General features: G+C 46.2%; 1 protein-coding gene and 2 long non-coding RNA genes across 8 annotated transcripts in view; 2 read left to right on the top strand and 1 right to left on the bottom strand.

The window, feature by feature from the left end:
• The window catches only part of LOC123579985, a 12,199-nt gene extending 6,316 nt beyond the window's left edge, over positions 1-5,883 (top strand). Inside the window, exons 2-5 of one of the 2 annotated variants that reach the window (XR_006703049.1) lie at positions 1,245-1,275; positions 2,420-2,473; positions 4,408-4,565; positions 5,638-5,883. This is a non-coding gene — a long non-coding RNA (uncharacterized LOC123579985). Of the gene's footprint in view, positions 1-997; positions 1,276-2,419; positions 2,474-4,407; positions 4,566-5,637 lie in introns of those variants that run through there. The other variant, XR_006703048.1, reaches the window with a different exon arrangement.
• A 10,806-nt stretch (positions 5,884-16,689) lies between these two features.
• Positions 16,690-55,142, top strand: ZNF217 (zinc finger protein 217). Of its 5 annotated transcripts, XM_045444191.1 has the most exons (9): positions 16,690-16,771; positions 17,564-17,776; positions 18,209-18,272; positions 27,359-27,434; positions 41,771-43,539; positions 46,927-47,043; positions 47,654-49,075; positions 50,945-51,076; positions 52,962-55,142. In XM_045444191.1, the coding sequence occupies exons 5-8, from the start codon at positions 42,147-42,149 to the stop codon at positions 51,052-51,054; spliced, it is 3,042 nt and encodes a 1,013-aa protein (XP_045300147.1). In that variant the 5' UTR covers positions 16,690-16,771; positions 17,564-17,776; positions 18,209-18,272; positions 27,359-27,434; positions 41,771-42,146; the 3' UTR covers positions 51,055-51,076; positions 52,962-55,142. The 5 variants fall into 5 exon arrangements, with proteins under 5 accessions (XP_045300147.1, XP_045300146.1, XP_045300145.1 ...); XM_045444190.1 differs by lacking the exons at positions 16,690-16,771; positions 17,564-17,776; positions 18,209-18,272; positions 27,359-27,434 and adding an exon at positions 30,827-30,937; XM_045444189.1 differs by lacking the exons at positions 16,690-16,771; positions 17,564-17,776; positions 18,209-18,272; positions 27,359-27,434 and adding an exon at positions 31,006-31,294.
• LOC123579987 lies at positions 27,959-30,658 on the bottom strand. The gene is made up of 2 exons (XR_006703050.1): positions 30,431-30,658; positions 27,959-27,991 (listed from the first exon to the last, which is right to left on the bottom strand). It is a non-coding gene; the product is annotated as an uncharacterized LOC123579987 (long non-coding RNA).
• Positions 55,143-70,457: the final 15,315 nt, after the last annotated feature.

Raw genomic sequence — 70,457 nt, forward strand, 5'->3', positions numbered from 1 at the left:
CGCTCTGCTCCCATCACCACCAGGTCCTCGTCCTGCCAGGAATACACCGGGCACGGTCCCTCCTCGGGCCTTCGAATGTACTGTGTCACCTGCTCCTATAGTCAGAGTAAACATGTTAGGCATTTGGGCCACGTGGTCGCTGGGGCAATAATTAACCCTTCCATTGCCATGCCAAAGCAACCGCAGACCGCAAACAACGAGCGGCGCTGTGTGCCAATAAAACTTTATTTATGGACGCTGAAAGGGGCTGTCCTGTGATTTTCATGTGTCACGAGGTTTTGTCCTCTTTAAAAATGGTTTTATTCCAACAGGCTGGAAATGGAAAAAGCATGCTCAGGCAGCGGGCTGGATGGGAGCCCTCGGTCCCTCGTGCGTCAACCCCTGCTTTAGGGAGAGCTTCCCCGGCCGTCTGCCCAGACGTCGTACGCCCGCGCGCACATGCACACGTCCACACGCTCCCCATTTTTCCTATCCCGTCTTAATAGCGTGTCGCAAGTGGACGCCCCACACGAAGCCGGAAGTTGGGTGGCAGCTAGTCTCAAGCATGGTCTCCAAGGTGCCTTTTTGGAGCAGACGCTCGGGGCAGGCGTCAGGCTTTATGCTTCGAACGTGCCAGACGTAGACTGCTTTCCAGCTGAGAGCAGGGGTGAGCGTGGGGAGACGGCATGTTTGTGGAGGACGGCGTCGTGTGGTGGGGCAGGGATGCGGTTCGGTTCCCAGACCTGGGTCTGCCTCGGAATAACCTGACGGGATTTTCCAGAAACTGAGTCTCTCAGGCTGCACGCCACACTGCCCAACATCAGAATCCCTCGAGAGTCAGGCAGTTGGAGAGATTAAATCCAGACCGCACCAGATACTGACTACGTGACCTTGGACAAGGTACTTAATGTTTCTGAGTGTTTACTGCAAAGCAGAGATCATAATGACCTCATAGAATTGTCACGAGGGTTCCATGAGCTAATGTAAGTGAATCGCTGCGCACAGTGCTTGGCACATTGTTTTTGCGGTAAATAGCAGGTGTTGCTTGCTTTTCATTAGAAAGACATGCGCAGTGTGGAATAAGTAATGACATAGAGATCAGCAAGAATCAGGCAAAAAATAAGGTCATTCTAGTTCCCCAAAATAACTACTGATAATGTTCTGATGTACGTCCTTCCAGATTTTGATCTCTCTGTGTGCTTTTTTTTTTTTTTCTAACACACTACCTACAATTGGGTTGCCCTGTCATCTTATTCCACCCCAAGGAATCAACTCTGAATTGGATCAAGGTGGGAAGTCTAACTGTTGGTTTATGGAGAACACAGAAGACAGAGAAGCATGTTAACTGACCATGAGGGGTTGCCATCAGCAGAGTTTAAATTTTTTTCTGTTGATTTATTTTGGGGGGGGGGGCAGGTGTGAGTGGGGGAGGTGCAGAGAAAGAGGGAGACACGGAATCCGAAGCGGGCTCCAGGCTCCGAGCTGTGAGCACAGAGCCGGACGCGGGGCTCGAACCCACGGACCGGGAGACCATGACCTGAGCCGAAGTCAGATGCTTCGCGGACTGAGCCACCCAGGCGCCCCTCCATCAGCAGAGTTTAAAATGTGTGGCTCTCAACGTGACAAACACCCTCAGCTTCTTCAACAAATAAGTTGCAAGGAAAAAGGGGGTCGGGCATCCTCTAGAGCGGTGCTATTCCGCTGGAGCGGAACTTCCGGCAACGATGGAAATATTCTCTGTCTGCACCGTCCCGCGTGGTAGGTGCTATTCCACAGCATGCACGGCCGTTGAACCCTTCAAATGTGGCTTGTGTGGCTGACTGAAGTTTTTATTTAATTAAAATAAGTTTATTTAAATAGCCACATGTGGCCAGTGGCTACGGTGCTGAGCTGTGCAGCCGGATTAAAAGGTACTTAGAGTCATGCCGTCCGACCACACTGGAAAGACCTTGTTGGTTCCTCCCATCCAGGTACTAACCAGGCCCAATCCTGCTTAGCTTCCGAGAGCGAGCGAGATCGGGCACCTTCAGGGTGGTATGGCCCTAGACAAGACCTTGATGGTTTCTCAAACAGATGAACTTAAAAAAAAAAAAACAACAACAACAAACCTGTGAAACATTGAAGGACATTTATTTTTATTTTATTTTATTTTATTATTATTTATTTTTATTTATTTTTTTTGAGACAGTAAGGGAAATTCAAACACTGGCAAAAAACCTCCTATCACATTAAAAACTTTTTGATGGGGCACCTGCGTGGCTCGGTCAATAGATAACGCAAGGGTTCATGAGTTGATAGTTGCGGAAACTGTAGAATGGGTAGATGGAAAGTCATTACTCCCTCCTCTCTCTTTTGCTTGAAATTGTACATATATAAGAAAACCTTTGTGAAAATTATGCAATCATCTGGCTTTATGCATTTGTCTTTCTTCCTCAGGGAGTTGCATCATTAGCGAACGCGGACATTTATAAATGGAGAGCCGTCAATTCTAAAGGTATTATTAGAGTTTGAAGAGGAACATAAAACAGTGCTTTTATAAAAATCACAGCCAGGCCCAATGTGACCGGCTTCCTTTGAGAGGGCTGAGATCATTCCCGTTCTCTGGAGTATCACGTGTCAAACTCAACTGGCCGGGCCGCCAGGACAGAGACCACAGTGGCCCCAATATCTGTCTCCCCTTCTCTGTCAGTAATAAAATCCCAACTTTTAACTGGCACATGGCCACCCAGATAAAAGAATGTTTCCTAAGCTTCCTTTGCTCTTGGGGGTAGCTACGAGACTATATTCTAACCAATAGTCTATAAGGGGGAGTGGTATAGAGGACTTCCTGGAATTGTCTTTAAGGGAACATGTCTCTTTTTCTGACCTCCCTGCATTCTTTCTGCTTACTGGAATGTGGTCTGATGGCTGGAGCTTGAGCAGCAAGGGTGGGTCCTGAGGCTGGAGCCACATGAAAGGCTGGCTAAGCAAGAAAATAGAAAGGGACGGGTTCTGACATGATGGAGTGTCACACAATGTTAGACACAAATCTATGGCGAAAAATAAACTCTTACCTTGTTTTTCTGTTATTTACAACTGATTCTGATCCTAATTAATATCGTTGCTAAATTTTATTTTTATCAATTCCCTAATATTTATTGAATATTTACTCTGTGGGTTGGATCATGCTAATTGCTTTGAGAGAAGCAAGGTAAAAGTCATCGAATCAGCACATAAAAGGATTTTTCCATTTTACTGAAAGATACACGACTATAAGATTAGTAAGATGTGATTAAATAATAAAACTAACTAGCATGTATTGAGTACTTATTATGTACCAGACATTGTTCTAACTACTTTACACATATTAACTAAGATAGTCCTCACAGAAAGATCGAGGGTTATTTACAGGTGAGTGTGAGTAAACAGAAGCGGCACAGAGAGGTTAAGCAACTTGTCCGAGGTCACACAGCTCATAAGCTGTGAAGACAGGACAGAGAGACAATATTGATTAGGAAAGTTTCAGAAGGAGAGATGAAGCTAGGGTGGGCTGTCACACCCTTGTGAAAAAGAGACAAGGTCTCGATTCATTCAACAAATATTTATTGAATGCTTGTTGTGGGTCAGGCACCTTTCAGGCTGAGAATGGAACAAGCACGGAGCCTAAATTCCAGTGGATATGAAAAATGCTCCTTCCTACCTCAGGACCTTTGCACATTCTGTTCCCTCTCCTTAGAAACCTCTTCTTTTTCTGACCTCCCCTGCTCATTCCTCCCTACACTGCCTGTAGCCTAGCTGGTTTCTCTTCTCCCTGAAGATATCAGCTCCATGGTCCCTTCTACCTGGAAGCCTTCTCCACCCCCCGGCACCTCCAGGATCAGATCCCTTGTATATATATTCCCATAGCACCAGGGCTAAACCATAGCAGTTAGGGACCCACAGTATTATTTAGCCTTTGTGAATCCCTTCCTCCAAAAAAAGGATTTTAAAAATTCTATCTTGTCATGGCATTGGCCTCAAGATGCATATAACCCCGGCTGGACCATTATTATATATTCATTATTGTCAGATTCATTTTTCTTCTGGCTTTGGGAGAAATTAAAATAAAAACATTTTTGTGGGCCCTGAAAAGTATCACAGGGCCCAAGTACTGACCCTTATTCCTCGGGGAGAAGCCGGCCGCCACAGTGCCGTGTAATTTTTCTGATCACTTATTCCGACTGTAGTTAAAGACTTCCTGCAGGGTGCGGCTCAGTACTCCTGCATCTAACTCCCCTGGGGTAACACTCGGAATGCGAGTGACCCCTAGTCTCCCAGGGAGGGCCTGGCCAATATGCATCCTTAATCAAGCTGTTAGTAATCCAAATGATTACAAATGGTTGGGTTCCACTAGAATTCGCCTGTTTAATGTCCGTCGACCCGGCTAAATAGAACTTTGCCTCTGGCCAGGACCTTTTTGCGCGTGCAAGTTTGCATTTCTGCACCAACCCGGATTCTGGCACACCGTAGGCGCGCGGTACATTTTCAGTGAATAAGAAAAACAAAAACAAAAGGAAGGTGCCGGGCCACAGTTTGCAAGACTTCCATTTTGTCATGGCTGTAAGAAAGTAAGTATGGTTTCAAGGACCTGTGAGTCTTTTTTATATGTGTAGTTATTTATTATCATCATTATTATTTTTGAGAGAGAGAGAGAGAGCATGCTCGCAAGCTGTGGGGGGGGAGGGGTGAGGGGCAGAGAGAGAGGGAGACAGAGGATCCGAAGCGGGCTCTGTGCTGACAGCGGTAAACCCGATGTGGGGCTGGAACTCACGAACCCTTGAGCTCATGACCTGAGCGGAAGTTGGATGTTTAGGTGACTGAGCTGCCCAGGAGCCCCCAAGGACTGTGAGTCTTAAAGGACTCAATAGACCGCCTTCCCCTAAAATACCGCCCAGCAGAGTAGGTCTGCAATCGAAGTATGCTGTTGAATGGCTGTCCAGGGGGGTACGATGTTCATATATTGCACACGGTCATGATTTCACTCAGATTACAGATGAATCGGTTCGTAAGTATTTTTATTTATTTGAATCCAAGATCTGGAATGCCAAAGACGTAAGAAGCCCATGGATTTTACACAGATGACTCGTTTGCTGTATTTTCCTTTGGTTAAGGTTTGGGTGAAGAGTAAACATCCTGTGTTCCTGTGTGTGGTGGGGGGGAGGCGACTTCGCTGTGAAGGCACCGGGGCAGCATTTGGCGCTCACGGGGTCTGGCTTATCGGCGTAAATCCATTTTGCTCGATAAGAAGGAAAAAGCTCGCTGAGTTCCTTCGTTCGGTGAAATCATTTCCACTTTTTCTTGTGGGATGTGCACTGGGTTTACTTTATGATGAGAGCCTTCAGGTCTTTTCAAACAACACCGAATGGAAAGCTTAATTAAATTATGCTGGTCACAGCATTGCATGTGTCCCTTAGTGGTTAGCAACATGATAATAAAGGCAAGTCTTAATGACCCGTGTGAGTGCTGCATACTTCCCTTATGTTGCAGAGACAGTTTTTCTTTCTCTTTTTAAAACTGCACTGTAATATGCATAGTGTGTGTGCTGCATTTAAAAATGTGTGTGTGTGTGTGTGTGTGTGTGTGTGTGTGTGTGTGTGTTTAAAAACAGAGTCCTTTATTTTCACACTTTCTGTTTAGGAGGAGGAAGAAGAGATAACCATGAGAACAGAACCGATATTAGGAATTTGGCCCCAGGAAAGAAGTTTCCAGGGAAAGTCGTAGAGTCCACGTAGGTACAATTTGACTTAATGTTCTTTCTATTTCATCATGGATGGTTATTCAGTACAGAATGAGGGCACTGAAAAAGTCCGAATTATCCAAGAAAAATGATACTTTTTCGACTCGTGGTTTAGTTTATTGGCATCCAAACCTGCTTCCTAAAAGATGACACATTTACCACTTTCCATGTTTAAAGATTAGGAGGTATTTCTGGGGCACCCAGCCGGCTCCGTTGGTGAAGTGTTTGTCTCTTGACCTTCGGGTCATGAGTTCAAGCCCCATGTTGGGCAAATTGGGTGTAGAGATTACTTAAAAATAAAATCTAAAACTAAATAAATACGTAACAATATTCCTTGTATATTTAAAAATGTGCAAGAAAGGGCCCCCGAGGTGGCTCAGTCAGTGAAGCTTCTGACTTCGGCTCAGGTCATGATCTCCTGGCTCAGGAGTTCGAGCCCTATGTCGGGCTCTGCGCTGGCAGTGGGGAGCCTGCTTGGGATTCTCTGTCTCTCTCTCTCTGTCCCTCCTCTGCTCACACCGTCTGTCTCTCTCAAAATAAATAAATAAACTTAATTTTTTTAATTAAAAAAAGATAAAAGCACACAACAGTGCCTGAGACATGGTGAACAGCATGTAAAAGGGCTTTCCATCACAGCCAAGTGAGCTGGTGACAGATTGCTCTCACCCAGTGGCTCTTGCTTCGCAAAGAAGGGGCGGGGGGCGGGGGGGGGGGCGGTCTCTGCCCACTAGGGGGAAAGTCATTCGCTAAAAGCACAAAATTTTCTTTCACAGATTTTGAAAATGGAGTCTCTTCTGCATGGTAAAAGCACCAGTTAGGGAGAGAGAAAATGCTGACTTCTCCCAGCCTGCAGCCGCCGGGAGGAGGGACTTTTAGAGCCAAAGGGACTTTTAGCTGAGTAATAAAGCAATATCCCTCGCGAACACCACCTTAAGTCCTCCTCTCCGTGATTGTAAAAGTGTAACAGAATGTTCAAGGTCTCCTAGGTATTTTACAAAAATCACTGGAGAAAGACTGCCCCGAATCATCAATTTTTAACCAGTGCTTACTGGGCATATTCTAAATAAGCCAGACCTATGTCAGTGTAATGGTTTGTCATGAAGGTCTGCAATATTTTTCCTTCTGGTGTTAGTGATAACCGCCCATGAACTACCCCATGTGAGCGACACAAAAACAATAAGATAGTTTTTAAAAATATGCTGCTTCCTAAATGACCAGGAAAAAAAAAAATCTTTGTAAAAAAAAAAAAAAGTGTGAAAGAGTCTCACACACACACACACACACACACACACACACACAGGAAATTTAAAATTCCTGGTGATTGTTAGTAACATCTTAGTGGAGGAGAGTTTTTTGTTTTAAAAAGTCCCTTGTACGCAGTGCGGAGTCTGGGATTTTTTTGTTTTTAGGTGTTGGGATAAAATTAATACCAAAATAAATTCAGGGAGAAAAAGAGGAAGTCATTCTACACGAACTCCAGAGCCTAGACCACTTCCTGGTCAAATAGGTACATCCCCCGCTGTGAAAAAGGACCAGAATCTTCAAAGTAGGGGGCAGAAGTAAGATTGTGAATATTCCTGGGAATCCTAGGAATTGGAAACACAGGCTGTGGGGCAAAAGCAACAGACCCGGGAGCCTACAGAGCCCGGACATACAGCCGGGAACATCACACGGAAGGGAGCATTCGGAGCCTGGTTACAAGGGACGGGGCGAGGAGGGGGAGGATCGGGCCTCCTTGTCAGGAGTCCTGGACCGAAGTTTGGGCTCTGCAGTTGACTGAGTTTGTGACCTTAGAAAGGCCACGGCCTCTCTGGGCCTTGGTTTCCTAATCTGTAAAATGGGCAAGTGCGCTTCCCCCTTCTACCTCTCAGAGTCGTCTGAAGATAATGTATCTGTAAAATCCTTTGAAAAGTACAAGGCAAACATAGGGCGTTGTGTTAACGAGGCGCCATTCCAGGCGTTTCCTGTATTGTTTGGACCAAAGCACTGTTTCCTTGTCTACATGATTTATCTACATGGACTTCTGGGTGTTTGTAAAGATGAAAACGGGAGCTTTCCCCTGTGCCTATTCAGAAAGTTTCGTGGTGTCATTCATAAAGTACTCTTATCTAGAGTCATGTTTTTATTTACTTATTTTTTTCAATGTTTATTTATTTTTGAGACCGAGAGAGAGAGACAGAGACAGAGACAGAGAGAGACAGAGAGAAAATCCCAAGTCGAATCCATGCTGTCAATGCAGAACCCACCATGGGGCTTGGACTCATGAACCGTGACATCTCGACCTGAGCCAAGAGTCAGACGCTCAACCGACGGAGCCACCCCGGCGCCCCTAAAGTCATGCTTTTAAAAATAAGTACCTGCGGGGCACTGGGGTGGCTCCGTCGGTTGAGCGTCTGACTCTAGATTTCTGCCCAGGTCATAATCCCAGGGTCGTGGGATCGAGCCCTGAAAAGGGCTCTGTGCTGAGCGTGGTGTCTGGGATTGTTTCTCTGCCCCTCTTCCCCCTTGTGCTCTCTCTCTCCTAAAATAAATGAAATGAAATGAAACAAATGAAATAAATAAGATAAAATAAAATAAAATAAAATAAAATAAAATAAAATAAATCAAGTACCTGGAAACCCTCTTCCACAGCAAGAGAGAGAGGAGGGGGTCAGAACGACCTGACTCACACTTTATTCCTGACCCACACGCGTGTTGACTGTCTTTGGACACTATTTAATGGCCTAAGTGGAGACACCCTCGATAAACGGACCGAGAGGCTGGCATTCCCTCCCCGAACGCATTCTCGGCTGTACCCCAGCTCTGGCCACATCGTGCAGGGCTCTTGGCCGTGAGTGTTCACTGCCTCCTTGGAACACGGGCCTGCCTATCTGGGGGCCCACGCCCATTTGTTGTTCCACACGAAACTTGGAGGCAGGCCAGGGGTATGGCCAAATAACCGCTGTGCCAGAACTGGTTAATCACGGGCTCCCTCGGAGGGAGGCGGGGACAGAGGCCCCTCGGCTCTGGACCCAGGGAGGCTGGCAGGCCCTTTCTGGCCCGCCAGTGGGGTGAGACAGGAACCCTCTGGGGCATCGGGAGTCTTTGTTAAATTACTCCATTCTTCGGCTAATTTGGCCGGCTCCCTGGATTTAGGCCACAGTTACTGGTTGGCTTTTCTGAGCCTGCTTTTGGCACAGGTAGGAAAGGAGGAGAAAAAAAAAAAAAATGGTGTAAGCAAGTTTCGAAATCTTAGATCATTTCATGAATGACTCAGTGTTTCCTTTTGGAAAAGTGCAATCTTGGATTTCATTAATAACTTAGCTTTGAAAAAAAGGTTCTAAATATTGAGAAGCCTTTTGTGCTACCTGAACACAGCCACCTTCCAGCCTCCATTTTTTACAGCTTCCAGAGGGATTTCATTCACTTGACACTGTGTGCTTGTTGAAAAATAAACTGTCACATACTTCCTCCTTCAGGCTTCCTGTTCTCTCTGAGAAAAGCATCGGGGCTGTCTTTCTCTTTCCTTTTTTTTTTTTTTTTTTTCCATTAAAAGACATCTGTCAAAATCGAATGTATCCGATCAACAGGTTGTGCACCTTCAACTTACACAATGTTGTGTGTCCATTATATCGCAGTAGAGCTGGGGGAAAAAAATGTTCAAGGTACTCAGCCCTCACGCTTGTTTGAGAGGCTGATTATAGCCAGCTCAGGAAGGGTATATAGTCTGCCATTTCTCTCCCTGCAGAATGAGACATTCTCATTCATACCGAATATTGCTTTAGGGTGTGAAGCATGTACCTAAATATATCTCAAGCATTATCTTTAATGTATTTGAGCACATTTCGCTCTTCAAATTAAACAAACAAAAACAAAACAGAAACTCTCTCTCTTTCTGTCTCTCTCTACGCACAAACAATCCCGAGGTTTTTAGTACAGAAGACATCCATTCTTCTGGCATTAATGCTCCTGAATCCAGCTTCCGAGCTGTAAACCCAGAAGATGCCTCCAATGACTCATTCCTGGAATAAATGTTTCTAATGTTAAAGGTATGCAAATAGCGCATAATGGGTGAAGGCAGGCTCTGCAGCAGGAGAAATAAAGCTGAGAACCAGGACGGTGGTGGTCGCTGTGGACTCTATTTGCATGCGGGGCTTATCTTGTTTTTAAAAGGGGGGGGGGGGAGTAAAAAAAAAAAACAAAAGGGGAGGAAGAGAAAAATCCCGACTTTCACCACAGTTCAAAACACAACTTCATGACAAGGCACGACAGTTCAAGCCCAAAGTGCTTAGTGTGAAAGGAGCTCAAACCCATCAAAAACGTTTTCTAGAACGTGGAAAGCCAACCTGCTGAGAATATTGCGCAATCAGACTTTTTGTCACTTGGGTCTGGTGTGGCAGGTTGTTGGGCTCACCACTACCTGGGTCCCTGGCTGGTTCTCCAAGCCAGACACACAGTCTGATGAGAAGAGAGAAAGAAAGACAAAAAAGAGAGACGCCCCGCAGTGGATTCTCACGCTATGTATCAAATTACCAATCTTGCAACCAACGTTTACTACAAGCCAGAGAAGCACCTGTCCTCCCTTTGGGAGGGAAGCTCAAATTTTACATGTTTTGTTTTTTGTATGTCTGTTTGTTTATTTGTTTGACATCTCTGTAAATACATACTATCCACGTGTGCTCTGGAAGAAAGCGCGCTCCTGTGTTCACCCATGAAGGTGGACATATTTCAAGGAAATGGGATGAACAAAGTCCATACTGACTCAGAAGGAGAGTGCATCTAAGTAAATACTTCAGAAAATGTCTGAATTAATCCCACACGATGGAGTGGGAAGGCGTGGAGGAAGCCCTCACGTGTTGCTCACCGTAGCATCTCGCTCTGGACTGCGACAAATCGACAAATCGGACATCGGTTTCACTCCCAGGAGCCCACTCACCATCCTCGAGGTCGGGTGGGTCCCGAGAAAACTGAAACAGGCTGGAAATAGACAAAGTACAAATGCCACGAAGATCCTTTCATAAATTACCTGTCTCTCTTTTATGCGGTCAGGTAATCCACTTGGGAAGGCACCTTCAAGGCCCCTCTGACAATGTACTCATGGTCAAAATGCAGCAGGTGTCCTGTTTTTAGTGCCGTTTGATTCTAAAGTGGAAGGTGAGAGGAGGAGGTGAGGAACCTCGGGAGACAGAGGTGGTTACGTTTTTTCTTTAATGAGCTTGATCCCTTAAGTCAGACATATGTACTTAAAAAATCTATGTCTGTATTTTTAAAAGAAGTGAATGCCCTCTTCTGATATCAAATTCAGGAAGCACAAAGCGTACACAGAGAAACTCGGTACCCCTCCCACTGTGGTTCTCCAGCCACCCAGGGCCCTCCCTCCAAGTCACCAAGACCAGAGCTAAGATTTTTTTTTTTTTTTTTTAAGGAGACAATTACCCTCTCAATTTGGTTTACCTTTACAACGTGAATACCCCTTTTGTGGTCTTTATTCCCAGATAATTTGCTCTGAAATATCTTAAGATAAAGGGGGGGGGGGGGGAAGAGTTTCCTGGTATGAAAGTCTTTACCTGTTAGGGTTTGAATTCAACTGTGAGTGAAACTTTTTTTTTTTTTTCTGTTTCACTTTTCAGAGATATTCTGCACCACCCTCCCTGACCAGAAGGTGTTGTATGTGGAAGGCGGATGGGTGAGCCGGTTGGGAGTCTGTACAGCATTCATATTTTGTAGATTTTAAAAGAGAAAGAAAACAAGACGTGACTGGAGAATCTGACATTATTTAACACCTGAGAAAAACCGTCACTGTGAACCATCAGATGAGGACAAAGCAGCCAAATTTGGACAAAGACACCAAATACTGTGTCTTTTTTAAAAAGGTGCAGGGAAAATAAATAAACAAACAAACAAATGAGTAAAGGTGCAGGGAAACACAGCAATGTAGGAACCGTGGCTGTTTCTGAGTGTTTGGTGTTAGCTTTCGGGGTATTTTCTGCGGTTTTCAAATTTTCTACCATGAACAGTAAGGCTTCCAATCATAAAAATAAAGTGGCATTTTTACGGACTTGTCGACTGCATACTGGAGTATACACCCTGTAATTTTTCCTAAGAGGTATTGTAAAGTTTGAGAGCGCTTGTATTTAAAATAAGGCAGGTCCGTAGGCCTAATGATATTCTTTGAGCTCATTGTGGAGTTATCTTGAATAATTCTGATTCATCTCCCGTGGCTTCTACTATCTTCTGTTTACATGTGTTCAACACACACTTTCTATATAGTTGAATCATAAGCCTCTTTTTAGTGTCTATCCCCACAGTTTGGAAGACGGTATAGTTTGGAAGGTGGTATTTTTGACACAAGGCAGGATATTCTGTGTCAGGTCAATAAGTAGGAATTTGAATATTGGGAAGCTGATCAGTTTTTCTTAAAGGGCTGGTCTTGACCCCTCCAATAAGCCAAAGCGTGGATGATAGACGTTCCATCCAATATATTCCATAAAGACCCCTGACGGTAGCTTCTTGGCTTGATCTGCCTGATGACTCATTCATGCTTGTCATATTATTTTTCAGCTGTACGCCTCTGTGTGCTTAAAGCAAAAAAGGACAAAAATAAGTTTGGGGTGGAGGGGGGGAAGCATTTTAATTGCTTTCAAATGTTCCAATAAGCTCAAACCCATATAGTTTTGCTCAGGAATTTCTTTACCAGGTTATGATACACTTGCTTGCCAACTCTCTAGCTTTCTCTTATTTTCCCTAATCTTAAGAACTATAGAAGACAGAGAGTGTTGCTAGCTGCTTGGAAAATGTAAATATTTTCAAAAGACTTAAACATTCAAATGTCATCGGAAAGCTTTAAAAAAAAATCAGATCTCTGTTCTTAAGAAGAACTAAAAGTTCAAGAATCAGAAAATAACGAAACAGGGTTGAGCCCCTGAGAGGAAAGAGGTGTCCCCCCCCATTCACGTCTCAATAACCATTCTGTTATCTTCAACCGTAGTTCCTACTGAGAACATCCCAACGAACGGCCAGGTTCTATGACTAAGGAAATGCTCCAACTAATGATCCACTGATAGGCAAAGAAATATCAAGAAGGCCAGCAGGGTTTGAAGGTCCTATCTAACAGACAGTGGCAGCAGCAGTGGCCCCAGCTAGATGATGACGTAGCAGTGGCTGTACCCAAACCATTACACGTTTGCTAAGATTATTTTCAGTCCATTGAACAGCTCCAGGTGGGTGCCATTCTATGTAAACAGAATACAATAGACTATGCGGTCAATGGCGGGTGCCCTGGATTCCAAGCAGAAACTTTGAATGATTCCAGGTTAAAATTCCAGTGTTTCTCTGATATTTACAGTGTTTTGTAGCATACTTGGAAAATGAAGAAAGCCATAAAAATCTTTCATAATTTGGAAAAGTGAAGAAGAGGGCAGAAATTATTTGCTAATGTACAGAAATGGAAGGAGACAACACTTTTTAGAGTGAATTCGGATATCATTTTTTATGAGCAAAATTCTCACTTACATGTGAAGACTATCCCCCAAGTATTAATAAGAACAATTGTGTTTCCATCTCAACTTCTTTGAAAAAAGACTCAGCTTCTTGGGTTCAGGGTCAGGTCTTACAATGTATTGCTTGTATAATCTTTATTTTCTCTCTCTCTCTCTTTTTTTAAGATTTTGTTTTTAAGTAACTTCTACACCCAATATGGGTGTATCTCAGACTCACAACCCTGAGATCAAGAGTCATGTGTTTTTGCAACTGAGCCAGCCAAACGCCCCTATAAACTTTATTTTCAAGAAAAAATATATATGACATCTTTAGGTCTCCAAGAAGACAATATCATAGTCATGGGGCACTTTTTATGCCCCTTACAGTGTCTTGTGATATAAGGAGGGAGTAGGGAAACTGAGTCAGGGATAAAGTCAAACCCAGCTCTTACATGACCCAAGAACACCAAAAGGCCAAAGTCGATTTAATTTGGTTCTGGATTCAACTTGACGTAATTGTTATTTAAAGTACATTGATTTTAAAATACACTTTTCATCATAATTACCATGTAGTGTTACAAGGAATTCATTACTCTCTGGGGTCAGAAGGAAAGGCTTTTGTTCTTAAAAGATCTAATCAGGGGTTGGTCTGACCCACTAAATAGCATCAGACGTTCTCAAATACCAGAAGATGTTTTCAGAAGAAATAAAATCCCCAAGTGGAACTTCTTTGCTCTTAGACCCCTGAGAACGTGGGTTTGCCACTGAGGCAAACATTTGCTCTCTCCCGGGGTGTTAGACTATGAGCTTTTCTTATCTACTCTCTTACAGTTAAGGTACTTAATTAAAAAGCAAATATAAATCTATCAACCTGGTGGTCAAAGAGGAGAAGAATTCTTTGAAAAGACATAGATTGAGGAAGGGAAGATTGCAAGGGGAAAATGGAATAATGCATCATAGAATGGATTTTTAGGGTCCCTCAAAGGGCAAAAATAATGTTTTCCAAAGAGTATTTTTTTTTCCGAACAGTATTTTTTTTTTTTTTCCCAAGTAGTATTTTTTTTAAGCATCTGTCAAATCTGTCAGTCACCTGCTTAGGGTTATTGTACATTTCTCCAAAACCTCTGAAGTTCACAGTAAATAATTGTTACAGTGGTTAAATCCAATGAGAATTTGACATTTCAATTAAGGTTGCAATTGTGTTGCCCCTGCCTTTTCAAAGATGATCAAATATATCACATTGGAAAACCGTGTAATCTTGTTTGGAAATCTTCTTCATGCACTTGCGTCCTGCCTGAGTTGTGCCAGAGAACTTTAATACAAATCAGAAACTTAATTTAAGTAATTGGTACTAAAAAAGAAGCTTCTGGTCCAGTACTTTGAATCTTTTTGGCTATTAATAACCAAGAGGACTGTATTTGCAAGTCGGCGGAGTGTTCACGTATTCTGTTCCCAACTGTGATCTCAGTATCTCCAGCGTGTCCGTGAAGTCTGGAGACAAAGGACATACATGATGCTATCACGGCCACTTTGAATCTGCAAAAATCAGCATACAAGAGGATGAAGAGTGTGACGAGTAAAACAAAGCAGAAGAAAGAGGAACAAAGGGAATTATTCAGATAAATTAAAGAACACTGTCTCTGTTTCCAGACTTCATGGCACTCCTCTGTGAGAACCTGTGGGGTGGGTTGAGCCCATGAGTCGCTGGATGAAATGGGAAACTCCAGTGCAGGAAGTGCTACTTTTCTGATGCTGCTAATTAAGGAATGTGGAACCTTCCTTCTGAGTCAGCTTGGTGGTATGTTGAACTCCGTGCTGTTTGATGCTTACATGATTATTGCATGAAACTTTGGAAGTAAAACCAGTCTGTTCCCACTTAGCACTGAAGAGGCAAGAAGTGGGGTGTGTGTGTGTGTGTGTGTGTTTAGATGGTTCCTAACCTTTAAAATGGTCCGTGGCAGCTGGGCTTTTTATCAGCCGATCACATTTACAGCATGGTCTTAGATGGCAGGGTGCTACCCCAGAGAGAGGATTTGGGCCATTTATGAGTTCAGTGAAGGTACACAGGCATACCACAGCATTCTGGGGATTCACCACTATTACACAGCAATAAAAACGTCTCTGTGGGACTGCCAACTCTTCCTGTTTTTATAGAAAAATCATTTAAGAAAAATTGGAGGTAAGAAAAAAAGGTCCTACATATTCTGTTATCAAAAAACAACCCCTTAAATTTTTTTTTAAAAGACTTTTTTTTTTTTAATGCTGACATATTTATTTTGAGAGAGAGAGAGAGAGAGAGAGAGAGAGAGAGAGACAGGGTGTGAGGGGAGGAGAGACAGAGAGAGACACACAGAATCCGAAGCAGACTCCAGGCTCTGAGCTGTCAGCACAGAGCCTGAGGAAGGGCTCGAACCCACGAACCGTGAGATCATGATCTGAGCTGAAGTCAGATGCTCAACAGACTGAGCTCCCCTCCTTAACAATTGTTAATAAAAATTTTGCAATGCATGTAAAGGTAGAGAGGATAGTAAAATGAATCCCCCCCCCCCATAGCCCTCACCCCGTTTTGCAATTTTAAGCACATTGCTTCAATTCTCCTGTTTTAAAAATTTGCTTAAGTATTTTAAATTCTAACACGTCATTCTCCTCCTGTATGTTTCGGTGTATATCTCTAAAAAATATGTGCATTTTTTTCAAATAACCTACTATGTCTTTATCACAGTTAGTGAATTAACTGTAAGTTCCTGGTATCACATAATACCCAGTGCATACTAAAACGTCCCTGATAAGAAAACCAATTGAAACAATTTTACATATACCTGTATCTCCCTTTTTTGCTTACTAATAAGAAGACTTCTATTTTATTAAAAATGTGATTCTTGCGTCCTGATTTTTCCACTTGCTATTATAACTATTTCCCAGTGGCATATTTTCGCAGCTTTTAAATTTTGAAATGGCCGTGGGCAAGAGCGGGGATAACTTGGAAGACGAACCCTTTCTTTATTCGCGTGTTTCCCCATATACGGGGAGGGAGTAAGTGTGTATTTTCCTTCCCCTTCTAGTAAATCTTGTTGCCATGAACATCTTTGTTCGCAGCCCCCTTGTCCTCTATTAGGACTATTTCCTTAGGACTGATTCCAGGAATGTTCTTGCTGCACCCAAATGTATGAACATTTGTCAGGCCCTTGACTTGCCTCGCGGAGTTGTTTACAAAAGGACTGTACCAATTTACACTTCCACTTACAAAGGATGAGAGCGCCTCTATTAAAATGCTTAAAGGCACTGCTTCCCCGAGCTCTTATAAATCACTGGCTAAGGCTGGCTTCTGTTTGTCATATGGTCGCAGCCATCACAAAATAAATAAATACACATTTTCTATAGCTCTAAAAACATGGCATGCACAGACTGCCAAACAACCACAGACTAACTCTGATTACACGAGGAAACCGGGTCTACTTGTTGAAAATGTGGTAATGAGATAGTTTCCACCCAGACGGGAAGCCCGGTTCTGGCGGGGGAGGGGCGCCCGCATTTCTTCTGGTCTCTGTCTACCCACCCCGAGGAAGGTAGAAATGATCAGGTCAGCGTGCTCTTCTTTTCCTTTACCAATTTTTTTTCTTTTTCTTTTTTCTTTTCTTTTTTTTTTTTTTTTAAAGCTGGGTGTCTTACTTGGGTCCATACGGCTGAGCGGGCTGATGCAGAAATACTGTGGAAACTAGCAGAGACTTCTGATGGCATATGTGTTTCCTGCCAGTGCAGCCTTGCAGCACGGGGAACCGGGGATTAGGGGCAGAGCCATTTTATCGTCCAAATTCTACTTTGTTTCCTTGGGGACACGTTGTGCTTATTTGTTGACTTCAAATGAGAACTGCTTCAGGAGCGGTTCGTTTCTGTTCAGAGCATTCTTAGTTTCTTACAAATCCTTGTAGAAAATTCGGTTGCGTGGGTTTGGGAGAAATTTATGGGACAGATTTTTTTTTTTTTTTTTTTTTTTTTTTGGAGGCAGGGAGAAAGAAGAAACTATCTCATTACTGTCGTGTTTATGGGGGGGTGGGAGGGGAGAAAACAAGAAGGAACTTGATAAGAAAATACTTAGCAAGATGGTCCTTAAAAGCCCAGAATCTGAATCTGGAAATTCTTTTTTTTTGTTTTTTGTTTTTCTGGAAAAAGTTCAGGAAAGGGGTTTTATTATCCTCCTTTGCTTTCTTGCTGTTTTTGGCCCACTCAGTGGCTCCGAAGCAGTTCCTCAAAGCGAGTGGGGACAAAATATAATCTCTTAAAATATTTTTAAGAGGACGGGCAGGCTTGGTATTTGTAAAAATACGTCAACAAAATGTGCTAACCACAATTTTTTTTTTTTTTTTTTTTTAAGTTGTCAAAGAAGCCAAAGGGATTCGTTAAGCAGACGGGCTGTTTTAGAACGGAGACGTTCGGAGACAATAATGACTAAGGTCATTTTGGCTGATGTTTACTGAGCTGATGGCCGTGTGCCAGGCACCGTTTTAAGGTTTGGTTGTGATTAGCTCCTGTAACCTTCCAGAGCGGGCCCCGTGCAGCGGGCGGCGATGTTCTTCCCATTGTACAGGTGAGGCAGGCAAGTCGAGTCAGGAGGCTGAGGTTTCCCAGCAGCTGAGCTGGGAGCCAGGGTTTGGGTCTACGCTGGCTCTGAGGACCATGTTTCATTCAGTTCCGGTTTCTGAGAAAATCTGCATGTTCTGGGAGCTGCTGAGCCAAAGAAGCCCATTGGCTGCGAGTGAAATAGTGGGGTAGCTGGCTTTGGGTCCACCGCACTACAGAGGACCAAGGCAGACGGCTAATCTTCAGTGTAGACTCCTGATTTCTTGGTCACTCTATACCTACCAGGGGCGTGGCTCTAACCTTAATCTCCTCTCCAGTATTTTCCCCAAACCCCAGCATCCTGTTTGAGGGTGTGGCTGGAGAGCTGTGGTCGGGAGACAGGGGCTCAGCCACCTGGCACGCTTCCCTGGAGCCACTCACCTCTGACCCTCTTCTTTAGGTGCCTCTCCGGTCTCGCTTGACCTCCAGTTTGGAGAAGGTGTCCAAAGAACCCTGAAAGGCAGGTAGGTATCTCCCAGCTTCCGCGAGGATCACTCGGATTGAGGTATCTTTCTTCAAAGACTTCCACTTGCTTTGTCTACACTGAGGAGTCGTTCTGGTGGTCAAGAGCTGCTCAGGTTCTGGAGTGGATAGACTCGGGGCCAGCTCTGACTGTCTGTCTCACGTCATAGAAACACTCTTGCTTCTCTTCTCCCTCCCAGAATAAGTACCCTGGCAGGGCCATGCAGTAGTTGAGAACAGACCTGGGTCTGAGTGCGGGCGAGTTCCTGTGTGGCCGTGGGCAATGGTCTTTGTGACACTAGCCTGTCCTAATTGAACGCTCGCTATGTGCCAAATTCCCCCCAAAGCATTTTAGTAGTGAGGCCTTATTTATTCCTCCAAATACACCTGTCAGTGATTACTTTTACCTCCGTCTGTAAAAGGCCAGGGGTGGAGGTGGGGAGGGAGCTCCAGTGAGACGGCAAAGGCAGTAGTTGGGTAGCCCAGGGTCTTGGTTTGAACCCGGAAACCCATTTCAAGAGCTCAGCCCTAGAACTCACTACCTGTCTCACCACTCGGAGGTGTGGCTTCTAATCTGGGTGACGAGGGTACCGATTCTGCCTGGGTGTCCAGAAATGGTGCAAATAATGTACTTGGCCCATAAGAAGTACTTAATCAATGGTCACTATTATTATTCTCTAGTCTCCTGAGGCCAAAGTCAACCGCTTAGTACAGAACAGAATGGCATGAGTCAGCATGGGCTTTGGAATTTGTTCGGGCTAGAATTCTACTTCATTCTTCTTGTAGAATCTCAAGCAAGTTAAAGAAGTTAGTAAGGCAGAAAGTGAGTTAACCTCGAATGGCTACGGTCTCCTCATCTGCCAGATGAATTTAAGTCTACAGGTTATCAGGAGAACGAGAAAACACTATGATAGGGTAGATCAGGTGTGGAGTTAAGACTCTGGCACATAGCAGGGGCTCAATAAATTGTTTTATTTTTCCCTTTTTGTTACGCTTTGTCTTACCTCTTCTTACTGTTGCCATTATCATTGTTGTTGTGCTGTTGTACTGAAAATATGGACACGCTTAAATATCTGAGTGATTGCAGCAAAGGAGGACTCTTGGTTTATCAGTTTGTTTAATAACACTCTTAATACCTCCGCCAGATCATTATTCCTCTGTTCATACTATTCACCGGCACTCAGGTTCATCCAGAGTAACGTCCTGTCCTCACAATGCCCCACAGGGTGTGGATCTCGTCCACCCTCATTTTATGACTTGTGTCCTCTTAGTGCTCCATGCCAGCCACAACATCACGCCGGCTTCCTTGCTGTTCCTTGAACCACGGGGCATAACGCTTCAAGGTCTTTGCCTGCTGATCCCTCAGCTGGGAGTGCTCTCTCCCCAGAGAGAGCCTCTACATGGCTCCCACTGTCACCCCTTCTGATCTTTACCCAAATGTCTCCATCTGAGAAGTCTTCCGGGACTGGCCTGTTGAACATCACCCTCACCGGCTCCCTCGACTCTCTGGCCCCTTTCCCCGCCCCCTGTCTCCATAACACGAATCCTTTAATTCTTTAATTCTTTTCTAAAGATTTTACTAAAAAAATTTTTAAAGTTTATTTATTTATTTTGAGGGAGGCGGGTGCAGAGAGAAGTAGAGAGAGAGAGAGAACCCCAAGCAGGCTCTGTACTACCGTTGGTGCAAAGCCCGATGTGGGGCTCGATCCCACAGGTCATGAGATCATGACCTGAGCTGAAATCAAGAGTCAGATGCTTAACCGACTGAGCCACCCAGGAGCCCTGAGATTTTATTTTTAAGTAATCTCTATACCCAGTGTGGGGCTTGAAAACACAACCCCAAAATCAAGAGTCCCGTGCTCCACTGACTGAGCCAGCCAGGTGCCCCATAGCGCTGATCATTTAATTCACTACGACATTAAGTGTTAACTCCGTGAGGATCGGCATTTTGGCAGGTTTGCTCTCCTGCTGTATTCCCAGCACCTAAAACAGTGCCTGGTACCCAGTTGGTCTTACTATTTGTTGAGTGAGACAGTAAATGAATGAGTGAATGGAAGAACCAGGGAGCATATTTACCTCAATTGAATAGCTGAATATTGGGATACTTTCCTGGGTGCTGTGATTTGGAGGAAACTGGCCTTCCCGTTGAGGAGCCTGTAGTCCATTCAGACAACATCCGGGGCTGGGCATAACCCAGCAAATGTCATAAAGGAGGCACTGAACAAAGAGAGTGACTGAACAAAGAGCATGGTGGCATGTGGAGAGGACCATGGGGGATGGGTAGGATGACTACAGACTGATTTTTGGACATATGTGGCATGTGGGTTTGGGGAGATTCAAAATGAAGGTGGGACAGGTAGTGGGCACAGAGCAAGGAGAAGGGTAAGTAGAGAATAATAGTTCATTAAAAAGCAGTATGTGGAAAAAAAAGCAGTGTATGAAAATACTAAGTATTTTATTCTCCATTTTTAATTTCTCAGAGTATTTAATGTAGTTTGGAATTGTATGTTAATAGGCAGCTAATTTTTACTTATCTGCGTCAAATATGAGTGTGTTTTACATGTTAAAAGATTAAAATATTTAGCTGCCAGTAAAGGGTCCTGGATCGTTGCCCGTATTTGAGAATTAACCAGCTTTTATTCATGCATTTGCATATACATTTCTTTCTTATATTGAGACATGATTGGCATATAACCTCTTAGCTTCAGTTGTACAATATAATGATTCGATATTTGTACGTAATGTGAAATGATCAGCCTATATATTTCTGATCCCTGTGTAGTATAAACACGTGTATATATTATATATAATATACAAACGTACACATACATATGTTATATATATATATATATATATGCATTTCCTTTAGAGAATATACTATTGTGTGTGTTTAAACCAAAGAATGGCATACCTTTTGTGGCTTCATTTATTTGTTTACTCCATCATGTCTTGGTGATTTAGCACATGGGCATATGTAGCACTATTTCATTCTTTCTAACTGCTGTCTATATTCTTAAATTTGGATATATCATAGTTTATGTGGTCATTTTTCTCTTGATGAACTTGTAGGTTGTTTCTTATTTGTCACGATTATAAACAAGGCTGCAATGAATATCCTTATGTATGCTTCTTTGAGCCCCTGAGTGATTATCTCTTCAGGGTAGTTACTATAATTATATGCTAATATATTTTTTTTTGTTTGTTTTAATTTGTTTAATGTCTGTTTCTCCTATGAAAATATAAACTCCATGAGGACAGCAATCCAATTTGTTTTGTACCTCACTCTTTAATTACGACCTAGCCAGTGCCCAGGACAAAGGAGTGGTCAATAAATATTTATGGAATGAATCTGGCTGAAAGGTTGGCTGGGGCCATGGTGTAGTTTTGCATCCTAAGAGAGGGGACTAGGACTTATTTGGGTAAATTGGAGAATTTTGTACAGGGCAGCAGAAGCATGGTTATTTGTGGTATTGAGGAAAAATTTACTAGGCTGAGAAGAAGACAGGTACTCGAGACCCGGTTATGAAATTATTATGCAGATCAGAAGGAAAAGACAGGATGGTAGGAATATGAAAGGAGAGGGTGCACTTGAGAGCTACTTGGATGATAGGATCTGTAAAACTGAGTAACTGATTAGCTGTGAGGGGCCATGTAAAGGAAGGCATGGAAAGTTGAGATCCATTCTAGGACATTTTCTCTTTTTTTCTTTTCTTTTCTTTTCTTTTCTTTTCTTTTCTTTTTCTTTTCTTTTCTTTTCTTTCTTTTTTTTCTTTTCTTTCTTTCTTTCTAGGACATTTTCTCTTTTCTTTCTTTTCTTTCTTTCTTTCTTTCTTTCTGGGACATTTTTTCTTTTCCTTCCTTCCTTCCTTCCTTCCTTCCTTCCTTCCTTCCTTCCATTACTTTAGAGAGAGAGACACAGTTCAAGTGGGGAAGAGGGGCAGAGGGAGAGAGACAGAATCTTAACCAAGCTCCATGCTGAGCTTAGAGCCTGATGTGGGGCTCGATCCCACAACCCAGGGATCACGACCTGAGCCAAAATCAAGAGTCAGACACTCAACCTCAACCTACTGAGCCATCCAGGCGTCCCTAGGACATTTTTCATTTCACAGACGTTTATTGCCTCCCAGCTGTGTGCAAAAAAGCACTCTGCTAATTGCCTTTGGGACGTGAATTTGCATGACCTTTCTTCCCTACCTTCAAAGGAGATCTGGAGTCTACTGGGGACTTTGGAGGACTTGGAGGAAGAGTAAGCAGGTACATCAAGAATGCCAGGGAGGGACTGAGGTGGGAGGGGCTAGCCCCGGGGCAACCAAGTGAAATATTGTTGTTCCAGGATTGGGGGTGGGGAGGAATGCTGGGTGAGGATGTTTCAACCCTGCCCCAGAGACACTCACTCATGGCTGACTGGTGAACATTCAGGAAATAGGATGTCGAGAAATGTGCATCAGTGTAGATTTTTAGAAGAGAGGAGATTTCGGCTGGTGACAGAGCTGGGGTTTGACCTAGGGGTCAAATGGCCCACTGGCCTCAGTGTCATCTGGGAGGTTGGGGAAGCGACTGTCAGCTGGGTGGCCTCAGGAGGGCTGCTTACTCATCTTGAGGCTCAGTTTCCTCTTGTTAAAGCAAAGGCAGTGGTAACTTCAAGGGGTGAAGATCTGGCTAGTCCAGTGGCCAGTATGCTTATCGGTGACAGCTCTGATTCTCTGAGCGTGCCCTCCACACGGGAGAGAAAGTAAACGGACAGCGGTGTCCCCCAATTTGCCACGTCTTCTTTGTTGCACCAGGATGCCACCTTTCAGGAGCGAATCTCTCAAGGAAGAAACACTTAACTTGAAGTTCAGTGGGTCAGTTTTTCTTGCGTTTCTTTCCAGTCACATCCCAGTGTTGGTGGGATAAAGTCCCCCCACCAATCCCTCCTGCCGCATTATCAGGGATTTTGTTTTTATTCTAAGAGACATGAGGAGTTTTAGGCAGGACCCTGATGTAATCAGATTTGACTTCTGAAAAGATCAATGTGACTTCTGAAAAGATCGATGTGACAGAGAGGTGATTGTCTGCGCTTCTGCTGGAATGGTAGCTCGGTCCACGTAGAGCTCCCTTCCCTTGTAGTTGCGTCCCAGGCCTGTGGCAAACAATGCTGGCCACATTCTGTGGGTTGAATGCATATTTGACCTCTCTGCATTTAAAGCAAGGCTAAAAGTAGCCGTTGTGTTACTAGGAGGATGTGATGATAATAGATGTAAAGTGCCTGGCACGCAGTTATTTATTTACTTATTTTTCCGTCCAGTATTTAATGAGCATCTGCTATGTGCTGGGCTTGGTTCAAGGTCCTGGGGAAGCACCAGCAGGGTGTGGGGGTAAGACTTGGCCAGTGTCTACACAGGAAAGGAGGCTGCCGTTTTATTGCCTCTGGGCCTTGGGAGAGCTGCTTAATCCCTCTCTGCCTGGGTTCTTTGTCTAATAAATGGAAAAATATAAACCCTACCTCACAGGGTCATTAGAGGGGTTAAATGAGTTACAAAGCGAAAAAGCACACATTAAGAATTCAATAAATGTTAGCGCTTATCAGCTAGCCTCCCGGCCTGCTGGCTCTGCTGTTGGCAGAGGATCTCTTTGAAACTTTGGTGCTCTGGTCCGCACCATCCATCCATCCCAAGGCAGAGAAATAAATGCAGGAGGCATTGCTGGGTGGGAGTCTGGACAAGTCCCTGCCCTTAGTGGCGTTAACAGTCTGATTCAGACCAAAACAAAACAAAACAAAACAAAACAAAACAAAACTCACAAAAACAAAACAAAAGAAAATGAAATCTCTAACCAGCTACACAGATAGCCCACTAGACCCTTAACTCACCCAGGAGGGAGAGATGGAAGGAAGAGGAGAAAACAGGAAAAGGAGCCCGTATGCTCTTCTCAGCAAAGGGTAGAAGCTTGGGTTTCAGGACTCCTGTAAGTGCTGCCAGGGACGCTGAGGCCAGAGTCCCAGGTATACTCAAAGACAGTCCCACGTGGGGCGCCTGGGTGGCTCAGTCGGTTGAGCAACCGACTTCGGCTCAGGCCATGATGTCACGGTTTGTGGGTTCCAGCCCCGCATCAGGCTCTGTGCTGACAGCTCGGAGTCTGGAGCCTGTTTCAGATTCTGGGTCTCCCTCCCTCTCTCTCTCTGCCCCTCTCCTGCTCATTCTCTGTCTCAGAAATAAACATTAAAAAAAAAATAGTCCCACCAAAAAGTAGAGCCCTTTGTGGAGGGATACTCAGTGTTGATGAGCAGAGTCGTCATAAAAGCCACCCTGTGTTGTCGGACATCCAGCTCCTCTGTGGTTTGACCCCGACAAGCCAGCCATCCAATGAGGCAGGCAGGGAAGGGGTTAGAATCCCCATTTGCAGATGAAGAAAGAGAGCCAAGATCCCAGGGACTGGCCTGAAGACGCAAATCTAATTCCCTCCCCACCGGACCTCTCTGCAGCTAAGCTGCGTGTTTTACTATTCCTTTCGGTATGCGTTTGTTGTGAGCGCATCTACTGATCACTGCTGTGGGCAGACATCTACGCAGAGATGGAGTGGTAGTTGGAAATACGTTTTCAGAGTTGAGGGGAAGGGCACCTGGGGGGCTGAGTTGGTTAAGCGTCTGACTCTTGGTTTGGGCTCCGGTCCCGGTCCCGAGCTGGCGGTTCACGCGTCGAAGCCCCGCATCGGGCTCCGAGAGAGCTGACCGTGCAGAGCCTGCTTGGGGTGCTCCCTTCCTCTCTCTCTGCCCCTCCCCATCTCATTCTCTCAAAATAAATAACAAATATGTGTTTGGGAGCCCTCAACATCTAGATGGCCTTTTGGGCCATTGGGCTGTGGATGGAATCGTCTAGGGAATGAACAGGAAAAGAGACCACAGCGCACCAGCAATGGGCCTTGGGTGCTTCCAAGGCTGGAGGTCAGGGAGAGGCGAAGGAACCAGCCAAGGGTTCTGAGAAGGAGCCTCCAGTGAGGACCAGAGGGGGCGGTGGTGGAAATCGATAGAACGTGGGGTTCCAAAGCAAGGGAAAAAGTATTTCAAGGGTGAGGAAGGGGTCAGCTCTATCAATATATGAGGAAGACATACTGTTGTCTATGTGTTTGTCTGTCTCCCTCTAAAAAGGGGCAAACGCTGGGGCGGCTGGGTGGCTCAGTCGGTTAAGCCTCTGACTTTGGCTCACTCCGCTCACGACCTCCTGGTTCGTGAGTTCCAGCCCCGAGTCAGGCTCTGCGCTGACAGCTCGGAGCCTGGAGCCTGCTTCGGATTCTGTGCCTCCCTCTCTCTCTGCCCCTCCCCCCGCTTGTGCTCGGTCTCTTTCTCTCTCTAAAAAATAAACAAACATTTAAAAAAATAAATAAATAAAAAGGGACAAATGCTTTGTCTTGCTTCCCTCAAGCTCTGTCTCCTGTGCCTAGAACAATGCCGGGCCTCCCCACTCGCCCCTGCAAAACTCTGGGTTCACAGCTCTGTAGTGTGTCTCATTTGATTCTCCAGAGTCTTCTAGAAAAATAGGTATTTACATAATTAATAAGTATATATACTTCCTTTCCAGTTTTATTGAGATATGATTGACATATAACCTTGTATAAGCCTAAGGCGTACAGCATAATGATTTGATGTAGGCATACGTTGCAAGATGATTAGTTAACATCCATCACTCCATATAGTTACAGTTCTTTTCCTTGTGATGAGAACTTTTAAGGCCTTCCTCCTGCTCTTCCACCTCCTCATCATCACCACATTTGGTGGAGAAGAAAACTGCAGCCCAGAGGGACTAAATCATATTCTAAGGCTAATGCAGCTGTCAGAAGGTGTAATGGAATAGTTGAGACAGGACCCGTGGGGAGAAGAGGTCCCGAAACCTTGTCAGAGGGAAGCCACCCCCTCCCCACTCCCAGGCACAGAAGCCACCATCTTGAAAGAAAGGGTAGGGGGTGCCAGGCAACGGGAGCCACAGGTCTGAAGGCTCTGGGTCAGAGGGAAGGCCTCAGGGCTGAAGCTTAGAATCCCACGGAAGGGCTTCCAAAACTTGAAGCTGCAGGTTAGGCAGAGGCCAGATGTACAGAGTCGGGGAGGCCAGCTCTTGGAGTTTGTTCTTTAACCCCCCTTTCCCCTCCCCAGGCCATAGGAAGCCATTAAGCAGGGCGGTGACAGGATCTGATTTACCCTGTAAAAGATCTCCTGGACTTAGGGTGGAGCTTGTATTAAGGCAAACTTAGAAAGGAAGAAGCTGGCAGATGCCTTACGCGCTCCATGTATTTGGAGGAGAGGGTGAGAGGTGATGGTGCTGTGTTAGAGACGGAGGTAAGTGGACAACGTTGAGCTATATTAACATAGAAATTAGTGGACTAAAGGTGCATGTAGGGTGATGGAGATGGAACAGAGTTGGACTTCTGGGTTTTGGCTTGAGTTAGTGGGCGGATCCATGTACCGAGATGAGAATGGGCATCAAATTTCAATAAACTTTGTTAGTCACCTTCCTCCTCCAACCCCTCCCCTTGTGCCAGAGCTCCCATCTAGAATATCAGGTGAGTGCAGAAAGGTTTCAAGGGGGTGCTCTGAAAGTCACGTGACACATGTAATTAATATATATGTGTATATTTTATGTTTATTTTTAGGTTTACTTTTGAGAGAGAGAGAGAGAAAGCACAAGTGGGGGAGGGGCAGAAAGAGAGGGGGTCAGAGGATCCATAGCGGGCTCGCTGCTGAGAGCCCGATGTGGGGCTCGAACTCGCGAACCCATGAGATCATGACCTGAGCTCAAGTTGGGCACTTAACCTACTGAGCCACCCAGGTGCCCCGACCCATGTCATTTTTTAAAGAAAGTTTATCCATTTACATTGTGAGTGAAGTCAGCCTTGAAAAGCATCCAGGATATTGGCGGAAAACAAAAGTCGAGCCCGAAGAGCGGAGGGGGAATGGGACAGATACAGTTAAAAATCAACTGTGCTCTTTGCACATCATCAAGGTCGATTAATTTAATCAAGTCATGATTGCATCAAAACCTCAATTTGAATTGAGCCTTATACTTGGCCCCTCCCTTTTCGGTTTGCTTGGAAAAACCAGTAATCTCATCTCTTGCAGTATTGTTCCGAGCCAGGTGGGCTGGCAAACTCCGAGAGAAGTCTCCAGGCTCCAGACGCTGCCTCCATTCTGAAAGGTGATTTCTGCGATTTATTTTTATCATCTATTATTGCGATGTTTTATAGAGGGCTTAAAATTTCGAGAGGACTTGAGTGGGATCAAGAAACTTACTGGAAGGAGAGTTGTGTGGCTTTCCCTGGAGTTGTTGGGTGATCCGTCCTTAATTTAGTGCATTCAGTCGTGTTAAAAGGGCTGCCCTGGTTTCCTTCTCAAATGTCCTTTGTAGTTAGCAGGAGCTGGCAAGGTTCGCCTTAACTTTTTCATTTTCTTTTCCTGCTGACTCCTCACTGCAGTTTTTCAGGTTTTCCTGCTCTGAACACTGCATTCTTTTAAGTCGAGTGTCTATGTTGGCTCCATTTCAGCTCCAAGGATTTACGTACAGTTTCCAAAACTGTTTTTCTGTAATAGTTCCACAGTAAAATAAATACTTGTGAAATGGGAAGATCGTATTGCATTGTTCTCCTAATGAAGGCGAAGTCTCCCAGGATGATTCCAATAAATGTTAAATGTAGCAAATTAGAAGGGTTTTTGTTTTTGTTATTAGATCTGAGAAGGCTGTGTCGCAGGCAGCATCTGGAGAGAAAACCAGAAGTTAGGGAAATGAAGAGGTCTCCTATCACGAGGATTAAATCAGAGATAATGGTGCAATTTTCTAAGCGTACACTGGGAAATATATCTTGAGGAGGGCCGGTCTGTTTGGATAATTGTGAAAAACGAGGTGTAGCTGATGTTTGTCGCGTTAAGGAGAGGTGAAGTGGGGCTTTTTCGACCTTTCTCCAAGTAACATGTGCAGAGCATCAGCTTCTATGGGAAGGGACATTTCTGGTCCTATTCTTTGTTTGTGTTGCTTGCCTCTCCACAGCACCTGACTCCTTTAGAGATAGTCTAGCTAGGAGTGATGGCAAAACAGGATTACTCGTGGGTGGAGCTAAGTTTATGCAGACCAACGCTTGGTTTTCCATTTTCATTTCATAGAATAATAATGAGTTCTTCCGCTTTTACTACAAAACCAAATGCTCCTAGTGTTCTCCTTTACTTTTGGAGTTTCCACTTTTAATTGTTTTGACTATGCATGCTTTCCAAGTAAATCTTAAGCGTGAGTCTTCCTGTTTTAAAGGGGGGAGACTGTGTCTCACAGATGCCCTTACAGCAAATGCAGATCGTTCCATGTCCATTTAAAAACACAGTACGTGTTTGCAACCCAGCACTCAGTCACTGGCAGAATTTTTGCAACGATTTCCCAGTTTTATTGGCACATCTCCAGGAACAGGGTTCTTTGTAATTCTTTGCTCAAACATAAGGATGGCATACAAAACTCTGAGCCGACAGATCAGTGAAGACAATTCTCTTTTAATTTTAAAAGCTACAACATATACAAGGTTTTTGGGGGTGGGGTGGGGGGAGGAGGAGAGAAACAGTAACTAACAAACCATAGGATGCTATTATGCTAACAAAGTGGTAGCTTTGTAAGGGCACAGAGAAAAAGCACAACCGTTTTTTTTTTTTTTTTTTTTTTGCTCAGAAAATGATTCAGGAGCATCAAGGTCTGAGAGCCAGAAGCCTCATTGTTCTTAGTGGAACCATTATTTGTCAAAACATTTGATTGTTTCCCTATCCCTTCTGAAAAGTTTGGACTTTTCTTTTTGCTCAGTTTTGACACTAGAATTTTAACTATCAGTGCTATTGTGTTTACAGCATTCAAGGTTTCAGAGTTCAAAGGTTATCCATTAACATGTAGAGTAAGGCTACGCTTAATGTGGAGACTCAACCTGGTTCCACTTGCTCGTAGTTTGTTTTTGTAGCAATGCTCCAAGCCCGCTGTTTGGAGAAGTTAAATGAAGTTTCTTGTTTATGAAGAGTGCCCTTGGATTGCGTTTTAGGATGTGACTACTTATAAGGGTTTAAAAACTATTTGAAAAGAAGGTATTTGTCTTCTCTGAGAAAAGGAACCTTAGTACTAGAAATGATCAACATCAGTGTACTTGGGTGGAAAAAAAAAAAAAAGAGTTCTGGCCGAAGAATTTACTTCTGGCACTGCTAATTGTGAGTAAGTAATTGGTTCACTTCCTTTTTAAAAAAGACCAACCAGACCATATGTGGGGTTAGTAGTTATATATAAAATGACAGCAAAACATCACACTTGGCAAATTCTTCCCCTCTGCTAAGAAGCTGTCTCTCAAAATTCCATTTTCTATTAAGAACTCCATTGCTCACCAGCAGAGCATTTATATAGCCCCCCATTTATTAAATATATCCTTTAATTGCCTTTCTTGATAGGTTTTAAGTTTTTCCATTTTGGATACACCCATATCCCATTAAAAAAAAAATACTTTGCTGTTTTGTTTTCGGTGAGTTGCCTAGCTCTGTTTACATTTGAATTCGTTTGCATTTTGGGGCAGAAAACTTAGTGGTTGTGATTGTTGCTTCTGTGGTTCCTCCTGGGGCGAACCTAAAATGAGGGAACACAGACAGGCCTTCGGAATCGTAACCTTTTTTCTCCTTTTGTGAGCAGGGAAGGGTAGGAAACGCTCTAAATACGTTGTTTCTGGGAAGGAGGGGGCAAGGCTAGTTTTGTCCCCCCCCCCCCCCCCCCCGCAGTTTAAACTCGGTTTCCTCCACGTGGGTTTCTATCAAAGCCAAGTGGATTCTTGGAACCCAGGCCAAGTTTAGAAATCTCAAGTTATAATAGCGGCGCAAGTCGAGCCCTTTTGGAAAAACAACAATTACAGGATAGCTTTATGAAGATACCCATTAAACCATTTTAATCATGTCACCTCCGCGACCTTGCTCACACTTGACGAAAATCTGAAGATATGCTTGTGCACTTCACTTTCTGGCCTGCTCAAATGGGCGCAGAGGCTTTTGCTGGTAATTCGGGATGACCCGGAGTGCTACTACCCGCCCCTCCCTCGCCTGGGCACACCTTGCGAGGGAGGGGGAGGCGGCGAGGCTGAGGCCTGGATCTGCGCCTGCGCGCTGCCCCCCGGGGGCGGGGGGGCCCTCCCCGCGTACCTGTCACTGGAACCGCCGGAGCGCGCGCGGGCCACGTTTAGCCGGATGGCGGGAGGCGGTGTGTGTGGAGGGGCGGGGGGTGGGGGGGGGAACTGTGTGTGGGGGTGGTGAAAGGCGCGCGCGTGCGCGGGAATCTCAGGCGAGAACGGGAGTGCGCGCGCTCGTCGGCTCGCTCGCGTCCCGGAGGCGGAGTCCGCGGCGGTGGGCGGGGCAGGGGCGCGCCTGCGCGGACCACGTGGCTCGGGGGCGGGGCTCAGGGGCGGGGCCGCCGCGGCCGGTGAAGGCAGGAGGCGGGGCATCTCCGAGCGGCCGGGCCGAGGGAGGGCGCAACAGCTGCTCCCAGAGCACTTTCTGACCCAACAGTCCCCCAGCGCCGGACGCGCCGCGCCCCGGCGGCTCTAGGGACCCCCCGCGCCTGCACTGTCCCCGCGCGGACGAGTAGGGGGCGCCCGCGCCTTTGCCCCCCGTGCGCACCCCCGCCCCGCTCACCTTAGCCCCGCGCCCGAGGTGAGCCCGGCCCCCAAATCCCCCGGGCGGGGGAGGGGTGGGGGCGGGGGGGCTCTCCCTTGTTGGGGGGGGTGGGTCTTCCAGGCGCGGTTTCTCGAGGCGCCCGGGGAGATGGTTTCGCCCCGCGTCCAGTGGCCCCCCGTCTCTTTTGGGGGGCCGGTGCGGGCGCGGAAGCCGGGAGGTGTCCGCACAAAAGGCCGAGAGAAACTCCCCGTCGCCTCCCCTCCCTCCTGCCTTCCCCGCCCCCTCCCCTCCTCGCCTGCTCCCTCCTCATTCAAACCTCGGCTAGCTCGTGTGGTGTCAGTTCAGTCCCGGCCGCCGCCGAGCGAGGAAATGGCCGAGGAGCCGGAGCCGCAGGTAAAGGGGGTGCGCCCCCCGCCCGCGCCGGGCCCAGGGGCGCCGCGCGCCCCCTCCGGAGTCCCCCCGAGCCGCCCTCGAGTCTCCCGTGCTCGTTAGCTCGCCCCCCTCCCCGGATGACCCCCGCCCCGCCCGGCCCGGCCCCCGCTCCTGCTCTCTGTTCCGCTCCTCTAGGGCGCCCCCTCCCCACCCGGCTACGGAGCGATCCCGGCAGTGAGGAGGTGCCGGGCGAGCCCCCGGTGTGTACAGTGTTTTACCATCACACTCACTCTCGGGGACTGACGGGAGGGCTTGGGGGCGGGGGAGTCCCCCCTTCTCCGGCCCGGGCCGGGGGGCCGGCCGGAGAGAGCCGGGGGCTGCGTGCGTGCGTGGGTGGGTGGGGGGCTGTTCCGGAAAAGTTGGGTGGCTCCGCCGGGCGGCTCTCCGGGTTTGCCGGCTTGACCGTGGGGGGCGGGCGGAGGTGAGGGGGCCGGCGCAGAGCCCCCCGCGATGGCCCCGAGGGGGGGCCGGGGCAACTTGGGAACAGCCAAAACAATGCGTCCTAACAGGCGTCCCCCGCAAACAATGGCCGGGACCGTCCACACGGGCCGGGCGGAGGGCGCGTCTACAGGGGCCGAGGGAGGGGCTTGGCGTCGCCGCAGACCCCGACGCACACCCCAACGAGCCCCCGGGCGCCCCCAAATCCGTCCCCGGGATTCCCGGTCTCCTGCCCATCCCTGAGTAGGCGGTGCACGGGCTGCGATTCCTGGATGTGTGTGATAAGGTGTTGTTTTTTTTTTTCCTCTTTAATTTTAAAGATTTTTTGAAACTTTTTAAATAGCCCTTAAACGCTTAAAGAATATCCTTATAACTTAATTCTACTTGGAGTCCCAAAGCCAGCTGGAAGCAGAACTAGTAACTCTAAAGGGCAGGAAGGATTGAAATGTTCGCCTATAAGTGTTTCTTTCTTTCTTTCTTTTTTTTTAAAAGGGAAGTTTCTGCCAGGAGGCGCTGAGTGGCGAAACCGCGCAGTTTCAGATGTAGAGCCCTCTTCTCTCTAGCTTTGGCCCCAAAATGCGAGCTGCACGGGATGGGGAGGGGAGACGAGGGCGCTGCTGGGGGCCCCTGGAGGCCGGATTTGGGGCGGCCTGACCGGTCCTGCCCGGATGGGGGCCAGACCTGCAGGCCGGTACCTGAGCCCGGGGGATCGGGACAGACGTCCAGGTCCCGGGTTGGAACCCGCATTTTGGGATTCAGGGAAGGGCCACCGAGGACGGGAAGTAGCATTCTTGGGCGGGTGGGATGGGGGTGGGGTGGGGTGGGCAGGCGGGGACTTTTCCTAAAGGTTTAGTTACAGGAACAGGAAAGAGCCACCAGTGGCCACTTCTGGGACCTCAGTGGCCTGCTTACACAGGGAGTAGCAGAAACTTTATTTTTTCTCTTTTTTTGTTTCCCCAAGAGAAGAATAGTCGCTTTGGAGTTTAAGGCTTTGCTGTGTTCCTCTTTGAAATTCCTTGAGCCTCAGTTTATCTTTCTGAATCAGCCTATAGGGCTTGAAGCGCTGGCTTGAACATTCCTAAACGTGTATTAAATGCAGGGCTGTTGCAGTGGTCCTTGGGCCAGTTTGGGGTCCTGTGGTATTGACTAGTACATGCTACATACTAGCTGGTTTCCTCGCTTTCTAGATCATTTGGAACCATTAAGCTGTATGTTTTAAGAAGCCTAGGTCTGATTTAGTTCAGGTTGATTCAATTATGTCTTCATCGCTTTTGAGTTGGTTGAATGAGTTGACATGAGATTAAGCCCAACAAAAGAAAAGGCAGGGTAGCAACAGCTGCCGGCCAGGCCTGGCGACTAGGTAGGGGTCTTGGGAGGCCTTGCACCTTCTCTTTTGTATATGTTAAGAAGTACATTTAGAAATGTTCTGTTACTGTACGCCCCCCCTCCCCTCCCCCGCCCCCCCATGGATGGATGCCCTGGTTGATATCAGCTAAGACTTAAAATACTAAATTTTATAACACTTTGAGTGAATAATCTAGCGTTTCTAAAAAGGCCTGTCGTGTCTGGAGGGGCAAGTGCGGAGTAATAACCTAATTGCTTTTTGTCTGAAAAATATAGCAGTCAAACCACTGGTTTGTGCTTGCTTAGTTAATGTGTCTAGGAACTTTTAAGGTGTGTCCTTTAATGGTAGATGACTTTTTCTGAGAAGTCCTGTTTATTTTAGATACTGTTTTGTTCAGTATCCCAAAGACTCGTAGTAGTGTGTGCGTTTGATCCTGGTGTTCTAGTGAAAAACCCCTCCCACCGCCCCAAATTGCTTCCATTTTTAATCAGTTATAGAGGGTCTTAAATTCAAGAGGCAGTGTGACTTACTTAAAAATCCTCTTGTCAGTAGCCACAAGGCACACCATTTATTTGGCTTGTTTGTTCGAATAGGGTTAATAATCTGATTGCTTGGAATGTTAATTATTTAGCGTGAAGAAAAGGAAGCCTCCTCCTTGTCGGCTCCACATTGGTTTGCGTGCTGGGGGAGGAAGTGGGGGAGGATTATGACTTCTCCAGGCGAAGGACACACTTTTCCTTAGTGTCCAACTTGGTTCCAACCTTTTATCTTCACAGCACCTTCCAACGCTTGGCAGTGTGACCTTTGCTGTTTTTTAATAACTTGTTAAGATCGAAGTTTAGCAGTGGTCTGGGGTTCATATCCTTCCCTTTCACTTCCTAATCAAAAAAAGGAACTAATACAGCACGTTGATAAAATTTGTAGAAAATATTTTCCCCCTTCACCCTGAAGAATCTATGCTTGATATCCCCCCCCCCCCCCCCCCCCCCCCAGGTAGTAGAGGGGAAGAGGACAGAGGAGTGCTAGGGTTTGCCTTTACTCTTTAAGGTGGAGGCTGATTTGCATTCTCTTTGTAAGCCTCCATTTTTTGGCAGTGGAACTTCTGGGAGGAGTAGCCGCCCGTCTCCCTTCCCGTGGACCTTTAAAGAGGAAATCAGAAAATAAGACTTCATCATCCAGTCGCTTACAAACTGATGAAATCATTAAGGAATATAATGGCCTGGCAACGACAGAGTCCCTCTCTCCTCATTTCAGATAATCACTTTACTCTCTTTTAACAACATTTATGATGAAATGGCATGTTTTTGCCACAGCAGGGTTGCCTTTTCCCAACCCTGGAGCACTCTTAATTCCGAGACGCTTGATTAGAGCCTCAGGGGTCCCCAAAGATGTGTTTTCCCACTTTATAAAATTACATTCTTTTCTCCCTGTTGTCACAAAAATGATATTGGTTGATAAGAACTTTTGAGTAGTTTTAATGACTCTTGACTGCCTACTATCTACTACTTGATTTAAAGAAAAAAAAAGATACTTTGATCTGACTCTTTTAGGACTGTGCATGATCTGGACCTTTTTTTATGTTTCACGTGAAGCTGTGTTTCCATTTGCTCAAAGACCATTTCATTGTCTTTCAATGTTCACATTGTCCCATCCCACACATGCCAGGATGGCCTGTGTGTGTTTTTTTGAGGTTGCTGGGGATGACTTGTTTTAAATGGCTCATTGCTAATTTCCTATTTCAGTGTAACCCCCTGGCAGTTTGTTTAGTAAATGAATTGGGAAGTTGAAGCCAAGGTCCCGAACAATGGCTATATATTTTCAAGGTTTAGAATTGTACAGTAGGAACGAGAAACCTGAGACCGTTGTATAAGCTGATGAGTATTCCACTAGAATAAAGTAAGTGCAAGGAGATTTTAATTTAAACGACTACATCTGGAATACACCTAATAGTTTTCAAAGAGTTACTGAGGTGTTACAAGGAAAAACCTGGAAGGTGTTTACAGAATAGCTACTGAGCTGAAATGAAAGAAATCCTAATCATATTAAATGCTCCAAGTAGGGAAAGGTTTAGTTACAGCCTGTAAACTAAAGGAGGCTGGAAGAGTCTCGATTTGTACACCTCACCTCCAGATTTGGGGGGGGGGGAGGGGTGTTAACCAGATTAAAATGCACGTGGAAGAAAGAATGAATTACACAAAGACAGCAGGAAATTTCTGAAATTTGGGAGAGGGAAAGCTTGATCGTCCTAACCGAATGGCCTCCTTTTGGGGGCAGCAGAAAGTTCTTGAAGTGTTGGCTGTTAGGAAGGGAGGAGATCTGGACGATTCCTCTCCGACCGATAACACAGGCAAATTGGTAGTGGTGTGTGGGGCAGAGGATTTTGAATGGAGACCACGAGGGCAGCTGGAGGTCTGACTTTGAGGAAGTGCGACCACCGTCCTTCTCTAAAATCTGCCGTTCAGGACGAGGAAGCTCAACTCTTGTTTAGAGCTAGCTTCCAAATAAATGCTGGGGCTCCCCCCCCCCGCCCCCCCCAGCAGCCAGCTGCCGCCACAGACCGCCCCTTTATGCTTAACATTGGAATGTTCATTAAACGACTTCACATTTGAACATTTGTTGACTGACTGTTCTTAACATCCCATTACTTCCTGCCCAGGCTAACTACATAACTGAGTTACTGGAAATCAGGGGCCAGTTTGGTAATTTTATGATCACGTTGAGAAATAAAATTACTAAACCTGAAAAGACAGCCGGGGAAGTTAAATGAGAGAATTAGTTTGAATTCCTGGGCTTTTGTTCCGAAGCTTTACCTAAGTTGTTTTTGACCTCCGCATTCCTTCAATTCGGGCTGAAGAGCTTCTGTTACCCGGAGTCAGATGCCAGTTTTTTAATGGATTCGTTTGTGTTTTGTGTATCGTTGTTCATTAGTTGCCAGCGTGTCAGGAAACGTTTTGAATTTAAACTATGGTTCTGTGGACCGGAGCTAGAGTCCACATCTGTTTTGTTCTCGAATCCCATTAGGAGAACTGCTTGTTTGTTTGTTTGTTTGTTTGTTTTTTCTCCTACCTGTGTCCATCGGGATGACTTGAACACAGTTCATTTACACCAGAAGACGTGTGTTTTGGGTTTTTTAAAATTGGTGGCTAATTTTTTTTTTTCAGTCCAGCATACAAATCTAAGAAACAGTGATGATATACGTATTAATTGAAAGGAGAGCTTTTCCCTGAATTTTGAAAGCAAACAGGTGACTTAAAAGAGCCAGACCTACAACCTTAGTATTTACTCAACAGAGATAGGGAGGGGAATCTTTAAATGTTGGCTAAAGAAAGAGCGCCTGCCTTAAAAGGCCGTGCCCGTGTTTATATTTAATCTGGTTCGTTAAATTGGGTATAATCAAGAGCACTCACCATTTGGCCTTGTGGAAAAAGTGGTGTAGGTGTGTGGGGTAGCGTTGTAGGGTTAGGGTTCTAGTTCCTTCTATACCTATATATGCAGTTATCTGTGTGTGCAGATACACAAGCGTTTCCTTTGTGGGGAGCGAGAGAATATAGGTAAAGATAGGTTGGCTTTTTTTTTTTATTGAAATCTCTCTTTTTGGTGCAGTTCTGTCTAACATCTTTCCAAAAGTAGTTAAGGTGTACTACTGGTGAAGTAGCAGGAATGGAATCTCACAGATCGCAAGGCTTCATCTGATGGCTGCATTAAAATTCTTGTTTTATTCATTTCCCTTATAGTTCTCTTTTTCCGATCAGGATGGGATTTGTCAAAGCCAGTTTACAGACCGCAGGATCTGTTAATATTGATAATACCGAAACTAAAACTAGTTATGTGGCTTCAAGTTCACGTTGAGATCCCTTAACTGACCTTAATTGATTTGGAATGAATCAGGCAGAGTTTTTAATCCTGACACTCAAATGTACGAATATAATTGTATATTTTTATAGTACTCTGGTCTCTGATTGTATTTAGAACTGAGCCCTTATTACAGTTTCAGGAAAATGAGATGGCCGTAGGATCTTCCCAGGCTTTGCCTTTGAACCGGCCAATGGCTTTTTTATTTTTAAGCCATTTGCTTCTGACTAGTTTTAGATTGTGATGCTGAATATAACCTTTTGAATATTTTAATCTTTTCACTGAACTTTTAAACGTCTTTTCACAGCTATATTAGGAAAGTTGGGTTGACCATTCAGCTCATGGGTGTGACCTTGGTGATTTCCTTGAAATAGTGTTGAAGGATTTAAAGTTACAGGTTTGGATGGTCGCTGTGGCGTAACTATGTGCAGTTCTCCTCACTTGTCGGATTAAGGAAAAAACTCCTATGTGTAACGTACAGAAGGAACATTTATAGAAAAACTGTTAAGTTTCCTGACCGGATCTTGGAGATAATTTCGCCCTTTACAGGATACAGATGAAACAGGCCAGAGACTAGCAGTTTGTTTGGGTGAAATATTTTAATGATCATATATTTGGACACTTCAGTGACTCGGAGGGAAAAAGTAGAATTACAGGAATACTGCATATTACTTAGTTATAAACAGAATTGTGCGTCTTTGACAGTTTTTGAGGACTTCGAATTGCTCTTGCTCCATCATAGGGTAATAAATATTCCATATCAAAAAATGTAAGATAACCTGTTTAGCTAAAGTGGAGGCATGCTGTCTGTAAAGGTTAACAGTGTGAGTCCGTTTGTACATGAAGGACTATTCCCAAGTCACAGCAATTGTCAGCAAGGTGGCATTTCCTTCTAATTTGTTGTGCTTAAGCACAAATTATTGTATTTTTTTCATTAAGCATTGTATAACGTGTAATATTTGCTAATTTCAAAATCTAGAGATAGTGGCAGAATCTCCCGAGCTTTACTCCCCATGGAGCATCTGCTTTAAAACAAAACAAACAAACAAAAAACAGAAATGGCCTAAAGAGCATTAGACTTCTATTTTAGGCACTTCTAAGCAATATGGTTCCTACTGTTTTTCAAAGATTATGTTGTTGTAAATTTTTTTTAAAGTATCTAATCACAGTATAAAGTAATCACCAGGACTCTTGCGGAATAAGAGGTTATGCCGGATAACCTCTTGCCTCGGGTGCCTTGGGGGTGCATAGCTGAAGGTTAAGTGTATCGGCTCCCTGAGTAAAGGTTTAAGAACGTTTTTTTAAACACTGACAAACAGTTTTGCAAACTGCCTTTCAGGAAGCCTAGTATGTTGTGAACGCTCAACTTCTCTGCAAACTAAAAGCATTTAGATTCTAGGGGTCGGATTAAGATCCTCCCCCTCCTTCCTCCTCCAGTTCTTTGTGAAGACAGACAACTTCCTGGGCCGGCAGTGCCTTGGTGTGCCTGCCGTGGCTTCTGTGTTGCTCCACCTGGAGAACGAGGCTCTAGGAAGGCTGTGTGTGGGTGTACACTTCACTCGACTGGAATGGTTGTTATTAACAGTAATTAGATTAGAATGTGTATTTTTTGGTAAGTTTTGTTATTATTCAAGTATTATTGCAGTCACTGTTAAAGATTTGGGGTTTTGTTTAGCAGATTGGTTTTAAGTGATACAGGTAATTGGTTTATAGTTTAAGGAAGTGTTTAGTCTGCAAACGGTTTCTTAAGTCAAGAGTCCGAGGCATTTGTTGTCAGATTTTCCTAGCTTGTCCTGCACGTCTGTTTTGGTGGGTCAGTAAGGAGCATAGTTTTAAATCTAAATGATAAGGTTTTGCCTATCTATGCTGGTCAACTTCATGGTAGGATTAATTAGGATTCTTGTTTTTTTATTATTACACCCTTGAAACTGCAGAGAATGGTAAATTAGGTGGCAGCCATGGAGAGCCGTGTAGAAAGAAGTTCTCATGAACATTCGGGTTAATTTTAATATCAGATCAGTTCAGACTGGTGACTGTGGCCAGAGATGTGCATTACTGATTGTATACCTGTACTGATGATGTTAGTGTTTGTTAATTTATTCACCAGGGGTTTATTGAGGGCCCGACCCCATGCCAGGGACCCCTTCTAGGCATGGGGACATCATGGTGAACAAGGTCGACAGGGTCTGTGCTCCTGGGATCTTCAAACAGGTGGCCCAGGGTTTGCAGATGTTGGCTGAGTAGTAAGGATGGCCATGACTCACCGGGAGTCTAGTGCTTAGGACAGTTGGGCACAGTCGATGGTCATCACAATCTGTGCCAGAAGCTTCCCTTGAGGAGGAAGTGCTTCAGGTTTTGCCTGGGAGGTTCTCCTTCCCCATCTGACCCTCGTAGGAGACTCCTGGAGCTGGGGGGCCTAGGACGTCCTTCCCCTCATCTCCAGGCCTCTGTTCCGCTCCTACATTTTTTTTTCTTTTTGCACTGTGCCTCCTTTACTAATCCTCTAGGTCTTGTGTTAGAAGCTGATGATGACTTCTTTAACCCAGATATTTGAACATTTCAGAGATAAAAATTGAAACTAAACTGAGGCATTTCCTTCTGGTCACGCCCTTACCCTGGATTGGAAATAAATAGGGATGTTATGTACCCACACCATGTTTCTAATTCAGAGGTTGAGTTTAGGAGTGGTGTCTTTTGGGGAAAGATTATTCGTAGGAAACTGGAGTTCCCCCAAACTTAAAATATCAGAGAGTAGTAAAATTTCTGACATACGTACACACACACACACACACACACACACACACACACACAGGTCCAACATAGAGGACTAACTTTGATTTTGGCAAATTAGGACATTAAAAAAAAGTACTGATTGCTATTGCCACTCTTTCATTTTAAAAAAGCTAGTTTGCAACCCCCAAATAGAAAGGACCTCAAATAGAGGACAGCCTCTATTCAAATTGAAATTAATCTGTGTCGTTTTGTGTAGGACTCACTGAGTTGTTTCTCTGTTTTTCATCTAGATGTTGTCAGTGAAGACAGTGTTGTCAGTTTGATAACTGCTTGTCTAGAGTATGTACTGTTATTTCTTCAGTTAAAATATTACCTGGTACACCGGCATTCAGTAAATACAGACTACATAGAACCCTAAATTATCAGTTACGTTTTTCAAATATCACTTAATATCTTGATTGGGAAAGCATCAAATATTCTTTCGTGTCTGTCTATCCGTACATGTAGCTCTGCCCCTGGAACCCTAGACATTTGGAACTCTTAAGGGTGATCCTGTAATTTAACCGCCCGCAGTAGGTAGATGAAGGTGAGGTAGGTAGGTGGTGGTGACAACTTTAAGGTTGTGACTTAGCCAGAACTAGAACTCGGGCCTTTGGAGTGTTCTGTTAAAGCCCACCAAGCTGGTAGCCAGCCCAAGAGTTTTATCCTCCATTGTGATCACAACAAAGGACTCAGAACTTAAGATAAAACACTTCAGTACCTTCTTTCTTTTCCCTAATCTTTGATCTGCAGCCTTATTTAGAAAAGCTTAATGTTAAAGATCTAGTGTATTCAAAACTAAAGATAGCAAAGAGCATGAGAATTTTCTTCTATTATGAGTATAAAGAAGGGGAAGAAATGTTTCCTTGTCTTCTCTGAGCCTAGAGGCCCTTGCTCTTTGAGGAAGTGGAGAGAAGGAAAGTCAAGTCTAGGTGGTGGGAGTAGTTTGCAAGTCTTTTTGTTCTGTTGGGTGGAATTAACAGACTTCAGGTTAAGTAGCTGAGTCTATTTAGAAACAATTCTGTGCTTGCCAGAAAGGTGGAGGGGAGGGTGTTGGGTTTGGAGGTTAATTCTTCTCCAAGAATGAAAATTGGCTTCTAAATCTGAGCCTGCAGAGCCACATAAAGTAATCATCCATTTTTCACCTGGCCAGTGCATAATGGGAAGGGTGGGTTAAAAGTGGGAGGACCCGTTTTCTGATGAAAGACTGAGCCATGTTGACCCTGCCGTGTGGAGGATTTTCAAGTGTACCCTCACCGAGTAGCCTGGTGCGTGTGTTTCCTTATTTGTTGTGTGCACAAGGGAGCCCAGCCCTACCCTGACTTTTGTTGAAGGCAGTTTCTGCCTTCTGAGAAAGCAGCTGGGATTTGGGCGGTGGGTTGAGGGCTAGAATATCCTGTGAACCAAAATGATTCAGGTTCCCCTTGGCCACGATGAGCCTCATTCTGAGGTGTTCTGTAGTTTTTGAATGTGGATTTTAGGAAAGGTTCCTGTTCTCGTGTGTGTTGTTGGCCTGTGCGTGTGTGATCTTCGAGGGTGCTGTTCGGCCTTTGTGTCTCTGGACTGTATAGAAGACAGTTTGAAGTTCGGGCTTTAAACGTTTTATTTAGAGAGGGCCTTACTTGGCATTCTTCACAGTTGGTATCGTCTCTAGATTTGCAGGGGCTCTTTGTAAGGACAAACGTTGCATTGCAGTGGCATTTAAACTGCATTCGGCTGAATTTAACCGTTTCTGTCTTGCATCTTAAAGTTTAGACGTCAATCATTAGAGCGCCACGTTTTCAGTTTCTTCCCTGGATGAAAATCCAGCGATTTGGTAAGTGTCCTGATTGGGTAAAGTGCTAACGACTTAATTAACGGGCATGTTTACCAGGATGCGCGATGTTAGTGGAAAGTGGAGTGGACGAACGAGGCACCTCTTCTGCCACGAGCGGACCAGCTGTGCTTCGTCCACACCGGGCTTCTCTTCCCTCTGGCCGCAGCCAACTAACCATTTCTGTGGTTTTTGGTTTTTGTTTTTCCCCCTCTAGGTTTTGGAAATCCCTGGTCCCCAGGTTGCTGGGATTGACTTGTTGCTCAATTGAATCACTCACTCAGTGGAGACCAAGAGAATGAACGCTCCGTGCTGACTCATATTTGAGTCAAGGCGCTGGGGAGTCTGCCTGCCTTGTTTGTGCAAAGAACCAGTGGTTGGCTCTGCCACCGAGCTTCCTAAGACTTCTGAAGATAAGAAGCTACAGGAATATATACTTTCCTTTTGAACTTTTGTAACAAATACTTGTTCTCGTTTTAAGTCCAGGGCTGCTGGGGGCGTGAGTGACAAGTCTTACAAGTGGCCTTATTCCAGTTCCAGAAATCCCTCCACCGGATTCTTATTTTGTATACAATCCTAAAGTGCCAGGAAACATGCCAACTCAGTCCCTGCTGGTGTATATGGATGGACCAGAAGTTATTGGCAATTCTCTTGGTACCCAGATGGAAATAGATGATGCCGTGTCCATAAAAGGGACCACCACCGTTCCTTTCCGAGCTACGCAAGAGAAAAATATAATCCAGATCGAAGGATATATGCCCTTGGACTGCATGTTCTGCAATCAGACCTTCACGCATTCAGAAGACCTTAATAAACATGTCCTGATGCAACATCGGCCTATCCTTTGCGAGCCGGCCGTTTTGCGTGTGGAAGCGGAGTACCTGAGTCCTCTGGACAAGACTCAGGTGAGAACGGAGCCTCCAAAGGACAAGAACTGCAAAGAAAACGAAGAGTTCAGCTGTGAAGTGTGCGGGCAGACGTTCAGAGTCGCTTTCGACGTCGAGATCCACATGAAGAAGCATAAGGACTCCTTCACTTACGGCTGTCATGTGTGCGGACGGAGGTTCAAGGAGCCCTGGTTCCTTAAGAACCACATGCGGACACACACTGGCAAAGCGGGGGCCAAGAGCAAACTGCAGCCGGGCGCCGAGAGCCCCGCCACCATCAACGAGGTGGTTCAGGAGCACGTGGCCGAGAGCATCTCCTCTCCTTACAAAATCTGCATGGTTTGTGGCTTCCTGTTTCCAAATAAGGAAAGTCTGATCGATCACAGGAAGATGCACACCAAAGACACTGCTTCCGGCAGCGGAGGCACACAGACAGACTCTCCGCAGGGGGGGATGCCAGCTCCGGGGGAAGAGTTCCTGCAGTTCTTGAACTTGCGGCCCAAATCGCACCCCGAGACCGGGAAGAAGCCCACCAAATGGATACCTCAGCTCGATCCGTTCACCACCTATCAGGCCTGGCAGCTGGCCACCAAAGGAAAAGTCGCCGTCTGCCGAGAAGTGAAGGAGCAGCCAGGGCAGGAGGGCAGCACCGACAACGATGATTCGTGTTCCGAAAAAGAAGAGCTCGGAGAAATTTGGAACGCCGGAAAAAGCCATTCCGAAGGTTCTGGAAAGCCCAAGCCCAGCAAAAGCGGCTGCGCGGGCCTCTCCCAGGACAAGGAGAAGCCCAGACCCTCCGGCGGTGAAGTGCCTTCCGTGGAAGCCGACCCAAAGCTGTCCGGGAACAAAGAGAAGCCGACGCACTGCTCTGAGTGTGGCAAAGCCTTCCGGACCTACCACCAGCTGGTCTTGCACTCGAGGGTCCACAAGAAGGATCGGAGGGCCGACGCCGAATCGCCAACCATGTCCGTGGACGGAAGGCAGCCTAGGACGTGTTCTCCGGACCTAACCACCGCCCTGGACGAGAATGGAGCCGTCGATCGAGAAGGCGGTTCTGAAGATGGGTCTGAGGACGGACTTCCGGAAGGGCTCCATTTGGGTAAGTGAGGCGCTCCGTTGCGTGCTGTCCTTCCTCCGCCTCCAGCCCCGGACAGCGCTGGCAGGTCGGGGTCGGAGAGCCGGGTTTGGGTCCAGGCTCTTCTGGTACCCTCCTCGTTGTAAGTTCACCTAACCTCTCAGGGCTTTGATTTTTCTCAAGGTTTCTTCCTGTTCTGAAAACTGTGTGATTTTTATATCTGGCTAACAAGCGACGCACATTATCTTAACTGGGGCAGTTTTGCCCCCAGCGGAACCTGGTAGTGTCTAGAGGTCTTTTTGGGTGTCACAACTGTGTTCGTGTTGTGCTGCTGGCGTCCGGTGGTTAGAGGCCAGGGATGCCGCCGAGTGTCCTCCCGTGCCCAGCACGGCCCCCCCAGCAAGTCATTGTGTGGTCCCAGTGTCCCATGAGGTCAGGGTTGAGAGACCCTGGGCTTTGCTCTGTTCTTCCGGCCAACCTGATCTCATCTACAAAAACAAGGTATCCTTCGATACAACAGACCTCCCCTTCCTTCAGGACCCAGCCCTCATGCATTTATTCCAGATGGTTTTCTAGGGTCACGAAAGGCACTGGGAATGATGATCAGCCAGAGCAAGGGTACTGAGAGAGTTTGGTGAGTACTGAGAGTTTGGGGCTACCTGGTACCCTCTCCTCTCATGTCTGGGGGGACGAGTGTTCGTTAACGGTTAGCTCAGGAACTAAGTCCATTTGTGCTCAAAATAGAGGGAACGCGAACGCACCAAAGATGTTTTAAAGGAATCTCGCTGCTCAGGTTTTCAATGTCCTAATGGCTTTTATAGGAGACAGAAGCTGTCACTGACACATTGTGTCTTGAGGCCCAGTGGACATTATATCTAAGGCCGAGGGATCCCACCCGTGTGCTTCAAGCCTTGCCCATCTGCGCTTAAACCAGAGACTTGGCATATCCATTTAGTAAGATTTGGTTTGAATAAAGGACTCTCCTGCTGGAAGACAGTTAAAAGAACCCCTGCGTCTTCAGCAGCCGAGTGATGGGAACGTGAATTAGTCTTAGAGAAACATGATCATTCACAAAAGTGGTCTTTGGTTTCAGCCGCTGCCTTCTTTCACTGTAACTTGATGGCTGGCTAGTCAGAACTCGAGTGTGAGACCCAAGATGAGTTTGACCAGATGATCCTCCCCAAACCAGTGCCCTGGTTCTTTTTCTGATCACATGATGGATGTGAGAACAAGCTGTTAGTTCCTCTGGAGTATTTAGAATGGTTGGACTTCGATGGGACACAAGGAAACCTAGCACTTAGCATACTACAGCCTTCGGGAATCTCGGAAGCACATTATGGTGTCTTAATGACATCATAAAGAAGGCCTTGAACACAGACCTCTATCTTTATAGTGGTCCCTGTTAGCGTGGGTCCCATTCTCAGGGGCATGTAGTAGTAAATGGGGAGATAATTAGGTCCGCCAGCTGCCCTGAAAGAAATGAAATGGCCAGTCACATTCTGCCAGTGGGTAGTGTGGGTGGTGTGGGCCAGAGAACCGGGTGGAAATCTTGGATGGAAATCTTGGTGGTTGGGCAGATAGAATGCCCCATGATAATCGCTGGGAGCGCCGCGACTTGCCTGGAGGCGGGTTCTCCCACTGCATTGTTTTGTGGCGGATTACAGGTTGCTTAACATTTCTTTGCCCTGATTTCTGTTTGCAAAATTTGGTTGTCAACCCTTGTCTTCCACCTCCCAAGGATCATTTCAACAGCCTATTGGTAAAAAAAAGTTTGCAGTTCTTTAAAACTCAGAGGTGATGCCCAAGGAGCAGGAACCAGGTATATGTGGGTGTTTCGTGTCCTTTCTGTTAAAAGAGAGGCATTTCATAACTTTTTGGGTATGATGCAACATAACAAATTCTGATGCATACTTGGGAGTAGGAAATTGCAGTAAAGTTCAGACGTGGCTAGGTGGGTGTGATTGGAAGACAAAGCTAGGCATTCTGTGTCGAGAGAATTGATTCTCCTCAATTTATATCATGACGGGGGTGGTTTCCATTTAGCTTACTGTTTTTTTTTTTTTTTTTTTACCATCAACCTGGCTTTCTTTTAGATTTACTTTAAGGAAGATCAAGAGACAAAGTAAACATTTTGTTTTTATATTTGTTCTACTTGAAAATAGGTTTAACAGTGGTTATTCGTGTAATTCTTTGTTTTTAAGTCTTCATGACATCTTTTTCCATCAGTGCTTGTTCCTGCTGTTTGAGAATGTTTACAGCTGGATACATTTTCCTCGGGGAGTTGAGGGGGAATCAGGCAATCTGGTCTCTGTCGTACTGGAGGCTGCCCAAGGTTTGCTTATAAACTGCTTTTTAAATCTGTAAACCAAACATATACAGTCCAAAATGCAGAGTGAGGAAGGAGCAGGAAAAGGAGGCCTTTCAAAGGTTGGAGTTCGGTTTTCAAGGCAAAATGGTCAGTTTAGTGATGCTCAATTTTAAGAGATGACTTCACTTCTCTTGTCCCCATTGTGTAGTGTGTGTAGTAAGAGGAGGTTGATCTAGAACTCGGACACTCAGTTTTGTGGGAGGGGGTATCTTAACTGGAGAAGGTGGAACGGTCTTTTGGAGGGCTGGAGTTTAAATGCAATGACCCTTTAAATTAGCGTCCCCGGCAGACCTTTACTCTCTTGTAGCAGAGGTATATTCTCCTGCTCAGTGCAGAGTTTGAAGTTTCAATTTAACCCATTGTCACTTGGGGACAGATTCTGATTGGTCTCAGGTATATCTTGTCCACAGGAGTGCTGGCGAATGATACGGTTTGCTTTCCAAAACATGCTAAATTTTGACAAACAAGGTGTTTGACCCAATGCCAAACCTTTTATTTTCTGTGAAGATTAGGTTGTGCTTGCTACCCTCTAGTGGTAGCTGGCCTGATCTTAGGATCGCCTTCTTCTGTCTGGTTGGGAAAACTGGCAATTTATATTGGCTCAGTTTTCTAAATCAGTTACTCTGAAGAAGCTGGTTATTGCAGCCAGCGAGTGTAGGTCCAGCAGGCATGTCGCAGACGTGTTGGGAGAACAGAAAGTTGCCCATGCATGTCAGTCTGTTAAGTGATCTTTCCTGTGATTGAGGCAAATGAGGAACGGACTCTTTTAACGATCCACTAAGTTGGCTGTACTCAGGAAACAAAAACAAAACAAAACAAAACAAAAAACAAGGCACGCATGTTAAAAAGCTTGCAAGACTTCAGATGACCTCCAAACAGTGTTTGGTATGTTCCTACCCTTTCTGGTTTACCCCAGCACTAATATATAAAAGCTATTTTATGCTTTTCCAAAAATGCTTCCATCAAAAATACTTAGAGCCCACTTGTTTTACTCATGTACTCGAGCTGTCTTCTTACATAAATATTTTTGTTTCTGCTTCAAGATAAAAATGATGATGGAGGAAAAATAAAGCATCTTACATCCTCAAGAGAATGTAGTTACTGTGGGAAGTTTTTCCGTTCAAATTATTACCTCAATATTCATCTCAGAACGCACACAGGTAAGGAGCTTCCTAGATCTTTAATTCTTACTGGCTTAAACAATTATGATGCGGTTCTTTGTGTTTCTTTTTTTAATATTGTTGTTCAACTATTCTGTTAGATCCTTGGAGAATAGTTTGAGTCAATGTGTGGTGTGCTAATGGCAGTCTGTTAGTGTCATTTTGTAACTCGAGCTGTTCCTGATTTTGAACGTAGTTTATTTACTTTCTGACTATTGTAGCCTCTCATCTTATTACAACTTGCTCTTTATCTTTAGTATGTTTTAATGCCACAGCTTTTTTTGGTATTGGTTTTTATGATTTGGGATGAAACGAGAATATGTTTAGAATTGCCTTGAGATTGTAGAAGCAGCTGTACCATAATGGTTTACGAGGCTTAAGATTAAGTAAGTTTAAGGCGCACTATTTAAGACGCTATTCACATTTTCAAATACTCAGTGGAGTGAGGGTGAAGAAGCAAGCAGCTGGGGAAAAACCCCGGATATGAAGGTCAGCAGGGAGAAAGGAAAAGGAAAGACCCTACATTCTCTCTTAGATGATTCTAGTTTCCAAAGATCTGGTTTGACGCTTTTCATAAACCCGTGTAATACAGTGACATTTGTTGTTTTAGGTGAAAAACCATACAAATGTGAATTCTGTGACTATGCTGCAGCCCAGAAGACCTCTCTGCGGTATCACCTGGAGAGACATCACAAGGACAAACAGATCGATATTGCCGCGGAAGTCAAGAACGACGGGAAACACCAGGAGCCCGAAGATGCACTACTTACCCCCGACAGTGCGCAAACCAAAAATTTGAAAAGATTTTTTGATGGTGCCAAAGATGTTAAAGGCAGCCCACCTGCAAAGCAACTTAAGGGGATGGCCTCTGCCTTTCCGAATGTTCTGGGCAGCACTGTCCTCTCACCAGTTCACAAAGATACTCAGGATTTCAATAAAAATGCAACCGATGACAGTACTGATAGAGTCTGCAAAACTCCTGCCCCCGCCTATTTGGATGCGTTACCCAAGAGAGCGGCGGGTGACCCTCAGGCGCAGGAACCCACGTGTAGAACAGAGGTGGGGGTCCCCGGAGGTGCGGCCCATGCGGCCGAGGTCGGTCACCGGGAGAAGCATGCGGGGACGGCGACGGCGGCCGAGGGCAAGCACAAGGCCGGCGCGGACTGCCAGGAGAAGCCTCTGAACCTGTCCCTCGGGGCGCTTCACGGCTGCCCGGCCATTTCTCTGAGCAAAAGTTTAATCCCAGGGATCACCTGCCCATTTTGTACCTTCAAGACCTTTTATCCCGAGGTTTTGATGATGCACCAGCGACTGGAGCATAAGTACAACCCCGACATCCACAAAAACTGCAGGAGCAAGTCTCTGCTGCGAAGCCGGCGCACCGGCTGCCCGCCCGCGCTGCTGGGGAAGGACGTGGCCCCGCTGGCGCACTTCCCCAAGCCCAAGGCCAGGCCCGCGCCCGTGCCGCCCGCCAAGGCGGCGCCGGCCGACCGGGACCGCGACCGCGACCGGGGGAAGCCGGGCCCCGCCGCGCCCGCCAGGCCCCCGCCGCCCCCGGGGCTCGACCCCAGCACTTTAGCGCCCAGCAACCTGAAGGCGCCGCGGCCGCCGCACCAGCCGCAGCCGCAGCCCGGCGGGACGCAGGGGGTCGCCCGGCCGCCGGCAGACGCCGCCAACCCAGAGAGGGGCCGGAGGCCCGAGGCCAAGGCCAGGGCGTCCGCTGGCCCCGCCCCGCCCGGTCCTGCCGCCGCCGCCAACGGCTGTGCGGAGCGTCCCTGGGCGCCGCGGGGCCGCGACCCCCCGAGCGGCCGCCCCGCCGAGCCCGGAGAGCCGCTGCCCAAGCGGCCGCGGCCCGACGCCGAGCCGCCCGCGCCCACCTTCCGCCGGGCCTTCGAGCTGCCCAAGTACCACGTGGTGCGCGGCCTGCAGTCGCTGCTGCCCGCCGAGTGCGTGTGCCCGCCGCCCGCCGCGCTGCCGCCCAAGCCGCGCGCCGCACCCGCGCCGCTCTTCGCCTGCGGGCCCGCCGCCGAAGGTGAGGCTGGGGGAGGGGTGCGTGGATGCCCTGGGTCACCCCCGGGAAGGTGAGGCTGCGGCTGCGGTTGGGGGGCTGCGGACAGGCCCTGGGCCCGCCGAAGGGGAGGCTGGGGGGGGGCGGGGGAAGAGGCCCTGCCCTCGCCCTCCCCCCCAAGGGGAGGCCAGGGGAGGGGTGGATAATAGGCCCTGGGCTCGCTGGGGAAGGCGGAGGGCGGTACGGACCCTAGGCCGCCGGAGTGGAGGAGGGGGTGGGCCCTGGGCCTGGGGGCTGCTGAGGGTCAGGGGTGGGGGGATGGACAGACTGGGGGCCCACGCCCTCCAGGCTGGAGGCCACACTCCCCGCCCGCAGCCAGCTCACAATGCTAGTGAGGTCCGGGGCGCCCTGGGCAGTGCTGGCTTCCCACCCTTCATGCTGAAGCCCTTTGGAGCCCAGCCCAGTCTGTCCCTTCGCGGGTATGAGTGGTGTGTGGGTGGGCAGTGTCCCCACTAGCCGGTGACAGATGCGCTGTGAGCCCCCTAGGAGCATGCGTCTTCCACCAGGAGCAGAAAGTATGAGAACCTCAGTGGACATTCTTTTGATGCTAGGACTCTAGAATCAGACTGTTTTTTGTTAAAGATTCAGCGCATTTTAAAAGCCTCACCCTTTTCCCATATGGACAATTTTTTTCTTAAATGATGAAGTGTTTTATTTAGATTTGGTCTTCATCTTTTGGAAACTCTGAATGCCGCAAGGTTAGCAAGTCATTATATACATCTTGTAATCCCTTCACATACTAGGCACACAATGTACAGGGTCATGCGTCAATGTAATATTATCAACACAGCATAAACATTTAAGTAGTAGATAACGTTTCACATAAAAGAGGCTTTATGCATCATATGGCCTGACCCCACAGAAAGCAAACGTTAGAATGCCATTTCAGCAGTTACAGTGTTGGTAGAATCAATAGAGTTAATTTGTTTCATACCCATCATATATTTCCATAAGACATCCATAAGGAAGAAGGAAGGGACAAAACCCGTTTTTCCCATGTGGGTAAATTGTTAAAAGTCGAAGATGACTTTGGAGTTCTCCCCATGGAAGTGTTTTCAAAACCCCTGCTTCCTTCCGGCCTCTTTCCCTTAGAGGCCTGTGGCGCTTTACCTGTGCAGGTGAAGAGGTCGATCAGAGCGTACTGGGGAGCTGTCCCACGAGGCCGACTTAATTAAACCACTTCCTTTGTCCGATATAAGCCCCGCTGGTCTGTGCAGCCCCAAAGAGAAATCCATTTTCAAACCTCTCAGTTTGTATTAATTTCAAATTAAGGGTTCTGTGTGGCGACAATACTCTTATCAAGGATAGCTTGATGCCAATTGATATGGTAGGGATAGCAAATTGTAAAACAATTGCTTTTACACACTCCAGTGAATTTTCTAAATCCTGTGATGAAATACTAATTTTTACAGCCTTTTGATTAGAAGTGTCTATTTTTCTCCCTATCGGTTGTTAAAACGGACGTGAGTCAAAACTTTGCCTTTACTTGAAGAGTAGGGCTCTGTGTTGCAAGTGAAAGCCTCTTTTCAAACATCAGTATTTTTTCTCCTCTTCCCCACAGTTATGGTTCATGATGCATGTAGGTTTAAGATAACGTCTACCACCATTGTTTTGGGCTTTATTCCCCCCCCCCCCCCACTCTGGTGCCGAAACCCGAGATCGTAGCTTACTTACAGTTACTAATGTCATTCTTACTAATGACCACATGGCACTCAGATAATTTTAGCTTCAGTGATTTAAAATTTTGTGCTAGCAAATGTCCTCGAGGCACTTAAAACCATTTCAGTTGTAACGCGCTTTTATGCGTTTTTTTTTTTTTTTTTCTCCAATCAGGAAAAAGGCCTGTGTCATATCAACACTTATCTAGCAGCATGCTACAAAAGAGAAACTATGAGAATTTTATTGGGAATGCACATTATCGACCAAATGATAAAAAAACTTGATTTCCTGTTTCAGGTAAGAAAGGTAAGCATATATGATCTATTGATTTTAGTTAATTGAAAATAAACCATCTAGTTCATTCAGTAGAATATAAAGTAAAATTAGTTTTGATTTTTAAAGTGTTCTTAAGACCTCCAGTGCTCAGGGTCTCCGGATATCCATGATGATGGTAACTAATAACGATAGTACCGACTGGAATTTACTAAGCATTTATTTTGTGCTCAGCCTGGAAGTGTTTTTATAATCATGACCTCATTTAATCCTTCCCACATGCGGGAGGGTGGGCATTAGGCCAGGGATTAGCAAACCTCCACCTGCTTTTGTCTGCAAAGTTTTACTGGCGCATAGTCGTGTCCATGCCTTTCCATATAGCCGATGGCTTCTGAGCCACATCAGCAGAGTGGTAGTTGTGACAGAGAGCGCATGGCCTGCAAAGCTGAGAATATTTACATTTACATTCTGGCTCTTTACAGAAAATGGTTGCTGGGTTGGGAGGTCCCGTGCACCCTTTACGGATGAGGGTACCGAGACTTGGGTCGCATCCCACTCTTCTTAGTTCTGTCCTAGCATGACCCAAAGCCTGGGCCCCAACCCTCATGCTTAAGAGCTTGTTCAAAACCTCGGTGCATCCTAATCTGTTGAGGGAGGGGAGCGGGACAAGAGCGCGGAGGTGCATTTTGACATTGTGGTTCACATGGCGAATGTATCTAACTGTAGACACGCAGAAGACTCCAGCAGGACCCTCAGAGTTGTGTTAATTCCACAGGGCCTGATGTCCGCACAAGTTACTCTAGACCTCATTTACCAATAAATTGAATGGCAGGAGCTGGGTTTATGGACAGATTTGAGTTCTCTCCCAGAAACGCTTTTCTTGTCTAACGCCCACCATGTACTCCCGGTCCCGTGGCAGGATGTCTCCCTCTTGTTTGCATGTGGGGCCCATCGGGCTGATGCAGATCTATGCTCCTTTCTCCCCTCACTTAGTGAAAGTAGAAGGAGAAGGAAGTGTTGTCGCAGGAGCGGGATTCAGCCCCCTCTCCATGAAAACAAAACAAATCGTTGATGGATTATAAGGCACAGCTGATTTGTAACAGGTTACTTGCACTGTAGGGGCACGTCTGTCAGTCACAGAGGATGCCACTGTCCTGTTGGTCCCGCCCCGGCCTCTTTCTGTAACCTCTGAGCATCTCTGCTTGCATTTCCTCTGCCTGGAACATCCTGCATTCTGGGTGCCAGATCACCTCTCTCTGATACGCGGGACCAGTTAACATCATTTCCTCAGGACGTCTGCCGGGAACCAGGGACTTCCCTGGCCGCTGCCCCTTGCTTGTGCAGTTCACCCCCACGTCTGCCCCTCTTACCTGTGTGCCCCAGTTCACTGCTAGCTCCGCTTGAGAGGAGATTGCTTTGTTCACTGCCTCGCCCGCTGCCGGGACCGTCACTGATCAAACCCGTTAGATGCTGGCTGAACAGATAACGTTATCACCTTTTGGTTTCTTGTGGTGGCCTTTGCCAGGCTTCGTGTAACTGACGCAAATGCTGATTCTTGGTGAAATCCTCTCCGTTAAATCACTGTTCAGAATGCAGTAGTATCCTCTGGGGTGGCGCAGCGTTGTGTAGAGTCCTGGTACTTTCATTGCAACGATTTTTTTTTTTTAAGGTTTAATTTGTTAACCTCCACCCCCATCGTGAGGCTCGAACTCACAACCGGGAGATCGAGTCACATGCTCCACCCACTGAGCCAGCCAGGCGCCCCTTCGTTGCAACATTTGAGCTTAAGGGGAACTCCGTGCATTTCTAGATCCCTTTGGTTCTGTTTATTACACTTCTTTATTAAAAGAAAAAAGATTTTCCCAAGCTGTTTTCAGTTTTATCTTGATCCGCTCTCTTGAACCTTTTTCCCCCGTAGGACCCGATGGATGTGTGTTCTGTCCATGAAATTGAGTGAGTCCATCCTTTGAGAAGGCAGATGGCGGAAGCTCGTGAAATAAGCTGTGACCGTGCCGTGCATGTAACATACCAGGAACACTACGGTTTTGTAAAGTTGTTCTGTTAACTTTTGTACCAAATAGCAATAAAAACCATAGTTGGAACAGTTGGGTTGTACACAAATGGAGACTGCAAATCTCTATTTTGTCCCTGAATAATATTTTTTTTAGAGTTGACCAAATAAGGAGTCTTTTGCATACTTGAGCGCTGCTGAACACAAACCATCCGGGTGGGGGGGCGGGGGGGGGGGAGAGTCTATAACGAACGCTTGCACCTCAGGTAACTCTGTACATACGTAAGTTCGAAACCTGCTTGTTCAGATACTGTGCGTCCCCTTTCTCTCTCCTGTAGCTCATCCCCATGAGCAGCTCCTGCTGTTTGTGTTCTTTCATGGAAAATGTATGTTTAAAAAAAAAAAAATTCCCGATGATTTGTATTATGTTAAATCCTCCTCAGTGCGTCGTCTTAACAAAATTGTGAACGGAAGTATCGACCCTCTGTGACTATGTGCTGCATATACTGAGGTCAGCCATTCTGAATTCGGTGCCCTTTCATTGCAAGTTTCAGTCTGTCAACTGTGGAAGAGTCCCGATCTGCGACCCTTTTCTGAGAGCAGCCTGTGCCCCGTAGGGTTTTTAAGCGGGCGTGTCTACAGAGAAGTGCGTCTGTCCTCTTCAGGACAGCCCCATATCCAGTAAACATACCAAATTCCATGTGGAGTTACTTACTTTCTATCAAGTTCGTCACTTTTGTTGGAAAATTCAGGGTTTTTTTGGCTTTCGCTTAAATTGGTACGTAAAAAACCTGAAATGCTGAATTCCACACGTGAATTTCATATATTGGGAGCGGTTTTAAAGGACGTGAGTGTTTGGGTAAATTTTTGGTTTGTATCTGGAAGTCCTGGTGTGCCTGGCCTTTGGGTTAACCGTGGACGTACACGAGTTAATTGTAGACACGTTGATTCTGAATAAGGAACTGCCTGCCGAGCCTTCTGGTAATGGGGAGGGTGCGATCTGGTTCTTGACCTCAGTTGTCTTCCCATTTTTGGTTGTGTTGAGCAACCAGATGTAGTTTGGGTTTTAAAGCGAGGATGGCCACCAGCTGGCTTACTACTAGATGTTTTAGACTTTTGTTCCCTTCCACATGCTGTCCGTGGCTGAGTTTATTCAGCAGTACGTGGGTTTAGCAACCACAAGATATTTTATTAAGAAAACTGTTTCAAAAATAGATTTGCACTGTTAAGTTTTCTTGCCCTGCCCTTCTGCGTTAGAGCGAGAGTAAAGTCCTACAAGAATCCTGATTTTTTTTTTTTGTTTTGTTTTCATTATGCAACACGAAGCGTACTTGACCGAGAAGTCTTAACTCCCGTGGGAAAGGGGGACCTGATTGGTCTGTTGGCCTTGTAGTGAAGTGCTTTGTATCAGGAGAGACTAGTACACTATCCACCATTTTTCCTGTTCACAAGCTGAGCCATATGTACATAATCTAGATTTTTGTTTTCATAGTTTTGCACTTTTATAGCCTATTTTTGAAGATTTAACACATTTGCAAGATGATTGACTTGATCTTTGCCTAATCCAATGAGTGTTACAGAAAGCTCGCTGTGACTATAAATGTAAATCTTTAAAAGGGGATACGAGATAATAGAGGGCTGAAATTTAAACCTGTATTTAAAAAAAAAATCACCAAATCTATTTGAAAACAAGTCAATTCATGTCATGCTGAAATTTGGGGGGCTTTCAGATTTCTCTTTTCTAACCACATTTCTCAATTTCTGAATACATAAAAATGTCCTTTTTTCCACAGCCCTTGTCCTCCAATTTTTTTTTTTTTTTTTTTTTTTTTGGTCCATCAGTATTAACTATTGGGATACTACTGGTTTTGTATGTTTTTTTTTTTTTTTTTCCTTTGAGACAACAGTACATATAATAGAGGTACAATCCGTTGGATTTTTGTTTATGTATTTATTTCATTCCAGTTTGATTTATTTTAATTGTTGATACTTGTCAAACAGTAGACATTACTTGTTTTATTTATGATATATTTCAGCTTAAAGTTATGTTATTATATGTGGATGTAAATATAGATTTGGTGTTTTGCAGTCTTGGTTTGGGTCTTTATTGCGTCCCTCGTTTCTGCTTTTAACTTTTTAGAAATACAACTTTAAGCCTGCAGTTTAGTAGAGGGGTTCGTGTAATGAATCCTCACCCTCGCCAGCAGCATTTTTTTCTCCCCCGAGTATTTTAAAGCGAGTCTCAGACACGATTTAGTTTCATCCCTACGACCCTTCACTGTGAGTCCCTAATGGATAAGGGCTTTCATGGTCACACGTAACCAATCACAATGTCCACACAGCCTTGCAAAGGTGTCGTCTTAGATTTGGTCAGTTGAGTTGTGATCGAGACCCAAACAAGATCCACTTAGTTTAGAAGATCGTTTTTTATTTATTTATTTATTTATTTATTTTTATTTTATTTTATTAAAAAAAAAAATTTTTTTTTAACGTTTATTTATTTTTGAGACAGAGACAGAGCGTGAACGGGGGAGGGTCAGAGAGGGAGACACAGAATCGGAAACAAGCTCCAGGCTCTGAGCTGTCAGCACAGAGCCCGATGCGGGGCTCGAACTCAGGGACCGCGAGATCATGACCTGAGCTGAAGTCGGACCTTTAACCGACTGAGCCACCCAGGCGCCCCTAGAAGATCGTTTTTTTTTTTTTTTTTTAAAGCCTGTTTTAATTCACATCTCCCTCCACACACACCTTAGAGGACATTTTACTTAGTGAAGAGGCTGGGTCATTCGTCCTGTAGAAGTTGGCACCTTCTTAGGGTTTATTGCATATTTGTGGTTTCATCTGACCTGTTTTTCCAGTCTATCTCCTATAAACTGGTGAATTAAATCTAGGGGTTTAAAGTAGATTTGAGCTCAGTTTTGGGGAGCAGGGGTCTGTGTGCTCCCAATTGCATCACCTCTGGACATGTACAATATTTGGTTTTCCAACCCGTAGTGAAGTTTGATCAGTGGGTTCAGGTGTCAGACTAACCAGCCGTAATAAAGTTCCGCATCAACCTTTCTCCTTTGGGTTTTAGCAGCCACTGACGAACATTAGGGATGTTGCAAAAGGTGATTTTTTTTTTTTTAAGTTCTGTCATTTCCTCTGCATGTATTATTGGACAGAAGACCTCACGTGATTATTTGATGACCTTGAAACACAGCTTAAACAAGAAAGGATAAATAAAACTTGATTCTCCCCCTTGATTAACCAGCCTTGAGAATAATGTCTGGTCCCAGACAAGACTGGTGAATGAACTTTCGAATTTTTTGTTAAGAACTCATTGTACATTTGACAAGTTGTAAGCAAATTGCAGGCATCATTTTGACGCTCAGAATCTTCGGGGTCTCTGGGCGACAGGGTCTCTCCTTCAAGTTGGCTCTGTTTTGGACAACACTGTGGAGGCTTCTTAGTTTTAAGGCAGGCGTTCTGAGCTCTCCTTGACCATTTCCTGACCCGGACCTGGAGAGTTACTTACCTGAGGACCCTGGGTTCCTTTTCTGGGAAATGGTAATTAGAAATGGTGATTTGGGGGTAGGCTTCTTCAACCCCAGGGCCTTCATAACAGAGAAAGGATATATATGCTCTTAAAGAGTAAAACAAAACAACACTTGAATGAATTATATTGCTGTTTTCTGCCCTGCCCTGCCCTCCCCTCCCCTCCCCTCTAACCTTTCTTTCCTTCCCTCTTTCCCTCTTTCCCTTTCTTCTTTTCTTTCTTATTTTATTTTTAAGCAATTTCTAAGCCAAAGAGGGGACTCAAACTACAACCTTGAGATGAAGAGTCACATGCTCTACCAACGTAGCCAACTAGGTGCCTCTATATGGCTGTTTCTGTCTCAGAATTAAAATAGTGCTTTTGTTTCTTTGATTTTTATATTGGATTCTCTGAAAACTTGGGTTCCCGATACCCACATGGCTTGCTTTACCCTACTACATATAGCAAGGAAGTCATGATGCCAATATTATTACCAACATTCTAAGGGAAGATTTCAAACTTGTTCAATTTCACTTGTTTGTAAGTGGGTTCTCAACTGGTGGTCCCAGATTAGGAAAATCATCATCGCTGGGAAGTTGCCAGAAATGCCAACCATCAGGCTCACACACCCGCTGAATTAGCAACTTTGGGGGTGGGGTCCAGCCCTCAAGTCTTCCGCGGTCCCTGCTGTCTACTGCGTAAATTCCACTCGAGAAACGCAAGCATGGTTGAGGGAGCCCAAGCTTCTTTATGTGGGCTTGCCAACATACGCTCTTGGGTTCAGTGTTTTCCATCTTTAGATCCTACTTTGTCTTTTTTCCTTTTAAATACAGTTTCGTTATGTAAAAGTTTCCTAAAACCATGAGACCAGGTATATAGCCAGAGAAGCTCACTAGCTTTTCATCCGTTCCAGCCTGCTCCCAACCTTCTATAAAGCAACCATTTCATAAAATTAGTTTTTGATTTATCCTTCCATTGTTTCTGCAAAGATCGAGGTGCATTTCTTTTCAGATGCCCTCAGATGAAAAGGAGCATGTAATACACAGTAGTGCAGGCTGACTTCAGTGGTTTTATTTAATTTTTTCTTAAGAAAGCACGCTTTTCTCCTGAAAACCTAATGGCTCCAAGGGGATAAAAAAAATTACATCTGGAGAGGTGAAGAAAGTTGGTGGCCTCTCTGCCTGTCTTTAATTTTTTTAAATGTTTGTTTATTTTTTATTTATTTTTTTTAAAATTTTTTTAACGTTTATTTATTTTTGGGACAGAGAGAGACAGAGCATGAGCGGGGGAGGGGCAGAGAGAGAGGGAGACACAGAATCTGAAACAGGCTCCAGGCTCGGAGCTGTCAGCCCAGAGCCCTACGGGGGGCTCGAACTCACGGACCGCAAGATCGTGACCTGGCTGAAGTCGGACGCTTAACCGACTGAGCCACCCAGGCGCCCCAATGTTTGTTTATTTTTGAGAGAGCGCAAGTGGGGGAGGGGCAGAGAGAGGGGGAGACCCAGAATCCGAAGCCGCTCCAGGCTCGGAGCCGTCAGCACAAGCCCCACGTGGGGCTCGAACCCACGAACTACAAGATCATGACCTGAGCCGAAGTCGGACGTTTAACCGACTGAGCCACCCAGGCGCCCCTCTGCCTGTTTCTATTCATTCCGCGTGTGTTTGCCAAGTGCTTCGCGCTGGTGCTGGGCGCGGGGGGAATCTGTGTCCCATGAACCAAAGTTGGTCTTCTACCTTCCTAGAGCTAACTAACGTCCTCCAGGCGGGTGCCGAAGACGGGCTGAAAACCGGTCAACCCAATTGTGACCAGTTGCAATAATGGAAACCAGCGGGAGACAGAAGAACGTGGAGCACAGAGCTGAGGGGTGAGGCCAGCTTCTGAACAGATAACTAAAGGATAAAGGCTGCTGGCCTTTTATTCTTTGTTGTGGCCCTTCTGTGCCACCCACGGAGGGTGCTTGGCCATCGCTCTGGCCCCCGCCCACCGGGGGGCCAGTAGCACCCCTCCCCGTTGTGGTTTTGTAATCACCCAAAGTGTCTTCAGGCAATCCAAAATGTCCCTGGGGTGCCAAGTGGTCCCAGTGGAGCACCGCAGCTCCTGGGACGAATTTGGAGTTCGGGCAAGAGCCCGAGGTATTGAGTCTCGAGGATGTGGGGCCATGATGGACGTGCAGGGAAGGCCTTTGAAGGTATCCGGGCCGATGGTGGCATCACATTTACGTTTTAGGATAACTCTGGAAAAAACCAGAGAAGCAGGAGGACAAGATGTCCACTCTTTGCGTTTGTACAAAGTCTTCCAAAGAAGAAAAAAAAAGTCACAACTTTTTTCCTGCCCTTTTTACCCTTAGTCACCCAGGGAGATTTCATCATCACTTTGGCCCACACATCAGACTCCCGAATTCCTGTGGCTGTTCTGGCCTCCCCCTCAGAATCCCATTCCCAAGCCCTGACCTCCCCCGGATCCTGACAGACCAGGGATGATTCTTCACTCTAGAGTGAGAAGTTACCTAAACTTCCTAGATTTTCAGGCATCTGTAATCTCATTAGAATGATAATTAAAATGTCCTCGAGTTAAGTGCCTGACAGGCATCATCTTTGTCTGTCTAGGGACTGATTGCCACCCTCAACCCTGGGGGATTTTCCCTTTAACCCCCAGCAGCCCTGGGTTGGGATTTTAGGAACAGATGAATCCTTGCCAATCCTCACCTCTGACAACACAGGACCCTGGGGTTCAGAGGTCTGAGTGCATCTGTCTGCATCGGGACCGCCTCCAGCCCTGCCCCTGAAGCCAGCTGTGTCCACGCAGCCACCCAGGCCTCACTGGCATCTGAACTCGACGTGCGGACGATTAAAGCACCAGCCACAGCTTTCCCCCGGCTCCACTGAAGGCTCCAGACCCTTCAGCCACCTGGGAGAACTCATTTCCTCATCCAAGCGGAGAGCAAGGCTGCTGCCTCTTTTCCTGCAAAACCTCTGGGCACACACACACAGATTGCCTCCTGTCTCCTCCATTGCTATCCCCTCCGCCAAGCCACTCTTCCCCTGGAGGGCAGCCATCGCCTCCCGTCCCCCTTCCTCCCTGTTCAACCTCCTCTCCCCCGGCCGGATCTCTACGTGGGTGTTGGAACTCTTTTTTAACATATAGATAATTTTACCCAGGTCCCTGTTCAAACCCTCCACGGACTTTCAGTCTTAGGATAAAACCCCAAATCCTTGGCCTGACCCCTGGCCTCGCTTAGCCTTCTTCCCTCATTTTTTACGGCAGCCACAGAGGCCTTGGTTCTCCTTCTGGAAACTTCTGGGCACCTTCCTCTTTCAGCAGTGGTATCCTTGCTATTTTGAGGCGTGGCAACACTTTTATCTCGGGTAGCCTGCCCCGCTCCCTGACTTCACCCGATTGTGCTCGTATGTCACCTGCCCCGAAGCCTTTCCAGCTTCCTTACGTCTGTATCTGGTTATTTTCCCTCGTAGCACTGACTACCACCTGCCGTTAGGGTGTGCACTTGAAGGTGGGCTCCCCAGGGGAAGGAATGTATTGATGTTTCCCCTGGGCATAGCACAAAGCTCCTCTCTCCTTCAATATGTGCGGGGAGGATGGAGGGATGGATGGATGATGAATGGATGAATACGATTTATTCCAGCCCAGCAATCCTTTAATGGCAGAGAGGTGGTCTCCTAGAATTATCTCCGAATAACCTCCTACCTGTGAGATTATCCGCTGAGTCACTGCAGGTAAGCATTTCCATCTACCTGTGGCAAAAACGTAAAGCACACTCAAGGCTTGTTAGTTTCTTATCCCTTATACATCATTGTACCAAGTGGAAGGAGTTTCACAGGCTTTGCATGGGTGGGAGGTACTTAAGAAGACTAAAAGGTAATTAGGATCAGGAGAGCTTTGGTCTGGAGTATTTGAAAGGCTTTTTTCGAGGGCGTGGGTGGGTAGAGCGAGCCGTGAAGACGGCTGGTGGGCAGAATTTGATAATCGCATCAGGGGACATTGGAGACACTGCCCGGAGACAAGTGTTCCTCACATCTGAGACGTTTACACTTTGACAGGTAATCTAAACAGAGAAAAACTTCTCGTGGTCCACGCCAATGCAAGCGCCGTTCATCATAAGAAAGGTTAACATCATGTGACCATTCTTTTTTTTTTTTTTAATGTTTATTTATTTTTGAGAGAGAGACAGAGACAGAGTGTGAGCGGGGGAGGGGCAGACAGAGAGGGAGACACAGAATCGGAAGCAGGCTCCAGGCTCCGAGCTGTCAGCACAGAGCCCTGATGCAGGGTTTGAACTCATAGACCGTGAGATCATGACCTGAGCGGAAGTTGGACCCTGAACCTACTAAGCCACCCAGGCGCCCCTCTTTTAGTTTTTAAAATGTTTGTTTATTTATTTTGAGAGAGAGAGCTTGAGCAAGCATGAGTAGGAGAGGGGCAGAGAGAGAATCTTGCACAGTCAATGCAGAGTCTGACACGAGGCTCGATCCCACGAACCATGAGATCATGACCTGAGCTGAAATCAAGAGTCAGATGCTTAACTGACTGAGCCACCCAGGTGCCCCAATGCGGCCATTCTTAGAACTTCTGGCTTCAGAATCATTTGTAAAACGATGCAAATTATTCAGGGTCCTCAAAAGTTTTTGTTTACGTGGATTATGCCTATTGATATTTGCCATAGTAGAGTTGAAAACAATTAAGACATCTATTAATTCAAGAGGAAAAATAATTAACCCCCTACATGTTAATATGAATAACATATTTTTTTCATGGTAAATAAAATTCCCAAAGCGAAAGAAATTTTCCAAGGAGAGTGGCAATGTTTCACTTCTTTGTTAACTCTTTAGCGCCTTAGTAAAAGAGTGGGATGGTCATCTTTGCCACTCATCCTGTCTTTCTTGACGTCCCACTTCACGTGGCCCATGGAAAGCAAGTAACTTCATAATACGTCTTTCTGACCCTGTGGACCCCCTGAGGGGCTTGGGACCTGGTGCTTCTGGAATAGGACCGTGATCAAGGGCTTTGCACGGGACAGAGATAGTGCTTTAACACCTCTATTTTCTCCATTAAGAACCCACATTTTGGGTGCCTGGCATCTGACTTTTGGCTCAGGTCATAATCTCCCGGTTCAAGAGTTCAAGCCCCACGTTGGGCTGCCTGCTGTCAGCACGGAGTCTGCTGCTTCAGATCCTCTGTTCCCTTCTCTCTGCCCCTCCCCTGCTTATGTGAGCTCTCTCTCTCTCAAAAATAAACATACATTAAAAAAAAAAAACAGATTTTGGGGGTGCCCAGGTGGCTTAATTGGTTAAACATCCGACTTCGGCTCAGGTCATGATCTCACGGTCCGTGAGTTTGAGCCCCATGTCGGGCTCTGTGCTGACAGCTCAGAGCCTGGATGGAGCCCGCTTCGGATTCTGTGTCCCCCTCTCTCTCTCTGCCCCTCCCCTGCTCACGCTCTGTCTCTCGGTCTCTCTCAAAAGTAAACATTATAAAAGAAACGCATTAAAAAATCTCCCACATTTTGCACAAAAGCACAGGTAGCATGTGATTGCACTTATGTGAGGTTCCCAGAATAGTCCAATCTACAGAGACAGAAATTGGAATGGCTGTTGCCTGGAGTGGGGGTGGGGGTAGGGAGGAGGATGGAGAGTTTGATGGGGACAGAGTTTCAGTTTGGGAAGATAAAAACATTCTGGAGGTGCATAGTGGGGCTGCATAGCAAAGTGAATGTATTTAACGCCACTGAGCTGCACACTTAAAAATGGTTAAAATGGGAAATTTTATGTTACGCGTATCTTACCACAATATAAAAAAACCTCCTGATTTTAAAATTACAAGCACAATACGTCTTTACGAAAAGGCAAGCCTTGTGTAAATCTAGAGTAAAGAGAGTGAAACTCCATCCTCTAAAGGGAAACACCTTTAATAATTCAGAATCTGGGTCTTCTGATTTTCCTCTATGCCCATACTGTTACTTATTACTGTTATCAGAAATGGGATTATTCTATAGCTTTCCTTTTGTTTTTTTTCAAGTTCACTTATTTATTTTGAGAGAGAGAGAGAGAGAGAGAGCATGAGGAGGGGAGGGGCAGAGGGATAGAGAGAGAGAGAGAGGGAGAGAGAGAGAATTCCAAGCAGGTTCTGTGCTGTCAGCACAGAGCCCGGTGCTGGGCTTGATCCCACAAACTGAGATCGTGATCCAGGCCAAAATCAAGAGTCAGACACTTAACCGACTGAGCCCCCCAGATCCCTCCCTGTAGCCTTCTGAATATTGTTCCTTTCCTCCCTCAACTTAATATATAAATACTGAGCATTTACTATGTGCCAAAGACAGCACTGAGGGACTTCACGAGAATTATCTTAGGTGGCCAGTTTATCCTCACCATTTGACAGATAAGGAAACTGAGGCCCAAAGAAGTTGAATAAGTTGCCTGTGGCTGGTAAAGGGGTTGAGCTATGTCTGTGCTTTTAATGGATAAGTAGCTGGCTACAGTTTATACACGAGTTTTGAAATAATTTTTATTTTATTTTATTTGTTTTGTTTTATGTATGTATGTATTTATTTATTTTTGAGAGAGAGAGAGAGAGAGAGAGAGAGAGAGAGTAAGCGGGGGAGGGGTAGAGAGGAGGGAGAGAGAATCCCAAGCAGGCTTCCTGCCATAAGCACAGATTCCAATGTGGGGCTTGAACTCACAAACCAGGAGATCATGACCTGAGCCGAAGTTAAGAGTCAGATGCTCAGCCGACTGAGCCACCCAGGCACCCCACATGAGTTTTGTGAAAGGTGGATATTTCTGTGAATTTAGCTGAAGCCATCACTGGGATTTGCTTACATTTGGATTACATTTGATTACATTTGGAACCAGGTACATTTGGAACCTGGTCTCCAATTATGATGAAGGTGATGAGCACAATATCCTCCTGCCAAATTGTATGTGAGAAGTGCGTTCTTAAAGACGATCAATACTGGAAAAGTTTGAGTAATTCAAGACTATTTTTTCCGTAGAACTAACTAAAGGGAGGACCCCAGGCATTTTAGCTCACGCTGGAACGTGTTCAATAAACTGCACCACCAGGTGGCGCTGTTGTAAACAAACTTCCTCTCCCGGTCCCACCGGCTTTGACATTCAACTATTTGGGACAATTTTTCAAAGACAGAATATCTGTGATATTTTATTATTTTATTTTATTTTATTTTATTTCATCTTATTTTATCTGTGTTATTTTAAATGTTGCAGGGTGGGGGGGCGGATGGAACCTGGGTGGCTCAGTCAGCTAAGACAACTCTCGATTTCAGCTCAGGTCATGTTCCCAGGGTTGTGGGATCGAGTCCCACATCAGACCCTGCTGAGTGTGGAACCTGCTTGGGGTTGTCTTTCTCTCTCCTTCTGCCTCTCTCCCCTCCTCGCTTTCTCTCTCTCTCTCTCTGAAATAAAAAAAAAAATTAAAATTAAATGCTGTAGGAAATATGAAACTCTATCGTGGTTTTATTGAAATATTTATAATTTTTATAGTTCAACATTCCATGAGCTAGCCTTTACCTTCATTAACCAGTTTATTCCTCGTACATAGTGATTGTAACCCTGAAGCAGAATGACAACATTCCCGTTTGGGTATTCGATTTCCAGTAATGTCCAAAATTCAGTTTAATTATTTTATTTTATTTTTTTAAAGAAAGAAAGTCTGGCTGTCATTGTCATCCTCACTGTGTCCTCAGATGCCGGCTTCTCAGAGAGAGCCCAGGCAGGAAGGTGGCATCTGTGGCTTTTGGCTTCCAGGGAGGATGTAAGGCAAATAGGTGCCTGACGAGGGGTGAAGTCCTAAAAGAAAAGGAAATCTGGAGGGGTGCCTGGGTGGCTCAGTCGGTTAAGCACCTGACTTCGGCCCAGGTCATGATCTCACAGCTTATGGGTTCGAGCCCCATGTCGGGCTCTGTGCTGACAGCTCAGAGCCTGGAGCCTGCTCCCAATTCTGTGTCTCCCTCTTTCTCTGCCCCCTCCCTGCTTGGACTCTCTCTCTCTCTCAAAAATAAATAAAACATTAAAAAAAATTAAAAAACAAAAGACTATGAGGTCCACGGGGGCAGGTCAGGCTCAGCCATGCACTCATTATTTATTTATTGAGGGCCTATCATGTGACAAGACAAAACTCTTTGGCGTTATAGAGTAATGAATAAGTATATTATATAGTATGTCAGAGCTTATAAGAACTAGTAGAAAATTAATTGGTAAAGAGGGGTCAGAACTCAGGTTGGGGATGGGGATTTAATTTCAAATAGGATAGCAGAAAAGTCCTCACCCAGGAAATGAGATTTGGACAAAGACTTGAAGGAGGTGAGGGTGTGAGCCACGTGGTTATGTGGAGAGAAACACTGCAGGCAAAGGAAACGGCAGGTGCAAAGGCCCTGCATTACTCAAGGACAGTGAGAAGGTGCAGGTGGCTGGCTCGCCCAGTGGCTGAGGAGAGGTGAGGGGAGGGGAGGGGAGGGGAAGAGAGGAAAGGGGAGGGGAGGGGAGGGGAGGAGAGGGGAGGGGAGGGGAGGGGAGGGGAGGAGAGGAGAAGGGAGGGGAAGATAGGGGAGGAGAGGAGAAGGGAGGGGAGGAGAAGGAGGGGAGGATGGGGGAGGGGAGGGGAGGGGAGGGGAGGAGAGGGAGTCTTGCTGACCGGATGGAAGAATTTTGGCTCTTACTCCCAGCCACTAGGGGGCTTGCACAGAGGATTAACATGATTAATCATATTAGTGTGACTTAGTCGCACCTGCATCCCCAGCAACTAGCCCAGGGTCTCCCCATGATGGGACACGGTCACTGAATCATTGATCCAATGAGCCCACCTTCGAATGGGGTTGGACGTCCGTGCCGCAGAGACACGTGACAGGCTGCTCACGTCGAACTTGATTTCCATTTCTGGAAGACCCTATCTGTTGGTGAGCCTGACCCCCACGGGGAGGGTCTGGAGGGCTTCCTGGCAGAAGTGCCATCTAATCTGAGACCCGCACGAGGAGCGGTTTGCACCTGCTGGTCCCTCTGAACCTCCCCCCTGGGAGCCCGTCATCTTGTGGCCAGTGGGAGGGACCACGCGGGGCTGCCACACTGCGGAACAAGATCCATGGTTTTATCGACCAGAAGCGGAAAGGTGATGTCAAAGAATCAACGGCAGTACTTGAACTTTTGGTTGAACTTGTATTAACTCTCCCTCATTATTATCGATTCGGTTTTGAAGGTGAGCAGGCAAGTGTAGCGAATTGGAAAATGGAATCCTCTAATGACTCCTTTTACTGTTTTTTGTTGATCCTTAATATAAAACAAATAACCATAGATCACAGCCAGCCCGACGGCCCCCTTTCATCTACAATACAAATGACACCTGGAGGTAAGGAGCTTAAGGACTTTCAGAAGCAGCCTCAGCCTGACTGGACCCCGGCTGGCTGGGCGAGGTCCTATTTTACGCAGGTTTGAATTATGCATTTTCTAAAATTGTGGATTAGACACGTGGGGAGTGGAGTTCCGCCGTGGGTACCGAACGTGCATGACCCCCAGAAGATTATTTCTTCCCCAGGAACCTTATTTCACGCAGCGGGAGCCCAAGATGGCAGAGACGTCATTGCCACATGGTGGCGTCTCCTCGTCAGGTAAACAGAAATTTGGGCAACCCGTTGTCGGGATTAGGCTGGAATTATGGGGCGTCAGAGCATGTCACGGCTTTGGGTTTTCTCTCCTTGAGAAGCACGCAGTTACTCTGTAGTCCCAGACTGGATAGACCTTTGGAACCAAAGAAAACATTGATTTTTATTTTTTATTTATTTATTTATTTATTTTATTTTATTTATTTATTTTTTTTTTAATTTTTTTTTTCAACGTTTATTTATTTTTGGGACAGAGAGAGACAGAGCATGAACGGGGGAGGGGCAGAGAGAGAGGGAGACACAGAATCGGAAACAGGCTCCAGGCTCTGAGCCATCAGCCCAGAGCCCGACGCGGGGCTCGAACTCCCGGACCGTGAGATCGTGACCTGGCTGAAGTCGGACGCTTAACCGACTGCGCCACCCAGGCGCCTCATGATTTTTATTTTTTAAATATCTTTTTAATGTTTATTATTTTGAGAGAGAGAGAGAGAGAGAGAGAGAGAGAGAGAGTGCGAGAGAGAGCAGGAGCAGGGGAAGGGCAGAGAGAGGGAGGCACAGAATCCAAAGCAGGCTCCAGGCAGAGCCCGATGTGGGGCTCGAACTCACGGATCGTGAGATCATGACCTGAGCCGAAGTTGGACGCTCCACCGACTGAGCCACCCAGGTGTCCCTCATCTTTCTCTTCTGATTTTAATAGAAATTAAAATGAAAACATCCTCATGGGCCCCCAGAGCTCACAGACCTAGGCATGGCGCCTTCTGGGGCTAAGGGAGGGATGGGCCCCCAGCGGGATGGAACAGGAAGTTACAGGGGGAGGCCTTTCTTCCTCCACGGAAACCTGGCCTCACCAGGCCTCACGCTTCCCACCAAATCTCTGTCCTTCAGGGGGAAATGCGGACTCCCCAGAACGTGGGTGAGGAGGGCTGAGCGGCCAGTGCTGCTGGGCAGGCCACCTTGGCTTTTCCAGGCCCTCTGTGACCTCTGACCCCCTGCCTGGGTTCTCTTTCGCCTCAGAGATGTCCCCCAAGAGGCCCACTTACTTTCTGTATCGCTTTCATTTGTTTCCAGCACCCACTGCCTGGAGTGCCCACCCTCCCCTGCCTGGCTCTTACCCTGCGGGGCTGAAATCACCAGCTTCTTCTCTCACTGCCCCCAGCAAACCATAAGCTCCTGGGGGAGGGGGGCAAGAATGGAGTTTGTGATCCATCTGTAAATTAAACTTTAATAAAAAAATGTTAGTCAGGGGACGCCTGGGTGGCTCAGTCGGTTAAGTGGCCGACTTTGGCTCAGGTCACGATCTCGCGGTTCGTGGGTTCGACCCCCGCATCGGGCTCTGTGCTGACAGCTCGGAGCCTGGAGCCTGCTTCCGATTCTGTGTCTCCCTCTCTCTCTGCCCCTTCCTGGCTCATGCTCTCTCTCTCTCTCTCAAAATAAATATTTTTTTTAAATGTTCATTTTTAGAAAAATAAGGCTGATAGGCTATTGGTGAAATCGATAAGCGAGAACCACACTTCGCATCATGAAAAAGAGTCCTACTAACTGTTCGATAGAACGTGAAAGACCATGGATCTCCCGAGCAGGTCTATCATGTGGAGAATGCTGGGATTTTGTTCGAAAAGATGAATACTTCCCAAGGAAATCTTCTCATTCGTGTAGATTTCAATTTCACCAACTTTATTACATTTCCAGGATTCTTCCAGCAGCTTCTCGGAGAGCATCTCAAGCTTCGGTTAGTTAATATTCAGACAATTACATTTCATAATCAGTCACAAAATGGTACTTTGCTGTTAAAGCTGTTGAGAGATGCCTGTTTTTAAAGAGCTTTTAAAGGTGTTCAGAACACAGTTGGTAAATTCGGCAAGATGATCATTTGGTAACTTGATTTTCTCAGTGAACTCGGCTTTGTTTCTTGGAAAGCGGGAGGGGTGGGCGACACACTAGGACTTGGAGTATGGACAGGATCAGGAAGGCCCCTTCTTCTAGCGCCCACGGCTCACAGCGGGTTTTCACACACACGCATACACGTACGTATGTTTGTTATGGACTGAATTTTGTCCCCCCGCCTCCCAGATCCCTATGTCGAACCCCTAGACCCCAAAGTGGTGGTGTTAGGAGGTGGGGCTTTTGGGAGGTTATTAGGTCTTAAGAACCAAGCCCTTACGATAGATGAGTGCCCTTGTAAGAAGAGGCATGAGCTCTCTCTCTCTCTCTCTCTCTCTCCCAGCCACATGAGGACACGGCGAGAAGATGGCCATGGGTGAGCCCGCAAAAGCATCTTCACCAGGAACCAGAATGGTCAGCCCCCAGATCGTGGGACCTCCCAGCCTCCGGGACCACCCAGTCCATGGATTTGTGTTACAGCAGCCTGAGCAGACTGTGTTTTTCTTTTTTAAATAGATTTTTGATTCGGGAATCATTTTATGCTTAGAGAAAAGTCATAAAGACAGTACAAACAGCCCCTGTACCCCCTTCACCCAGGTCCCCTGATGCTGACGTCTTATGGACCCACGTTGGTCTGTCAACACTAGGAGGGTACACCGGCCGATTTCTTTGCTCCGAACGTACTCGTTCTCTCACTGACGTCCTTCCTTCTGTTCCCAGATCCAGTCCAGGCAGCACTTTACGTGTAGTTGGCCACGTCTCCCCAGTCTCTTCTGGTCGGTGACCGTTCCTGATTGTCATTTTTTTTTGGTGACTCTCACAGTGGTAAGAAGGATGGTCAAGGGACGTCTGGGTGGCTCAGTCGGCTGGACGTCTGACTCTTTTTTTTTTTTTTTTCAATATTTATTTATTTTTGGGACAGAGAGAGACAGAGCATGAACGGGGGAGGGGCAGAGAGAGAGGGAGACACAGAATCGGAAACAGGCTCCAGGCTCTGAGCCATCAGCCCAGAGCCCGACGCGGGGCTCGAACTCACGGACCGCGAGATCGTGACCTGGCTGAAGTCGGGCGCTTAACCGACTGCGCCACCCAGGCGCCCCGGGACGTCTGACTCTTGATTTCAGCTCTGGTCATGATCTCAGTTTGCGAGATCGAGTCCTGCATCGAGTTGCACACTGATAGCATGAAGCCTTCTTGAGACTCTCTCTCTCTCTCTCTCTCTCTCTCTGTCTCCCCCCCCACTCTCTCTCTCAAAATAAATAAATAAGCTTTAAAAAAAGGAAAAAGTACAGGGCAATATATTGTGGAATGTCCCCCAGTCTGGGCTTGTGTGCTGTTTTCTCCTGCTTCGCCTAGGGCTATGGGTTTTGGGGACACACACGACAGAGGTGAAGGGCCACCCCATCACATCATTATCGGGTGTATAACGACATTCACAGGCAGACATCAGCCTTTTTAAGCGACCAAGGTTACATGTGTATTTTTACGTTGTTACACATCTGATTGTCACGAGCCATGGAATAAACCCAGGGAAGCTAGGATGCCAGACGATGCTTCAAGGCGAAGTATTGCGGGTTTAACGAGGAGGGCCAGGCCTGGCCCTGTCTTCAGGGAATGGGGAAACTGAGAATTCCAGAATCTATGTACCTTTGCCCACGTGATCCAGCCTGTGGGCGGCAGACCCAAGATTTCAATGTGGGTCTAACTCCAAAGTCCCCGTTTTGTGTTTTGTGTTTTGTTTTGTTTTTCTTTTTTGCAGCAGTGACTCCAAATGACATTACTAATAACAAAACGCAACGGCCAAAACACGAACAAAAAGTGTTTGCTAAAACTTCTTAAGACCTGGCTGTGAGCCCGGCACGGTGTCAGTTGTGACGCGACCATTATCTTGTTTAATCTTGACTATTGACTCACGACAAATAAACCGTAGATTCCTCTATTTGTCAGATGAAGAAACTGAGGCTCTGAGAGGCTAAGGAATGTGTTCAAGGTTATAAAGCAGGCACACTGTTGAGTTGGCATTGGAAGTACGGTGTTCGACTCTAGGGCCCAAGTTCTCTGCATCCCTGTATCACACACACTGAAAGTGCTTTTAAAATATCCATCCGGGGCGCCTGGGTGGCTCAGTCAGTTGAGTGTTGACTCTTGGTTTTGGCTCAGGTCGTGATCTTGAGGTTTGTGGGTCTGAGCCCCATGTTGGGCGCTGCATCGGCAGCTGGGAGCCTGCTTGAGATTCCCTCTCTCTCTCTCTCTCTCTCTCTCTCTCTTTCTGCCCCTCCCCCCACTCATGCTGTCTCTCTCTCTCTCTCAAAATAAATAAACTTAAAAAAAATCTATCCATATTGATACATGGCAGGACATGGATGGACCCTGAAAATGTGA

Source organism: Leopardus geoffroyi, chromosome A3, assembly GCF_018350155.1.
Source record: "Leopardus geoffroyi isolate Oge1 chromosome A3, O.geoffroyi_Oge1_pat1.0, whole genome shotgun sequence".
NCBI classification, from domain to species: domain Eukaryota; kingdom Metazoa; phylum Chordata; class Mammalia; order Carnivora; family Felidae; genus Leopardus; species Leopardus geoffroyi.

Bases quoted from the DNA above. Each gene is read 5' to 3' on its own strand.
- ZNF217 (XM_045444191.1), top strand. From the start codon at position 42,147: ATGCCAACTCAGTCCCTGCTGGTGTATATGGATGGACCAGAAGTTATT. The intron at 43,540-46,926 runs GTAAGTGAGGCG...TTCTGCTTCAAG, and splicing joins TCCGGAAGGGCTCCATTTGG to ATAAAAATGATGATGGAGGA. The intron at 49,076-50,944 runs GTGAGGCTGGGG...TTCTCCAATCAG, and splicing joins CTGCGGGCCCGCCGCCGAAG to GAAAAAGGCCTGTGTCATAT.